The following is a 72,089-nucleotide window of genomic DNA, read 5'->3' on the forward strand; positions in this document are numbered from 1 at the left end:
AATTTTGGAATCAGATGGTCCTAGGCTTGCAAAATAGCTCTTTTTCACAGCTTTAGCTTCCTCCTTTGTAAAATGGGGAAAAAAAATAGTTTCTTTTTTTGCAAAGTTGTTGTGAGAATTAAATAACCTCATGAGGGACATTGTATGGAGCTTGGCACATTCTAGGCCCTCTTTTTATATTGAACTAAAATGATCTTCTCTGAATCAATTCCCATGAATTGATTCTAGTTCTATTCTGCAGAACATTGATTCTTTAACCTTTTTCATGTAATGGTGCTCCAGTTTGTCTAGATCCTTCAAGAAGAGAAAATGCATATCAACATCTTTGTATCTAGTTGCTGTTAGGCTTAAAATGATGTCATTGTTCAATTATTGCTTTTATTATACAGTAAAAACACATTTAGAAGAGAATCAAGATAAATATTAAAAGTTAATCTAGTTACTGAACACGTTTCTTAAATATTTAAGAAAAATAAGATCAACACACATTTGACCGTGGCAGCTTTTCTAAAGGCAAAAGATCTAATTTGGTGATTAACTAACCACACTGAGCACTCATTAGGTGTCAGGGATGTACCAGTTCTTCTATTGTATTTGGGTGTTTTTAATTATGAATAACCAAATACAAAAATCAAAGTAGTTTAAACAATGAGGAGCATTTATTACCATTCTTAAAAATAAATTCCCAAGGTGGGCAATTGCAGGGATGGCTCAATGGCTTTACAATGTGAAAGACCCAGCCACTTGCTATCAGTTCTTTTCTCTACATTACCTTGGTTCTTTGCAAGATAACTTTGAAATTCCAGGCTTACATACAGAAGTAACAACACATGGCTGAGGAAGGCATTTTCTCTCCTGTGATTCTTCTTATCAGGGAAGAAAACCCCTCTATCCCCTCAAGGTTTCTCAAGTCCCTTTATCCAGAATTGGGCTACCTCTCTATGTCCACAGGCAGTGCTTCTCAATTTTTTCACACCATGACACAAATAGAAAGGTAAAGTTTTTGTGACACAGAGGGGTACCTGGGTAATGTTGCTTGTGGCCAGTCATACCATCCCAGGGCTTCAGCAGCTCAGCCTCACTTGAATGTCCCAAGGGCTTAAGGGATCAATACCTTATCACATCTATGACCCATCTGAGACATACCAGGGTATGCTGGCACATAGATTGGTATGCTCTGCTCTAAGCTACAAAGGAGGGTGAGAGAGCATGCATCCATATCCAGGCTGTAGTGTGAGAAGGATCTGCAAACGAGGAGGCTCTGCCAAGTAGTAGGAAGTGGTGGGGCAACCAACCGCGTCAGTCATCTTTCCAAGGGTGCCTCATCTATTCTAATTTTCACAACACAGTTTAGGAGGAAGTATTTCGTGGAGGATAAAACCAAGGCTAATAATTTAAATGACTTGCCTGAGGTCACAGAACCAGTGAGTGGTTCAATTGACACAGCAGATGTAGATCCAGGTGTGTGCTGGGAAATGTTTAACAACCACCTTCCAAATGTAGTTCCAACATGGCTATTGGTTAATATTTTCATTTAAGATAAAAATAAAACAACAAATATGTATGTTAGAACTTATTAGTCAATGATGTGAGTGATTTCATTGCTAAATTGAATGTTTTTGTGCTATTCACAATGTAACAGTTATAGACACAACATATCTTTAACATTTAATCTTCATAAAACATTTTCTCTGTCACTTAAGCCTAGACCAAGCTTGTCCAACTCTTGGACTGTAGGACTCATACAGTCCAGGATGGCTTTGAATGCAACCCAACACAAATCCGTAAACTTTCTTAAAACATTATGAGATTTTGTGTGTGCGAGTGATTTTGTTTTGTTTTGTTTTGTATCAGCTCACCAGGTATCGTTAGTGTTAGTGTATCCTATGTGTGGCCCAGGACTATTTTTCTTCTGCCAATGTGGCCAAGGGAAGCAAAAGTTGGACACCCCTGGTCTAGCCCACAACCAACAAAGTAATAAGTGAAGCCCTCATGTGTGGTGTCTGCTGATCAAGCTACCAAAGCAAACTCACTAAATGTAGTATTGGGAAGAGATGTACAATTACATATTATAGGGAATTTCCACCATGCAGACACAATGCATGTAAATTGCCTAAAGAACAAAGACAATAGTAAAATGTATTAACATAATTTGGAAGTGATGTTTTTATCACATACTACCTTTGTTTAAAATTTATTTCATTGGAAGTTTATATAATTTAATTTTTATTTCTACTTTTATTTTTATTTATTTATTTATTTTTGAGACGGGGTCTCACTCTGTCGCCCAGGCTGGAGTGTAATGGCACAATCTCAGCTCACTGCAACCTCTGCCTCCTGGGTTCAAGCAATTCTCCTGCCTCAGCCTACCAAGTAGCTGGGATTACAGGCTCCTGCCACCACACCTGGCTAATTTTTGTTTTTAGTAGAGATGGGGTTTCACCATGTTGGCCAGGCTGATCTCAAACTCCAGACCTCGGGTGATCTGCCCACCTCAGCCTCCCAAAATGCTGGGATTATAGGCAGGAGCCACTGCAGCCAGCCTATATCATTTAATTTTTAATAAAGAGTATTTAACAAACAGCAGGCAAAATTCCTGAAAATTTAATAATCTGCTGTCATGAGCCAGTACAGACCAGCTCTCCATACCACTGACCGGAACTAAGTTCAGCACTCTTTCCACTCCTGCTGCCTTTACTATCAGCATGTAAAAGTGATGATGCTCAGTATCATACAGGGGACAAACCTGGGTACCTGTCATGAATTTCTGTGACCCGTTTTCTCTTCTGTAAAGGAGGAGATTAAGAGTCCTTGCCTTGTCTACCTGCAAGGGTTTTTGAGAGGATTAAACTGGTTAGTCTGTATGATAGTGCTTTGTAAACTGCAGAGTCAGGTACAGATAAAAGGCTTTATTATGATGACCATTTCATCACTGTTTTCTTTTTTTTTTTTTAATTTATTTATTATTATTATACTTTAAGTTGTAGGGTACATGTGCATAACGTGCAGGTTTGTTACATATGTATACTTGTGCCATGTTGGTGTGCTGCACCCATCAACTCGTCATTTACATCAGGTATAACTCCCAATGCAATCCCTCACCCCTCCCCCCTCCCCACGATAGGCCCCGGTGTGTGATGTTCCCCTTCCTGAGTCCAGGTGATCTCATTGTTCAGTTCCCACCTATGAGTGAGAACATGCGGTGTTTTCATCACTGTTTTCAACCAGGCCACCATTGTTAAGGATGCAGTGTGTTGCTACTTTCAAAGGTATGATTTAGTTTGAGATCTTCTGTAATGCCCAGAATAGACAGAAAACACCCAGAATTGTTCTGAAGAAGCCCACTCAAATTTGTGCTAGCCTTTACTTAATACAAACAGCTACCTACATTGCGAGGAAAACTATTTATTTGAAGCTTATAATTCACTCTTTTCTAGCTGCTGCTGGATTGTCTGACGGGTCTTCCCTGGGGTTATGGAATGCTTCTCAATTTCAATAGTTGAATAAAGGTGCTTTTTTTTCTGTCACCCAGCCTGGGGTCCAGGGGCGTGATCTCAGCCCACTGCAACCTCCACCTCCCAAGTTCCAACGATTCTCCTGCCTGTGATTCTCCTGCCTCAGTCTCCCAAGTAGCTGGGATTACAGGTGTGCACCACCAGGCCTGGCTAATTTTGTACTTTCAGTAGAGACGGGGGTTCCCCATGTTGGCCAGGCTGGTCTTGAACTCCTGGCCTCAAGTGATCCACTTGCTTTGGCCTCCCAAAGTCCTGGGATTACAGCTGTGAGCCACTGCACCCAGACTATTTTTAATTTTTATTTTTTTTAAAAGTTGCTTTGCTTTTTGTACCAGATCAACTCACCAAGTTATTTGCTATGGATTATACCCCTCCATAAAATGTGGTTTCCTGATTATAAATTAAATATCCCTAATGTCCACATTGAAACACTCTCGAAACTTAAATGACTATAAACTATTTGCCTTGAGTTTGCTGAACTTGTCTTTGGGCTGTAGAAAACTCTTTTCTGCCAAGCTCTTTTCCACATCAGACCCTTTGCCCATGCTAACCCCTCTACCTGGAAAGTTCTCCCCTAATTAGGAAGCTGACTCCTTCTCATCCTTTAGATCAAATGCTGCCTTCTTAGAGAGGTTTGCACTGAATAGCTGTCTCAAGTCATCTCCCCGATCTGTTTCCTTATTTATTTTCTTCACAGCGTGGATCACAGTATGTAATTTCCTGTCTATCTGTTGACTTATTTGTCTATGCCTCTTATTATTATGTTGGCTCTTTGTGGGTAGGTCTTGCCCATTGATGTCATTATCTACCTCCAGTGTCCCACATAGTGCTTGGTGCACAATAGCTGTCTGATGAACAGATGAACTTATCTGACAAGATCCATGCTAGTACTGTAAGGCTGTGGCCATATACGGCTATCTTGAAGTAAAAGCCTACCCTAAAGACTATCCAAGGCTTGGCCTGTGGTGTTCACAGTTGCCCAGGTTTCTCTCAGGCCCCAGGATGAGCCACAGTGGTAGCCTAAGACTGGTGGCTGCTCCCCTCTGCCCCGCCCTAATGGGGCTGCCCCAGTGATGTCACACAGGACAGGATTCTCTAATCCTTTTCATTCTGTAACAGTCCTCTACGCAGCTAAGTTTCTCATAACACATTATGATGTAGGGGAGGGAGGAAGGAGGCCTGATGTAGGGGGTACACCCTCTCCCTGAATGAAATTCATTTGGGGCACTGTCTGCTCGCATGTTCTGCTCTGGGACAAAATGGGTGGCAGAAGCTACAATTTGTACTAAGCTAATGAAAAGAGAGAAGACAAGAATGGGGAAGAGAAGGGCGAAGAAGGCAAAAAGAGAAGAGAAGAAAAAGAGAAGAGAGAGAAGGAGAAACGAGAAAAGAAGAAACCAAATGAAGAGGATGTGTGAGAGAAAAAAATACGAAACAGGTAGTGAGGGAGGAAGGAATTGTTGAACCTATGTTCTGGTTGGCTTTCTAACTCTCAAGTAGTGACTGGCTTCAGTGTAAAAGGATGGTGAGGGGTATTCTCAAATACTAGCTTCCTGAGGGAGTCACTCAATTACTGACATATATTTTGAGAGGTCCAGGTAAGTCTGCCTCAAGGGTGACTCTCCTGGAGAGTAATTTGGGAACAGGAATGTAAATCTTTTTTTTTTTAAGTCACAATTATGGAGGAAAGGGAAAGAAAGTATTGCTGACCAGATTGAACTTTAGACTCCACACTACAACCCCTGTCCTCACCCCAAGCCTTCCAATTACTAGGCTATCAACACACGCTAAATTCAGGACTTTAAAGCCAGTCTTGTAGATAATATTTTTCTTTGTTAATTGAAATATAAACAGATTTCCAAAGCAGAGCAAGATAATTTTATAATATACCTATAAAAATTACTAAAATGTTATCATCGTGGCAATATATTCCCACTAAAATCTTACTATGAACTTCCCAAATATGTGTAGGAGGCCTGGCAAAGTCTTACAGTTCAGAAGATAACTTTCAATCCTGTTTTTTCAATGTTCTTTTTCCCTTCTATTAGTCCCCCCACCTTAGCAGAAGGTTTAATAAAAGGGGATATGATGATATTAAACATAGGTAATCAGACAATATTCATATCTTTGTTTTGAATTTTAAAATGTTAATCTTATTACCCATGAGCTTCCCAGTTCATACCAAAATGTCCCAGCAAGCTGTATTCAGAAATAAAAAGTAGTAGGAAGGTGCCGCTTCATCGGCAGACTGTACACTGTGTAGACTCCTTGCAAACCTCTTTCCGTTCATATTTTCTATTTCTCTCCCTCTTCTGCTACAATTGACCCAGATTCTCCAAGTGCAGAACAGAGAGAAGAAAGGTGTGGAAGCCTAAAGGAAGGAAGCAGAAAGATAGGCAGGCTTTTCAAGTTTTCTACTGTCCACTATTCTCACTAGTGACCCAACTTCTGCTTACGAATAAGAAAATTTGTCTTTTAAGAGCGCTCCAAATGGTTGCCACATGAGCTTTTCTAGTTCAGAATGTTAATGAGTCCACCAGCACGCTACTCATGCTGTTACTTGTCTGGACTACTAAGGATTCCAAAAAGGTAGCGTTTCAAAGATCTTTGATCTAATTTCTTTTTTTGGGGGGGTGGGGAGGTATGTGGAGAATTAGGAAATGTATCCTCAGATGATACTGAGACCAAATGCATAGTGAATTTTATTTTTATTTTGTATATCTGGAAATGATCCATGTTCATCTTCTAAGAAATTCTAACCCCAAAGATATTAAGTAATTTTTGCGTTCCTTGACGATTTGGTTTGCCAGTGACTGGCGATTATACATTTGATCCTGTTGTTAGGTTCTAGGTCTACAAGTAAAGGAAACAGAACCTTCCCCAAAGTCATGTTGAGAAAATTGGAGATGGCTTTTTACAACTTTAAAAGCAGTTAAATGCTTGCTGAATGCCAGAAAGAATGAATAGTTTGCTTTTGATCTAAGAGTTGGGGCAACAAAATGGTTTAGGAGATAGAAAGTAGTAAGGTGCAAATTGCTGTAGTAAGCTCCTCAAGTAAAACAGAGAGGCCTTCAACATAAATTTACCTTTTTTACTGGCCAGAACTCAATTTGGCCAGTAGAAGAACCTGCCTTCTACAGTGAAGTCTTTGTTTTGTGTGTGCATCAGAACATCTTTTAAAAATTCGGACTTTTCTTATAACTTCTTCTCCTGTGAATGTGTAGGTCAAATTTGTGAACCGGTTAAGCCGCTGACAAGAGAGGGAAGGGCACCCCAGCCAATGGGAACTCATGCTGGTGATGTACTGCTCCTAGGCTGCGATTCATTGGCTGCCTAGGGTTTGTCATTCTATACCCGGCGTCTGCAAGCAGCGTGGGTCGGGTTTTCTAGCTAGCTGAACTGGATTTTGGCAGCCGGCACGTGCAGTTTCTATTAACTTTAGCTCATCTCTACCTCTTAACAGAAGCAGCTGTTATGTTTCTGATTATTCTCCTGATTTTGAAAAATCCTATTTCCTTCACCTACCTCATTGGAGGTCATTGGAGGTCCCCTGGGACAGAATCACGTGATTATCTAACATGTGCAAATAAATACAATGTGGAATCCCCTGAGCTACAGAGGGAAAACCTGCCAGAAAGAGCATGTGCCCCGTGCGTGAATCAGCTGCACTCGCACGTGGGTGGGCGGTGGTAGTGTGCGTGTCTCTGCCCTTCGGGACGCGAGGTGTGTGGCCGTGGCACCTGCTTGGGCTTCATGGGGTCACTGGGAGAGGAAGGCTCTGGAGGCGTGGGACTCTGGGGTAGGGGGGTCTGGCAGCTGCCTGGGATCCATCATGGGTTCGAAGGGCAGCGGCCAGACCGCGACGGCGCCCAAGAAGGGTGGACAGCTCCGGGTCTGTGATCGGGGCTGCGTGTACACCATCTTCGCAGGGAGTGGGGTTTGTATCTGCAGGCTGGTAGAAAGCCAGGGCTCGGGGCGCGGACGCCGTAGGGGTAGCTTCCAAGTCCCTACTTGGCCAAGGGCCGGGCATGGAGGGGCTGTCCATCTACTGGGCACCGAATAGTCGCACATTCTGTCCAGTCCCTGACGCCAGAACGTGAAGGCCCGAGTCCTCGCTGCTATCCGGACCCCGCTCCCTTCGGCTTCAGCCTGGTGCTCCAGGCCGCAAGGCGACGGCGGCGGCAGCAGCGGAGAAAGAGGCTGGGTAGGGCAGTGACGTCATCTGTGGCGGCCCCTCCCCCGCCCGCCAGCCTTCGCCGCAGTTCCTGCCCAACGACATCCGGGTCTCTGTAGCTGCTCGCCGCGCCGCAGCTGTAGCGGCGGTGGAGCCAGCGGGGCGGGGCGAGCGGAGGGTGGGGGAGGGGCGACGCGGTCGTGAGCGCGCCTGCGCGGGGCCGCGCTAGAGGCGGCGGCGGCGGCGGCGGCGGCGCTAGGGACGGGAGCGCGCGCGGGAGCTAGAGAGCAGTGGTCTCGGCGCCGGTCCGGCCCGCAGCTTCGGGTCCTCAGGCGGCTGCTGCTCCGGAACGGGTGGTTGGGGAGGGGGGGTGGGGGGACGCTAGACAGGTGAGGCGCGAAAGCGATGAATCCTCGGCTCTTCCTCCTCCTCCTCCGGGACCCGCTCTCTGCCTCCCTCTCCAACGCCCGGATGATCTGAGCCGCGAGGGCGCCGAGAGCCGGGGGCCCGGACGCAACCCGGCTCCTCCCCTCCTCCGCCCCCTCCCCGGCCTGACCTGGCCCGCCGCTGCCGCGGTGACCCCCTCCCCGGCTGCCGCCGCCGCCGCCGCGGTGACCCCCTCCCCGGCTGCCGCCGCCGCCGCCTCGGCCGACCAGGGACCTGCCCGCCTGCGGCTGCTCCGGGTAAGTGCGGCGCTTGGGCCGACGGCGGGCGGGCGGGCGGTGCGGGCCTGCGCGGCGGCGGCGGCGGGCAGGCCTGGGGCCTGTAAACAAGCCGGGCGTCTGCCCGGGCGCTCCCGGGAGGAGACGCGACAACTCCACCCCCTGGCCGGCCTCCTCCCCCGAGCCGGGCGGCGGGCGGCGAGGGGTTAACGCTCGGCGAGGGCGGTGGCGGTGAGGCGGGGGCGGGGTGTTTGTGGCGGCGGCGCGGGGAGGGGGCGCGACCCCCTGGCCGTCCGCGGCCGGGAGGGGTGTTTGTGGCGGCGAAGCGGGCGAGGGCCGCGGGCCAGCCTGGCCGGAGAGCGGCCTGCGGAACTTTTCCCGAGCGGGGAGGGGGCGTCCTCCCGCCCCTACCCTCCCGGGCGCGCCGCCCCTGCTGTCCTGGGCTTTGGCCCCTGGGAGGGAGGCGGGGAGATTTCTTTTGAATCGGGCTTAGCCTCGAAAAACCTAATTCTGTAGAAATTGCTTAAGGGTTTACAGGGGGCAGGGCTGAGAAGCTCCTTCAGAACTCAAGTCAGTGAGTGATGCCTCCAGTTCATTCATTATTAAGGCATCGAAAACATCCATTGAAGTAAATTCCGATTTCTCATCCTTTTAACTACGTAAATTGGTTAAAACTTCTTGATGTTAGAGCTTGGTTGAGGTATGGTTCTGTTCTGCTTGTAGATTTTAATTAAACTTGGATCCTTTTCTTGAAAGACAGCTGGCTGTGGAGAGCCTTCTACCAACTGCAGTTTTAGATACGTTTTGAAAATTTCATCACCTGAGGTATTTTTCTTCTCTCTCCTCAAACACCACATGGTACTTATAAATCCACAAAGGTCATGCTTCAGTTGTCCAAGCCATGGGGTCTGTGTGCTACCCCCGCCTCACCCCGAGTTTCCTGCTAATTGGAATAATGAGCTGAATGTGTTTCAAGAAGTGGTTGGAAAAGTGTGAGAGAGAGGTGTCATTTTCTCAAAGGAAATGATTTTGACATTATTGAGATAAATTAGAAATTTTTAAACATTGTTGTGTAAAACAGTCTTTTCAAACTTGCACGTTGAGGTTTTAAACACAACCACTTTACTGAGTGTGTTTCGCTCCGAAAAGTGGAGGGATTTGTTGAAACACCACTCTGCTGAGACTTAGGGTTCCAGAGCACTCAGGAATTTAGCAGAGTTTGGTCCCCAACTCTCTTTGAAATACTTCACTTTTATACTTTTATCTTGCTACATATTGGGCCTTTTCCAAAGATTGTTTTTCTGTAACTCCTTATTTTACAAATGAGAAAATTGAAAATAAGGAGATTTTCTGTTCTTAGATGTTACTTTTATTGACTTAATGCTTTCTTTACCAATAAATAATTTGAAGCACAAAGTAACATTTCCAAGTGTTACAGTTTTGTTCTTGTTATGTGTAACTTACATGTATCTGATTAAACTTTCAGTCATTTAAGGATGATTACTTTTAACCTGGAAGTTTACAGCAGTACCACATTATTGAAACTATAATGAACTTCCTGCACCACATGGCAGTTGCTTAAGACATTTTAATTTGATATCATAAAACATTTTTAGATCAGTGAAGTAATTACATTATGGGAAAGGTATATTAAGACTGATAATGTTTGAAGTTAACTACCTCCATTATATTTGAGAAATAATAGTCATCAAATTCCTTTTTGTTTGTATCTTTTTATGTATTTTGTATACATATTGTATATTTTTACATGATGGACTGAGGTATATGACCGGTTGAAGGGAACAGTGCAGTAGGAGACAAGGATTGTTTAGTCATGGCTATGCTCCAAAATATCTGTGTCCATGGACAAGTCCTTTAACCTTTTGAGTTTCAGCTTCCAAATCAGTAAAGCCAGTTGGGCAGATTAGATTATCATATGTACTGTCCAGTTATTACATTTTTAAATTTTCTTATCAATATTGTGTGACTAGTCACCATACCTTTGCCAAATAAATACCTGTTATGTGTGAGGCACTTAGATGTTTCGGTGTTCTAAGGCTGGATTTCTTTCTCGGTTCTGTTTTATTTAACAAATTCTAAGTTGGTGATGGTTCTTTAGAAAAGCTATTCTTGTAAGCTATTCTTGATTTTTCTTTTGGGATTGGGATGTATAGAGAAACTCTTGAGAGGGAGAAGGATGGAGATTTCATGGGAGACAGAGGGTGGTTGAGACTACAGGTTTGAACAAGCACAGGACCCTTGGTAGTCTGATGTGAAGGATATTATAAAAATACATTATGAAGGTTTTTTCTGTCACTTCAAGCTGGGTCTTGTTAAACCTTTGAAAATTCTGTAATACCTCATTTGTTTTTGAAAGAAATCTATGGCAACATCATTTTGTCATGTGGTAAATATTGCTAAGCAGTTACTAAATACCTATAGTCTTTGAGTTTGTTCAGATTATACCTAGGCCATTTGTTTACTCTAATAGCTAGTAGAATGTACAGCTGATTTTGCTTTAACTGTGTGTGTGCTTATTTGTAATTTTTAATCAAAGAGTGGCATATATCCACAACGAACTTGTTACCTCTGAAATGCCCGTGAGAACTGGATTAATTTTTTAAGATGTAAATCTATGGTCATGTAGAAATAATGTAGCAAGGTGATATTTTGATGATCCCCTCAAATGATTATCTAACTCTTGCCTGGGCACCTGACTCTGAGTCAGTATACTCTTGAATACTTTCCATCCTTAATCAAATCAGGAGAAAGAGACGGCCATGTAAGAAAATTGACCCTGGCAGGGTTTTGTAAGAGTTAAGCAAGAAGATAAAACAAGGCATGGCCCTGTGAAATATATAAACCTTGGAGAAGGGGAGAAGGTATGGTGAGGCAACTGGGTAAAAGTTGTGTCGTCTTCTATGTTGGGTAGTAATTTTATGTCACAGTGTGTCCTGTCTTCCATCTCAAATAAATTTTAAAATTAAGTTGTGTTTATTATTTTGCTATTAGCCAAGATACATAAATTAACTGACCTGGGATTATTAGCCATTCATATATGAAATAAACTTGGGTTAACCTATATCAAAATCAAAAGATTATATTCTTTACTCTTCACTCTTTCTAATGTCTTATGTTCTCCATATTACATAACAATTTTATACTTCATTCTGAGTCTCCAGAATATATTCTTTGATGATTTTGACCTTTGAATGTCCTAGCTATCCATGTACTACCTAGATAATCTCATAACCTGGCTTTTCTTTTGCTGTGGCAGGTCAGAGCTACAGAAAGTAAACAATTGAGAAAGGCAAGTTTCTATATACCTTTATCTGAAATGTAATAGACTTTATAATTTTTGTAAGAAACTGAGGAAAGGTACAGGCTTTTAATGTGTATCAATAAACTAGACTCTGATACTGTTTTTATAATATTAGAGATGTTTTAAGCTTTCCTTGAGTAAATATGTGATAAAGGAGGGATCTTTGGTTTTTATAATTCTTAATATGTCCGTATTTAAGATCTGGATTAAACACGATTAGTTTTTGTGGCTGATAAGATTTAGAATTAAAATCTTTTGAGACTAAACTACTTTTAGATACAGAAGAAAGTAATGAAAGCCATACTTTCTTGGTCATTTATTTGTGTTAGGCTTTAATTTTTTTTCCATAACCCTCTAAAATATATGATGTTATCTTCATTTTATAAATAAGGAAATACAGGGTCAGAGAACCTAAATAACATGCCAGGATCAGATCTGGGTAGATATAAAAGTATTTTTCAAGATATTACTGAGTGGATTTTTCACAATTAGATGAACCTCCTTGTTACCAGGAACCAAAATTTCAAAAGCTAAACATTAACACGATTCATAGATTCCTAGAGTTAAGCAAGTCCATGTAAGTTTATGTAAAGTCTTCCAGTGCAAGACTTTAATGTTTTCTTCTAAAACATTCAGAAAAGATTTAAGAAATTAAGTTCATTTTCTCATTCCCAAAGTTTTTCAGAAGTTAACGAAGCTAAACATTTTATGTCTTCAACTACCATTGTTTAGATTAAGGAATGGAATCCATGTTAATTCTCCAGTGGTTGATATCCTTAATGAAGGATCTAGGGAAATGTTTCTGAACAGATGTAATCAGTAGAGCCACATTGAAGGGCCCCATGGTGGACATGGTGATAAAACTAACCTTTGAAAGTTAGGACAGAGTTTGAGTCCCTGTTCTCCTACTTCCTAGCCAGGTGTTCCTGGGTAAGCTACTTGATTTCTTTAAACCTGTTTTTGTTTGTTTGTTTGTTTTTTATGTCAAATGGAAATACTTTTGTTGTAAGGTTATCTTGAAGATTTAAAAAATAATTATATAAATCACTTGAGATATTTTCTACCATGAAGAAAGTGCCAAATAAATGGTAGCTGTTATTATTTATTGAGTATATGAAATCTTGAGATACTTAGGAGTATAGAGACTTGCTTAGTATGAGAGGGTTGTCTTTCAGTATAGCTTTTGCAGTGAGCCTGGAAGCCAAACTAGAGATTGAGTAGAAAATTTAGAAGACATTGTAAACTCTAGGAATTTAGAGCACTTGCATTTGAATAGACTAAAAGTTAAGAGGTAATAGAAGAAAGAGAAAGTTGAGTATGAGTAGCTTTATTTGGCTCTGCAAAGCTGGCAAGACATCAAGGGTTTGGAGTTAATGATTAGGTGGGAATAGATGGTTAAATTGCGGATAAAGAGTAACAGTAATAAAGCAAAGGTGAATGTTCAGGCTAGAATGATCAGTAAGGAAGGACAAGGGTTGGTATCTTGAAGGGGAGTTACAGTTTATGGTGAGAAATGAGCAGGAAGATATCATTGCTACAGGAAAGGATGCAAGAGAGTAAGGAAACTAAATCATTCTGATTAACTCAGTTATTACCATTTTTTAAAAATGGAGTCTTTATAAAAGGCATTAAGGCTTTATATGTGAGTCCTAGGTTAAGTTTGAAAAATTTTCTTGGAATAATGCAGGTCTTACTACTGCAGACCCAAACCAAGATATTAGCATTCCAACTGGTCTCTTTCCTGCTACCATCTTGTGCTGCATCTCCTCCCCCATTCTATTAACCATCAACATTCTTTCTAAAATATGGTTTTTCATTATATTGTTTCTCTCAGTATACTTCAGTGACCCCCTTTTACCTCTGGAATAAAGTTCAGAATTTTTGGTTTGGCTTTTGACACTTTCCATGATTGGACCTCAAGACTAATCTGTTTTAACCAAACTAATACACTTGCTATCTCTGGAACACACTCTTTTCTCTCCATGGATCTTTGTTCTTGCTAATGTGCAGTCTGGAATTCTTTTCTTTCTTTCTCCAGCTTTGGTTTTCTCTTTAAGCAAAGCTCATTTCTAATATTTCTTCTTCCACAAAGTCGTCTCTGACCCCCAGAGTGTTTAATCTCTCCCTTCTCTGTACTTAAAGCAATGTCTGTGTATTATTTCTGTCATATGTTTTAACTTTAGGTATTTTGTGTTTAAATTATAACTGCATTTAGTTAATTCTAAAGGGAAAAATAAATTTTTACTTTACCCAAAGGCTAGCGGCTATCACAGTGCTTTATGGATAGTAGACATTCAGATATTTGGTAAATATTAAGCAAAATCTACCTGGAGTGGAAGTGATTGTTGTAGGAGGAGGTAGTAGGAGTAGTTACAAGCTTTATTGTAGCAGACGTTTCTGACTCGCTTCCTGTGTGTTATTTTTTCCGAACCTGGATATTTAAGTGTGAAGATAATACAAATCTGAAGTGTGGCAGTGTTCTTATATTGATGTAGAAGACTAGGGTGACTGATTCTGGACCTGCAGGCATCATTTTAACTTCCTCCATTTTGGCTTTGAGGATTAACAGGACATTTATAATCACATATCTCTTTTCAGAGTATTTTATATTTGCAAATATTATCGTGAACTTTGTGTCCTTTTAACCAGAGAGGAATTTTGGAATCACAGGAATTAGATGATGTGTGAAAGAGAGATAACTATCAGCTGACCTAATATGAATCCAACAAGTATCTAATAATATGCATACTCTGTGTTCAAATAAACCTCTAAACTAGACTTTCAAGCTTATCAAAATGCTAGTATTTTCAGTGTTTGGAAAATACAAGCCGGGTGTGGTGGCTCACGCCTGTAATCCCAGCACTTTGCGAGGCCAAGGCAGGTGAATCACAAGGTCAGGAAATCGAGACCATCCTGGCATGGTGGCGTGGGCATGGTGGCCATGCGCCTGTAGTCCTAGCTACCCAGGAGGCTGAGGCAGGGGAATTGCTTGAACCCGGAAGGCACAGGTTGCAGTGAGCCGAGATCGCATCACTGCATTCTAGCCTGGCAACAGAGCAAGACACCATCTCAAAAAAAGAAAAAAAAAAAAAAAAAGAAAATACATAGTAAAATTTATTGGCTTTTTAAATGGATAATTTCATATAATCAGTCAGTGCCTGCTTAGATCCATTTGTTGGAGAACAATGCTAATGAGACCTCTTGATTCTTTGTGTGTCTCTTATGTTTTCCTAACCTTGACATTAGCAACTAACAATGATAACTATCATTATTGAGCACTTATGTGCCAGGGACTATTATAATAAATTTTCAATTATTATCTCATTAAATCTTCACAGCAGCCCTATGAGCTAGATGCTGTTACTACCTATGTCTTAGCAGATGAGGAAATTGAAACAGAGCAGTTATTTGCCAAGAGTTTCAGAGCTAGTAACAGAAGCCTTAATACATGTCCTTGGACTTTTCAAAAGTAATCGGTTGATCCATGCAGTTTCATTGCTACTGCTGAAAGTAAGTCTCTTGGCCATTGGGATGGGTCAGAAAATCTTTGTACATGAAGGATATGACTATTGTTCCATTGTACCCAGAGAGTGAATCTTGTGATTGAGTTGGGATTTGAGGTGGCAATGTACACTAAGTTTGAAAAGTATGTTATCATATGTTAGCTCCCTTTAAAAATTTTCCCCAAGAAGAGCTATTACATTTTTTAATATTAAAAAAGTATATGATATGGCCGTAATACAATTAGTTCTACAAGCCATACACACTTTTTTCTTACGACTTAAAATTTATTCATGTTTACTACTTTGCAACCCACTGATATAAATTATTTCACTGATCCTTTATTCAAATGAAATAGTGAGTCTAAGAAGATAGTCTTAAACACAAGCTACCTAAGTTTACAATAGAGATTATACTATAAATGGAAACTTCAGTGTTTATTGAAAATAAATTCCTTAAAAACAGGTCTTGTTTCATTCATTTTAAAGAGATAATCAATATATGACTGTTAAATTTTTGTAGTCTCCCTGTTCATTTTCTGATGAACACATGACAGAAAATTGAATGTGAGCTGGAAATATAACAGACTATGAGAAAGCATGGGTCATGTATAATTCACTTTAAATTTAGGCTGGTGTTTTGTATTCATCTATGATATGACCACCTCAGGCAGGGATGTAAGTAAACATTCTTTTTTTAATTATACTTTAGGTGGCTTAATTATTTTAAAGAATATGTTATTTAATAATTGTATATTGTACCGTTTCAAAGAATAAGAATATAATTCATTGCCAACTTTGAATGTCTTGGATTCTTAGTACTACCTTTTTCTTTAGCGTGACTGGTAGGATCACATCAAATTTGGTACTGTGTGTATAAAGATGAAGTGTGCTTACCTTTATTACCAAAATTCAGAAATGAAAATGTGAATGATAAAAGATAAGGTATGGTTATATATTTTTTTGTTTTTGTTTTCCAAACAGAATCTCGTAACTTACCAGGCTTTAGAAAAACATCTTTGCAGTATACCATCATGCCTCAGAATGTTAAGTAGATAGTAAATAAAATTTTCATTTTTTGTAAAGCAGTAGGGTATTATCCTTTCTGAGAGCCTGTACGGCCCTTTTGGATGCCAAAGGGCCAATCTTAGAAGTGGCAGCTTTTGTTTTGTGGTCAACCCACAGCTTACCCTGTTAGTCTGTATCTGCCATCTTCATTTTCTCTTTCTGCATAAATGCTGCTTGATACAGTAAGCAGGTGTTTCAGCTAGTCAGCCCTCTAGTGTGATCTTTTTTGGTTTGCTACAGTCAGTAAAATAAGTAGCTCTGTAAGTGTAAATAGTATTACTTGTTTTATGTGGTAAAACTCCAAGATTAAGTTAGAGATATTTTTGGCTAGAATACATTGAAAATGGATTTCCCAGCTCCCAGAAATTTGTTTGTGTCTGAATTACTTTATACTTGGCTTCTTGCATAGAGAAAAGTTTAGAAAACATCCATCCATGAATGTTGAATGAATGAGCAGATGAATAAATAAATAGCTCAGGGAAAGAAAATATGTCATAACTACGTTTTTTCTCTTTTGTTCCCTTCGTTATGTGGCATTTTTCAATAATGGGAGTGTGTCTCTAATGATGTCGATAAACTTTTTAAAGTCATTGATGAACAGTAGTGTGAAAATCAAGTTTTGATTAAGCCGTAGATTTCTTTTAGGGTCCAATATTTTCTTTTTAGAAATCCATTATGATATTTTTGTAGGGATAAAAGACAACCATGTATTCTATAGATGGAAAATGGTAGGATACAGTTTGTTAGGCCAGCTTCTCTGAAAATACCTTTTCCTACATAGATGATAATCAGTGTTGACAAGGGAGAAGCCAGGGTATAATGGCTGTTATTCATTTGTCTCATGTATTCGTCAAGTGTCATGTGCTAAATATGAACAAAAAAGACATGATCTCTTTCTTCCTCCTGGATCTTAAAATCTAAAGTGAGAGATAATTCACCAGGTAAGTGCTGTGATAAGGGAAATAGAGAATTCTTTGAGCTTATGACTAAGGATAGATCTGTTTCCTGAGACATGAAACTAAGAAGTGGCGAGAGTTGAGAAGTTCATTTTGGGCCATGTGATTTGGGGTGTGGCTATTCAAGTATAGGAGGTAGGTGGTTACACATTTTTTAAGCTATTAAATAGACTTTCATTTGAAAAGGTTTTTTTCTCTCTCACTTTCCTCAGCATCTATCTTCCTACACAAAAAACATCTCATGTCACAATTAATGAACGCAGTGAGTGACTCTATTTTGAAAAATGTTAGATTATATCAACAGAAGTCTGTTAGAGGCAAATGCTTTTGGTCATTTTTTTCAGCAGGGACATTTCATATATGTAAAATATTTAGAATCCCCATGTATTTGTATATAAATGAATGTTTTACCATCTTAAATGTTTAATAAGTTATATTTTTCCTTTCTTTCAACTTAAGTATATAAGGTTACCAGCAAACATTTGTAAATGCTCTATGTGAGGGGTTTTGTTTATTAGTTTTAAGCGAGAGAAAAAAGGTTAGATTGGGTCAGGAAGTCAGTTATTGTTTTCTCCGTTAGTCTGAGTCCAAATCCTCAACTATGCAGGGATTTAAAAGTAGCAAACTAGGAATTGAATCCTCTTCAGTTTTGGATAACTTGAATAAGACAAGTTATCCAAAACTAGTAAGACAGGTTATCCGTAACTAGTAAGACAAGTTGTTCAAAACTGATAAATCTGAATTAGTTAACAGATGAGGCAAATTGAGATTGTAAATGCTAAAGCATTCTTAAAAACTTTAAAAACTAAATAGTTCTATGCCGTGTAAGTCTTTTTAGTATTTTGCTTGTACTATAATTGTAGTGAAAATAGGTCAGTATCTAATTTTTATAGTCACTAGAGCCCTCCAACTAAATTTAGCTTAGATATTTTTCTAGCAACTATATACTTACAAAGTTTACTTTTAAAAACTTGTGTAATACATGCCTTTATAGAAATTTAAGAAGACTGTTTACGGATTATGTACTTCAGATCACAGCACAACTAGAAGATGTTGATACATTAAATAAAAAATCAGGAAACCTATGAAGAACATCAGAAGTGACAAGGTGTGTTCACTTGCACTTTGTGAGATTGAAACTGCTGCCAGTATCTGTGCAGAGTATGGTTTGAGTACTTTTATATTTTAACTGATTTAGCAAAGACTAATTATTTTTTGAATAATTTTGGGGTTAAAAAAATTGGTCTTTAGCATAGAAGAGCTTTACCCAGTTTACTTTAGTTGGTTCAGTTGGTTGATTTTGGTTTGCTTTTTGAAATTTTGTATTGTCTTAATTTGGGGCACATTGAACTCAGTTACAGTTCATTTGCATTAGAATTCATTTGGGTGAAGTTTATTGTTGAAGGAGGGTAAGTAAATATTTAACCGAAAAAGTGAAGTAAATATTCAAGGCTATAAGGTGAAATATTTGTCGGCTGAGAAATTTTCAGATAACTTTTTTAACCTTTGAAAAAAAATTTACTACAGCATGAGTATTTTTTATGCTGCTATATATAATCCATAGTTACGTTTTTTAACCTTTTTATGTAAAATATTGATTAAAAAACCATACAATCATAGTAATTTTTTAAAATTGCTTTATAATTCACATAGCATAACATTCATCCATTTAAAGTTTACAGTTCAGTAGTCTTTAGTATATTCAGACTTATGCAACCATTAACACAATTTAATTTTAGAACGTTTTCATCACCTCCAAAAGATACCCTGTACTCATTAGCAGTCACCCCCCATTCACCAGTCTCTCAGCCCTTATCAACCATTAATCTACTTTCTGTCTATAGATTTGTCTAGTTTAGATATTTTATATAAATGGAATACAGGTAACTTTATTAGTGATTTTTCATTTACATGTGTATTGTATGCCTCATGAGATAGCTATGATTAAGTTAGCTTTCTTTTACAACTTAAATAACAATTCTTGTCTGACTGGGAAAAAGTACTAAGTAATTGAGAGACTGCATCCCAATTTAAACCAAGAACCAGACTCCTTACTAGTATAACTCAAAAGAATGTGTACCATTAGCCCTTACTCCTAGTGGTATGTTTCACTGTGAATTGTTCAGCAGCCTCTCAGCTTCCCGTAAATACCAGTTAAGTCTTAAACTCAGACTTGCATGAGTTTACTGAGATATGTTTACCTTTGCATCTGGCTTGCCTAGAGTCTACCTTCTTAATCCCCTACTAAGTCCAAGAATGAGGAAGAATTAAAAGCAAGAAAGGAGATATAGAAGAAGAGATTGCTCAGGCTGAGGAGGGGCAAAGTGATAAGAGCAGGATTAGAAAGGGACATTAAAAATTCAAGGATACTGAGTTTGTGGGCATCAGAATAAAACTTGGAGGCTGTTTTAAGAGAGAATAAAACCTAGAGGGAAGGAATAAAAGACAAAGATGTTGTAAAACATAGGTAAAATATTTAAAACTTTTAGTACTGAATTTTGAATTTTAGGCATATGTCAGTGAAGCGCAAAGGATAGCCTCGTTTTCTGATGAGCTTTAATACCCTTAAGATACTTTCTTTCTGGAACAGTGTGTAGGAATTTTGAAGCTGAACGATAATCATGTGTTCTCTTTGGTTTGTTCTAACATCTTCAGATTGGAACCAGTACAGAGTAGGAAACCCATATCACCTTGGGATTATTTTTCAGATAAATCTTCCAGAGGATTAAATGGCACTATCCCCCTCGGCTCCAAGTAGGAGGGGAAGAATCCTATTTTAGGTGCTGTCAGATTCAGTGGGCTGCGTCGTTCACTTTTTAGCCAGAAAATGGAGCTCAATGAGAAATCGCAGCTTCCAAAGAAAATCATACCTTGATTTTATAGGTCAAAGGCTTTCTGATTAGATCAGGATTGTTACTGAGATTTTAGGGGCATTCAGTTAAAGTGCCCCAAGAAGAGTGATAAATCACATATAGGTGTAAAGTCAGTAAAGTCCTTTAATAAGCAGACTGGAAATTTAGGGGGAGGGGAATACACATTGTTAGACTGTTGGTACCTCTATTTGACTGCTAGGATGATGATATATTTTAAATTCTATATTCAGTTTCTTATCAGAAATACTGCCTACAATATCTTATACTTAATTTTTTAAGGAACAGGTGATAAAGATAGGTTATAGTTTCTTCAGAGTAATTGATATTCATTATTTAATAGATAAAATGTGTTATCTGAATGTTTATAGTAGCGGAAACCAAGTTTACAAAATGTGTATATATAATTTGTTTTCGTTTCTTATAAAAGATTTCCTCTATGTAAATCTTCCTGTTTTATAGATGATCTGTATTATAGGAGAAACAAGAGTATTTGTTGATTTAACTGGCTAATCTACAGGACTGAGTATTATTAGAGGAGTATTTAAACATAGAAGTCTGTGAAAATATTTTTAGTGCTGAGGGAAATTGTAGGGACTTTCTAGAACCGCAAACTAATAGAAAACTTTTGGCCAGGCATGGTGGCTCAAGCCTGTAATCCTAGCATTTTGGGAAGCCGAGGCGGGAGGATTGCTCAAGCCCAGGAGTTTGAGACCAGCCAGGGCAACATAGTGATACCTTGTCTCTACAAAAAAATATTTTAAAATTAGCTGGACGTAGTGGCACACCTATACTCCCAGCTACTTGGGAGGCTAAAGTGAGAGCCCAGGAGCTCCAGGCTATAATTTTGAGTTGTGATCGTGCCACTGCACTATAACCTGGGTGACAGAGCAACACTGTGCCTCAAACAAACAAAACAAAACCCTTCTACCTTTAAAGATGTGAGGATGTAAAGATTGCTGTGATTTAAATATAAATCATAAATATATAAAATATGAGATAACAGAAGAGTATTTGTTAAACAAAAGTTAGCTCTGCTACTTAGGCACTATCATTTTGCTGATGTTTTCTGATTCTCGTAGTGCAATAAATGTTAAACTTTACTACTACCTTAGCCATGTTGCAGGGAATTGACATGAATAGAGAGATAAGTTAATAGTTCCTGGGTTTTGGCTGGGTGTGGTGACTCATGCCTGTAATCCCAGGGAGGCTTAGGTCGGCAGATCAGGAGTTCAAGACCAGCCTGGCCAACATGGCGAAACCCGATCTCTAATAAAAATCTTAAAAATTAGCCGAATGTGGTGGTGCACACCTGTAGTCCCGGCTACTCAGGAGGCCGAGGCAGGAGAATTGCTTGAACCTGGGAGGTGGAGGTTGCAGTAAGCCAAGATGGTGCCATTCCACCCCAGCCTAGGTGACAGAGGGAGACTCCATCTCAGAAAAAAAAAAAAAGTTCCTGGGCTTCAAGGGCACCCTAATGTGCAGGTCTTAAATTCTTAGAGCCTACTTTTATGGACCATTTATGTTACTGTTGTTGGAGAATTTGATTTTCTTTTTTGTCTTCCCCTTTCCCTTGGCCTTTGTAGGTTTTTTGAAGTGAACATACTTTTATGTATTTACTTTTTTATTGAGCACTTCCCAAATGGCAACTTTATTATTTTATTTCTTCAACTCAGTTGCCTAGTTTACTTCATTTGTATCTAATCTATGTAACTCACCCTTTTGAGTTTTTAATATCAACATTTTAAAATTTATTTTTTTAGATTCAGAGGTGTGCATATGCTTGTTACATGGATATTGCATGTATAATGGTGGAGGTTGGGCTTCTAGTGTACCCATCACCCAGATAGTGAAGGTTGTACCCAATAGGTACTTTTTCAACACTCACCCTCTCCCAGCCAATTGTTTTTATTTCTGAAAGTAATATTTCTTTCTCGGTCTGCATGATAATTTTTTTATAGTTTCTTATTTTTCATTAGTTTTCAAAAAATAACCTTGTCGGGCATTTTGTCCATAGATATAATATCTTAAATATTTGCTAATTCCAATATCAGAAGTCCTTAGGAAGTTGTACTTATGGTAGTTTGTTTCTGTATTTGATGTTTTTTTTTTTATGAGCTAACATTTGATTAAACTGAACATTTCTCCATCCTCTGTATAATTGCTTACAATTTAATTTCCACTTCTTTTTTTAGCATAAAATAGTTTCATTTTCCTTTTTATACTCAATAAATTGTTTAATTAGCCAGTATTTTTACCAGTTTCTGTACTTACTGTTCCTTGCATCTTCTCTGAGTCCACTTTTCTTCTTGCTGAAGTACATCCTTTAGTAATCCTTTTAGTAAGGTTGGCTTGTAAATGTCCTTAGTTTTTGTGTGAAAGTATGTTTTATGCATTACTTTGTTTTTCAGCTGGATAGAGAATTCTTGGTTGATAGGGTTCCTCCCATCAGCACCCTCAGTATGTTATTTCATTGTCTTGTGAAACTTGGCAAACTTGAATCTCTGTGCCTAATTGTTATGCTTCTGTATGTAATATTTTTTTTTTCTGGCAGTTTTTTAAAAGATTGCATTTCTTTATTTCACCACTACTTACTGTGTGACCTTGGGCAAGTTCAAAATGGAGATAAAATTGTATCTGTGTCATAGGGTTGTAATGAGGATTAAGTTTTAAAGCACTTAGAACAGAGCCTTGCATATTGTAAGTGTGACATGTTAATGTTTGTTTTGCCATACTTGGTATTCTAAACACATTTCTAAATTATGCTTAACTATGTTGTTTTATCTATAGCTCCTCTTTGAAATACATTGTTGATGGGAAGACTCATACCTTTCTTTGTTTCTAGAAAATTCCTTAGCCTTCATATCTTTGAATATTTGTTTTCCAATATTCCTTCTTAGTCTCTGTATTATGTTCTAGGTGGATCTTCAGTATCATTTTCTAATTTACTAATTCACACTTTGACTTTGTCCAGCTAGAGTTTATGTGGCTTCAGTTTTTATTTCTCAGTGAATTTTAAAAAAATATTCAGGCTGTCTCTCTAGCAGCCACCTATTCTGGTTTGATTTCTGCCTGTTTTTAATTTTTCTCCCCTTAGTGGCTATTATGGCTTCCTTTTAACATTTGAAATTATTTTCAGATTGTCATTTTTTCTTCTAGAATGAATTACAGTTGTTGATTTTATTGGCTGTTCATCTTAGTTTAGTTTTCTTCGTGTGTTCTGAGTTTGCTTTTGCAGTCTCCTGTTGACTGGAAAGTTCTTTGTTTTGTTTTCTTTTTCACTCTTCTTATCCAGTGGTTTTACATGCACCTACATCTCCATCTAAAACCACATCTTTATGTTGGAGGTTTGATTCCCTTGATTCTTGGTAACATCAGGATGAGGCTTCTCTTTCCAAGAATAAAACACAAACTAAGATCTATATTTCTTCTCACTGGACACATAGTTTCATCTAAACCATAGCCCCATGCAGTAGTAGCTTTTTCTGGCTCCTTTCATAGGTTGGAAGAGCCTCTCCACCTTAGGTATTGGTTTCAAGCAGTGAGCCTGAGGTTCTATCCCAGCCGTGCATGGGTACCTTTTTAGTGCCTGTTACCATCCCTACAGGATGTAGACTTTTGGCCATCTCTGTTGCTTGAGCCCAGAAGGCTCACAGTTGTAGCTTAACAAACTGCTTTGTATTTAAAGAGTTCAGTGGCTTGGTCTTTTTTAGTATTTTTTTGTATAGTTAATACATATTTAACATATATTAAAGTGTTTGGAACAGAAGTACATTTCAAAAGTGAATATACAGATCCATTTGGTTGGAAGTTAGTTGTCTTAGTCCATTTTTGTGTTGCTATCACAGAAGATCACAGACTGGGTAATTTATTAATAATAGAAGTTTATAAACTTCTATTATTAGCTCTCGGTTCTGGAGGCTGGTGTAAGTCTAAGATTGAGGGGCTGCATCTGGTGAGGGCCTTCTTGCTCTATCATCCTGTGGTGGAATGCAAGAGAGCACAAGAGCAAACAAGGGCAAGATGGGGCCAGACTTCATTTTACCAGGAACTCACTCCTAAGATAAGGGCATTTGAGGGCAGAGCCTTCATCACCCAGTTACTTTTTATGGACTCACTGGTTATTACTGTCACAATGGCAATTCAATTTCAACATGAGTTTTGGAGGTGACATTCAAATCTTAGCAGAAGTCAGCATTTAAAATCAGTGTATATCCTACATACCCTTTAGAAAGATACTAGTTTACTCTCCTACTTATGAGAGGTATTTTTTTTTATTCCTTTGACAATATTGGGTGTTACAATTTTTTAATCTTTGATAAGGTAATGTGTAAAAAATTTGTGTTTAGTAGCTAGCATGATTGATCATTGCTCCATATATTTATTAGCCATTTATATTCTTTTGTTTATTTAATTGCCTGTTCACATTCATTGCCCATTTCTTTTCCTTTAAAGTGTTCATTTTTATTGTCTTCTAAAATAGCTGTTTGTATATTGTAGTAATATTAACTTTTATGTATATATTGCGGATACTTAAAAGACGTTTGCTTTTCAGGTTAATGAGCTTTATTTTATAGTGTAGAAGTTTTTTTCTCTGGAGTCATTTTTCCTTATTCCTTTGAAGTCAGTCTTGTCATCCTTAGAAAGTCCTTTCCTACTGTAAGATTACAGAAATATTTGCCTACATCTACTGGTATCATTTTATTATTAATACTTCACACTTCAAGCTTTTAATCTCTTGGTATTTATTTTAAGGTGTGATGTTGTAGGGATTCAGCTACCCACCACTGGAGGGCAGAAGCGGAAAAGATCAGCTTTCAGACACCCATTATTGAATCTCTGTTCCCAGAGAGCTCTTTCTGGATTCTCAGTTCTGTTTCACTCATCAGTTTATTCCTGCATTAGTATTGCCTCTTAAATACTGTAATTTTGAAATTACAGTTTAAGTATCAGGTATTGCAGATGCTCATGATTTTAGGATTGTTTTGGCTATTCACATTTATTCATATGTATTTTGAAATTATTTAATCAAGGTCTGGGAACAAAAAGGTCCAGTTGTGATTATATTGAATTTATAGATTAATAAAGGGAGGATAACCATCTTCACAATTTTGAATCTTCCTATCCAAGAAAAAAAAGTGTGTTTTATTCTAAGCCCTCTTAAAAAGGTTCTATTTCTTGTTATTTATTTAAATATACTTTTATTTGTTTTCTCTTAACTTTTTAAGTGATTACTGTTAATCATTTTCATATATAATTTTCTATAGTCAGATAATCTTATTGAGTATTTTTTCCCTATCATTTCAGGTTTTGAGTTTGCCATCATGTAGTCATTAACTGCAAATAATAATTTGATCTTATAATTTTATGCCTCTTTTTGTTAGCCTTGGCTTATCTCAATAACCATTATTTCTAGACATTGCTAAGTTACAGGGATAAGAGTTGGTTTCCTTGTTCTTTTTTCTTTCCTGGGAATTGTTCTAGTACTGAGGTTTTTCCTCTTTGGCTTGAAGTAAGTATTAAGGAATACATTTTATCAAATCTCTTTTAGAATATGATGAGATGATCATATGAATTATTTTAAACTTTTACAAAGATGACTTATATTAGTCAGCTGCCTAATGTTGGCTCATTGTTATGTTCCTAAAATGAACCCTATTTGGTGATTTGTAATATATATTTTACTTGTGTTTTTGCGTCTGTATTAATGAGTATGTTTGGACTGTGGTTTTTTTTTTTAGTGCTGTCATTGTCAAATTTTATAGAAGGATTATGATAGGTTTGTAAAAAGAATTGGAATTTTTTTCCTGTAATCTCTAGATAATTTAATTTGAGAGTTACATGCTTCCTTAAGGCTTGAAAGGTCCTGTTTTGAAATAATCTTGCCTGATGCACTTTTATTTTTAATAGCTTATTTTGAGAACAATCCAAATTTAAAATTTGCAAAAATAATATAATGAACTTCCATATTTATTTAAATGGCCAGTTATTAACATTTTTCCACATTTGTTTTACTAACTTTTTCCCCTGTGTATGTGCATATATGTATTCATATTCTCTTGGCATGCACACACACAGTTTGTTATTTTTTAGTTTTGCTGAACCATTTAAGACTCAGTACAGACATCATGAACCTTTACTCTTAAATATTTAAATGTGTGCCCCCTAAGAACAAGAACTATAACTTTCTCTTACATAACCGTAGTTCAGTTATCAAATTTAGGAAATTTAACATTCATACAATGCTATTATCTAATATACGACCCATAGTCAGATTTTATCAGTTGTCCCAGTAATGTGCTTTATAGCAATCTTCCCCACCGCACTCCTTCACCCTCTGCCTTCATCCAAGCTGGTCCATAATCACATATTACAGTTTGTTTTGATCTCCTTGGTCTCTATTAACCTGGACTGGTTCTTTAGTCTTTCTGCATTTTGTTTTTCAGGAACTCTGGAGTTTTTTGAGGAATAGTTCTTTAATAACTTTCTCATATTGTTCCAAGTTTCTGGTCTTCACTCTAGCACTAATTGAAAACAAAAAATTATTTTCCAAGAACTGTTACTTTCCTCCATATTTTCGAATTTATCAACAGAGAATTGTACAGAGTGATTTATTTTACAACAATAAAATTCTGTTTGTGAGGTGAGTATAGCCTGTTTGGCTTCTAATTTTAAATAATTTTTTTAGTTAGACTATTTAGTTGCTTACCTATTTTATTTTTTTCACATATAACATGTTCTGTAATTTTACATAATCCTTCAGCTTTTATTTTATTTTGTATGTGTATGTGGTTCATTTTTCTTTTTAGGTTGAATATTTTGTATACTGATATTCTTTAGTATACTGATTTTTTTAAACTAAGTGTGAATTTTTTTTCCTATTTTTCAGCACACTTGCTGGCTTTAATGTGAGTTTTCTTAATAAGGTTTGGTCACATCTCAGAATTTGATAGGGGATTTTTCTCATTATTGTTTCTAAATATTCTATAATTGTAGAAATATATAAACTCAATGCAAACTGGAGAAATGTATAAACTCAATGCAAAGCTTACTTTTAAAGCAGTTTCCAGATGTTTGAGGTTTTCTTCTTTCTGTACACATTATCAATATCTACTGTTAATGTATTAAGTCAGATGTGTCATTTCATTTTCATTTTCTTTTTTTTTTTTTTGGTTTGTGGGGTAGGATGGGGGAGTGTGTTAGAAATCTGTAAGCTTTTCTTTCCAACATATAATCCAATGTTTGATTTTTCAATTAATGTTTTAAGTGTGTTTGAACAGAATATATAGTCTTGAAATTTTGGACCACATCTTTTACCAATTTAAAACATGGCTCTTATTCTGTTTATTGCTTTATTCCTTGTGATTTACTTCGTCTGAAATTGAAATTGCAATTCTTAGTATCTTTTTTGCCTAGTGTATTTTGACCACAGCAAAGTAGTTTTATACTGACATCTTTATTTTTTAGTTTCTTGGTTTTGATTAGTCTCTTGATTGCATGAGTCTATCTTTAAATAGTTTTTCTTTTTTTTCAGATATGAAATTTGGATAACATTACTTTAGGGCTGGCATATTTGATAATGTCTTCCTATGGCCTTTACATATAAATGACAACCTTGCTAGTCATAGTATTCTTGGAATAAAACCTCTTTATCCTCAACGTTTATAGGCATTACTTCGTTGCCTATCATCTGATGTTGCAAAGAAGTCTGGGGCCAGCCTGATTTCTTTTTTTTCTTTTTTTTTTCTTTTTTTTGGCATGTTTATTTTATTTTTTTAATTTGAGATGGAGTCTTGCTCTGTCAGCCAGACTGGAGTGCAATGGTGTGACTAGGCTCACTGCAACCTCCACCTCCTGGGTTCAAGCGATTCTCCTACCTCTACCTCCCGAGTAGCTGGGATTACAGGCATTCATTATCACGCCCGGCTAATTTTTATATTTTTAGTAGAGATGGGGTTTTGTCACGTTGGCCAGGCTGATCTCGAACTCCTGACCTCAGGTGACCCCCTGCCTCGGCCTCCCAAAGTGCTGGGATTACAGACGTGAGCCATTGTGCCCAGCCGATGGCATGTTTATTTTGTCTGAATTGTATTCTTAAAATTCATAATCTTCAGATTATGCTTTGGTATTGGTCAGTTTCTACTAAATGTATCTAGTATTCGATAAATGCCATTCAATCAACAAGTTCAGTCCTTAGTTTATGATTTATTTCTTCTCTTTGAAATTTAATTTTTCCTCCATTATTTGGTTTTCTTATTTACAGTGTGCTAATTAAGCTGTTGGATCTGCATTGTGTGTATCTTTTCTCCAGTCTACTTGCTTTTGTTTCTTTATGCTTACTTGCATACTGGATGGTTTTTGTCCTGTTCATTTTTGCCCCTTGCAGATTGTTTGCTCTAGAGTCTTCATTCCTCATTACTTTTCATGACATTTAAAATATTGCAATGATATTTTTTCTCTCAAATATCTTTTTTTAAGCCTCTGTTGATACTTTTTATATTCTAGATTCTTTTTATTCCTATTTCACAAATTAGGTTTTTAAAAATTTTCTTATATGTAAGTTGTCACCTAGTTTTCTAAGGCAAATCTTCTAGACTGTGACATCATGTTCTTGAGTACTTTTTTATTTCAGAATTTTTGTGTGAGTTCCATAAATTTTGTTTCTGTTTTTTTACTTAAAGGGTGGCAGTTTCCTCTGTTGTTTGCCCAAAAATAGTGTAACTAGATACTCCTTGCCTTTCTGTCAGTATACTTGGATACCATTACCTCTTTCCTCCTTGGAATTTAACAGGCTGAATTATATTAAATTATTTTAGTTATCATATTTCAGTATTTTTTAGAGAAATTATAGGGATTTGGTTCTATTAACCTGTTACAGGTAAGAAACTTTTGTCTCTCTTGATTTTTCTCGTGATGCTTGTTGAAATTACTGCACATTTTCATCTTTACAAGTTTGGCGGGTTTTCTTTCTCAACAGAGGAACTTGACTGTTGGGCATTGTGCTAATTTCCATGGCTGCTATAACAAATTATCACCAACTGGGTGGCTTAAAACAATACAGATTTATTCTCTTACAGTTCTGGAGGCCACAAGTTCAAAATCATTTTCACGGGGCCAAAATCAAGGTGTCACCAAGAATGTGCTCACTCTTGAGGCTTTAAGGAGGAATCTGTTTCTTGCTTTTTTTCACTTTCCAGTGGCTGTCAGCCTCATCACTTGCTTGGTAGCCACATCCCTCCAATCTTTAAGACCAGCGTCTTCAAATCTCTGTCTGCTCTGTCTTCACATCACCTTCTCTGTGTGTTTCAGATCTTCCCCTGACACTCTCTTCTAAGGACATGTGAGTTCATTTAGAGGTCTCTGGATAATCCAGGATTCTCTCTCCATCTCAAGATTCTTAATCACATCTGCAAAGACCTTTTTTTCCAAATAAGGTAACATTTATAGGATTAGGACTGGTATCTTTGGGAGTCATTATTCAGCCTACTAGGTATCATTTTGTTTTGCTACTTTAGAGTGAGGCAGACATATTAGTCAAAAATTGGATTAGAGTAAAGCCTCATAGATTCTGCTGTTTGTTAGAATCACAGATATTGTCCTCTTTACCGAATGATGCAAACTCTGATGCCATGGTGGAAAAGTACATGAATTGAATTGGATGTGGTCAATAAAGATTGCTAGGGACTCTGGAGAATGCATGTTGTTCTGGGGAGAGGAAATATGTGAAGGTCAAATTCAGGTTATCAGCTTGTAGTCCTAGTTTGTAGCTGCTTTTTTCTTTGCATTTCTTACAAGCTGGTCTTGCTGTAGTGAAATAATTTTGTGTGTCTCTTATAATCTTGATATTGAGAATAAGAGTTTTTTTAATGGGAATTCCATCCACATGATTTTAAAGTATTACTTTACTAATGATGTTTACTTAGGTGTCCCCAGAACTTTAGTCTTCTCATTTAACGTTTTATACATTTCTCAGAACAAGGTAATTGACAGATAATCAAGGTTGCTTATTTATTGATGAGGAAAGTTAAACATTAAGCCAGAGGACTTGTCCAGCATCACATATTGGATAGACCTATAACTTTTAACTTTAATCTTGTGATGACAGGTATTTCCATTTTTTTTATGTTTCATATGTGTTTTGATGTTGATGTGTCACGTGACATGAAGTGTCTCCCAATTATTGGATAATTGGGCAAGTCTAAGTTCTTTTTACTTTATGTTCATGATTTTGTTTTTCTAGATGTGTTATTTTTATGAATTCAAGTTTCTTCTTTTTTATCATGTTATTAGAGTTAAACTAATGAAAAGTCATATAGAGATGAAATTGGTTTTGAAATATAATGAGTAGATATTTGCTTGGCTGGAATTTTTTCTCACAGATTTTTTATAAAGATGTTATGAGTGTATACTTTATATCCAGGAATGTGTGTACACTAGTGGGAGTGTTGGGGGGATGAGGGTGGAAGACATTTTAAGACATACAGGAGGCTGGCGGTGGTAGCTCATGCCTGTAATTTCAGCACTTTGAGAGGCCAAGGCAAGGGGATCACTTGAGGTCAGGAGTTTGAGACCAACGTGGCCAACATGATGAAACCCTATCTCTACTAAAAATACAAAAAATTAACTGGGCGTGATGGCGCATGCCTGTAATCCCAGGTACTTGGGAGGCTGAGGCACAGAATCACTTGAATCCAGGAGCCAAGATCGTGCCGCAACACCCCAGCCTGGGCGACAGAGTGAGACTCTGTCTCAAAAACAAAAACAAAAAAAGACACAGAGGACACAAAGTATACATTCATACGCTCTTTATATCCATACCCATTATCAGTTTGGTGATATGTTATTCTAGTTTCATGAACCTTTACTCTTAGAACTTGGTTTATTCTCTAATACCTTTTGGATTCAGTTTTGCTGTTAAGATGGCTAATACCAATTTGATATTCTTTCCTTTTATGATTGCTCATGTTTTTGTCTAGAACCTTGCATTATAGTATTTTTCTTTTCCTTGCATTTGTATAGTTGTGAGCAACTAGGAGTGGGTTTTGAACAGTTAATTCAGTGAGCTTGTTAATTTTGAAAAGGCTTCAACTGAGGAACACTTTCTTTCATTTCTTTGATGATAGCTTCTCTGTTTCTCCTTCAGAAAGTCTTGTTTTTTATATGCATATTTACTTTTTGGGTGCATTCTCCTTGTTACTGAATTTTTATTTGCATCTGATTTTTCTTTGAGTTTATTCAGCAAATATTTATTAATAATCTACTATATACTTTGTGCTAGGGGAGTTGACCTAGGGAACTCAAAGGAAGCTCCTTTGAAGAACTGATGCTTGAGTTGAGATCTCAAGAATGAGTAGGAATTAAACTAAGACATGAGAGAATAGCTGTTAAGGTAGGGAAAGTAGCATTTGTTTATATATTTGGAGGAAGGAGGTATGATAAGTACGAGGTACTGTAAGAAAGCCCTTGTGGTTGGAGTAGAGAATGTAGTGGGAAGGGACAGTATGAAGTGAGATGAGGCTGGAGAAGGTAGGTAGGGACTTGACTATCCAGGGCCTTCATGTGAGCCATATTAAGCAGTTCTTTATCCACCTCCTACCCCCAGCAGTGGAAAGCGTTGGAGAAACTTTTAGTACAGAAGTGATATGGTGAAATTTGCATTTTGAAAGATTTCCTTAGGCTGCAGTTTGGAGAATGAATTAGAGGGATGCCAGGATCCATGTGAAGAGACTAAAGCAGCTAGTATTCTGCAGTGAGAATGATGGTAGCTTGAGACCAGGGCATTGGTAGAAAAAAAGTAGACAGATTTGAGAATGTTTAGGAAGCATATAACCCATGGGATTTGATGATGGACAGATGGGAGATGAGGTAGAGAGAGGTATCAAATATATCCTTAGTTTCTATTTCTTTTTCTGAGTTGGGGTCTTGCTGTATTGCGTAGGCTGGTCTTGAACTCCTGGATTCAATCTTCCCGCCCCAGCCTCCAAGTAGTTGGGACTACAAGTATGCAACACCACACCCAGTGAATGTTCTTGGTTTGTATTCACCTTGGTGGATGACGGTGCCATTCACTTGTAAAAGCTGCAGATATGTGAGAGTGCTCAGGGAGGCAGCACAGAATGGGAAAACGGTCTACATGTAAGCCTTGAGGAATGCCAATGTTTAATGGCTTGGGAGATGACAATGAGCCTGCATAGGAGACTACGAAAAAGCTTAGGGGTAGGAAGAAAGCTGGGAGTGTGTGTAGCATCTTGAAAGGCCAATGGGAAGAGTGTTTCTGGAGGGAGTGTTAAAGTTGAATGCTTCTGTGAGCAACCAGTTAGAGGAGGGCTAAAAGTGTCCCATAGATTAAGTGACTTGGAGGAACTTGATTTGGTAGAATGGCCAGACAGCCTTTTGGAGCATCAACATTTTTTTTAAGAAGTTTAACTGTAAAGAGAAGAGAGGCAGGTGGGTAGCTCGAGGGGAATAAGTCACATGAAAACTTATTTTAAATGGGTAACATAGGTGACACTTGTGGCTTTAAAAGTCATACTCCAACTGAGAAAGGTTGATACAAAGGAGAAAAAGGAAAATAGTGTAAGATCCCTGAAAAAACTGTAAGTCATTTAAGACTCCTTTGAAACATGGGCACCAAAGCTAGTCTAGTAGAGGATTTATCATCATTGAGAGGACAGTCCTATTACAGCAGAAAAGTAGGAGGAGAGGGTTCTGAAAGAATTCATTGAAATGATTCACTCATTTATTGATCCTTTTTTTTCCTGTAGCATCCAATCTGCCATTCATTGTCTCTATTGCAATTTTCAATTCAGTAAATTGCTTTTCATTTCCATGAAACTATTTTCAGAGTGCCTCTTTTTTAATTGACAGTCAGTCTGCAATTGTTTTATTCATTCAATGTCATCTCGTATCTTGGTGGGTAGTTTCTAATTTTGCGCTAATGAATACTGAGTCTCCCTCTTTTTAACTGCTGCATTAAGAAAAAGTCATCTTATTTTTCTCTGTTCATTTTTACACTTTATTTAGCCTAAGTATCTGAAATTGGCTTTGCTAGAAATTGTAATTAGTTCACTGTTGTTATCTTTCAGTCCCAGACAGAAAATTTTAGATTTCTTTCTTTTCTCTTCTTCCTTTTTTTTTTTTTTTTTAAAGGTCATTTATCTTTGGCAGTTTTAGAGATTTAGAAAATACATAGACTTGTAGGCAGAAGAAGATACGGCGCTGAGGGAAGTTTTAGTTTTGTTCTGTGACAGTCTTCCTTATCTTGTACGTTGTCTTTAAAAAGCCTACACATTTAGATTTTCATTATCTCATTTGCAAGTATACAGGATAGCACATGTAGGAGAATTGGAGTGTAAGTCTAGAAACCTAAGTCTTATTCTTAACCTTACTGCTGAACCAGCTTTGTAACCTTGGGCAAATTATTCTGTTTCTCTGCACCTTCTCATTTGTAAAATAGGTTTAGACAAGTCATTTCTGCATTTTGGCTCTGATTAATTACACACATTATCAAAATCAAATTTGTAACTATAAATATGAGTAATTTTTTATTATTTTTATTTTTTAGAGACAGTGTCTTACTCTGTTGCCTAGGCTGGAGTGTAGTGGCACCATTATAGGTCACTGTAGCCTCAAATTCGTGGGCCCAGGCAGTCCTCCTTCCTTAGCCTCCTGAGTAGCTAGGACTACAGGCATTCACCACTATGCCCTGCTTATCTTTTTTAAAATTATTTTTTTCAGAGACAGGGTCACGCTGTGTTGCCCAGGCTGGTCTTGAACTGCCCTCAAGTGGTCCTCCCACCTCAGTCTCCCAAAGCACTGGAACTGCAGGCATGTGCCACCATGGTTCTAATCATTTTTAAAGCAACAATCAGTGGGAAATTTCAGCTCCAAATGGGAGAAAAATTTCCAAAGATTAGCCTTTTTTTTTTTTCCAGATTTGCTACAGTTTTGTTAATGTGCTTATTTCTCATTACCATGGATAACTTTGAGATGGCTGCCTTGGATTACAAACTAGAATTTATTACTATTTCACATAGCTTGGGAAATTAAGTGTAGTTTATGTAGCGTAAATTATCCTTTATAGAGATGTAGCTGCAAGGGTTATGCATTTCTTCTTTGAACCCCAGGTATGCAGTATATTGCTTAATACTCTATTGTTCAATAAATGTGCGTTCCAGAAGTCAGCTGACCATTTGTCCTTATCTTTGAGGACAAAGTCCATACATATGTAAGCATTAGTGAGCAATGTAGAATATAAAGATTTGGTAGCAGTAGAGAGTTTATGCTCTACATCTCCTGCAGATAATTTGAATATTGCCGTATTATACACTGTGGCCTGTGCTGTTTGTTAATGTTCCTTTTCCCCACCTTCCCCAGGGAGCTTGTAGTCTCTTACTATATATTTTTTTCTCTTTGGATTTCCCTTCAGCCTTTAGATTTCTTATCTCTAATGCAAGTCTACTCTAAATTTTTCTCCCAAATGTTTAAAACCAAACCTGTTATCTCAGTGGTCATCTAAGGTCCTCTAGTTACCAGCATCCACCCTTCTTGGAATGCCTGTTTAGCAGTGTTCTTTTGTTATATTAGTAAGAATCACTCCGGTATTATTTGCTAAGAGAATATAATTTTCTCCACATTGTATGTATCTATGTCCTTTGTTTATAGAGCCTGGAGGGGTTCTCTATTAGGCTCTGTGTCCCTAGGTAAATAGAAAAATATAATGTAGGGTTTTATTACTCAACTTTTTAAGGATTCTGCCCAAATTGTCGTTGAATAACTCTTGTTACTTTGGGGTAACATGTTGCTTAGGGATTTTAACAACAAAATATATAGAGCATTTAAAAAATTATTATTCACTATAATCCTGAGTGGATTAAACCAAATGACCAGGTTCAAGACTCTACTATGAGTTCAGCTTTGCTTAGTAAAAGGCAGCGGCTGAACATTAATTAATGACTTCTTGGCCCAGCCTTAGAATTTTTCAATTTAGAGATTAGTTTGGTTTTAAAAGGTACAGAATATTCACAAAATTTTCTGATTATGTCAAATATTAATTCAGTCTTATTTTTTGTCGTAGTACTTTGTTTTGAAAAGTTTAGATCAACCGATAATAGTAGTGCTGTGATGAGACTCAGCTTGTAGTCAAGAATAGATTTATGACTAGGTGAGAACTAAAATTTCTCTCAGAAACTAAAAACTTTCATGGACAAATTGAATCCCCTTGGGATTTACTGTTTATGGATATATGCCAATTTAATTATTGGACTAAATAAAATACTCTTTAGTAGTCCACTTATGAAGATGACTGTGTAAACATAGCATTTGCAAGTAAGTACTTTTTGGTATTATATTTATATAATCAGCTCTTGTATCCATGTAGCTTATAGTTGGCTGCTTCACCAGGACTCTACAAATTATTCAGAACCCAAGGAGGTAAGATTTTTATATTGCCTATTTTCAGTATGTAAAAGTCCAACCACAGAACTATTAATTTACCCTTGACTATGTATTTACAGTTGCTATGGAACTAAACGTAAAATTTTATCAGATGGTTACTTGGTTTGTTACATTTTTATATTCTAATATACTGTATATATTTTTTAAAGTCTGGGGTTTGCTTTTAGAAAGTATATTCTATCTTTAAAGAATTAATCATTTGGTAGTTTCGTGTGTGTATCTGGAAAATAACTACTGTACTTCTTTATAAAAGTGAGAGTAAGTTCCCTGCTAGTTGAGGTTGGAATCTAGATGTGGCTGTGTATGTAGGAATTAGTAATTAAACAGTGTCTGCTTGCTGAGTGCCTCATTTTTGCCAGGCTCCGTATGGGTGCCTTGCAAGGCATTGCCTCATTTAAACCTTGCAGCAGCATTCAGAGGAAAGTATTAATATGCCCACTGTACAGATGAGGAAGTTGAGGAATGCTTTACTAGTAGATGTCAAGTGTCTTAAGCATAGTACCTCCCTCCTCAGCCTCCCTCCCTCATCCTAGTTAAGGGAATTGAGACACAGAGATAAGGCAATTTGCTGTTGACCTTCAACAGATGACTTAACCTCACTGTGGCTCAGTTTCTTCATGAGTAAAACAGGGTACCTATCTTTTAGGATTGGTGTGAAGATTAAAGAAGCTAATAGATACACAAAACTTTAGAACAGTGCTTGACTAGTAGTAATCTCTCCATCAATGTTAGATGTTGTTATTAAGCCTGTGACCACCGGTTATCTCATGAATTGTTCAGAGATAAAAATGTAGGCTATAGAAAAGAATAAGGAGGAAAGCCAGGCTCCTAATCTAATATAGAAGTGAATCTTAGTTAAGACAATCCTATGTGCTTTTAAAAGATTTCATGGTCTGCTTTTCTTTGGCTCTCAGTTTCTTTTTTTCTTTTTTTTTTTTTTTTTTTTTTGACTTCTTAGTACAGGTAACTTTTGAAGGAATTCAGCTTACCTTAGATGAACCAAAGAAAAGCTAAAAGCAGAGATAATTTAGAAAAACTAAAGCAGATACTGTGTTCCTAAATTCCCTGTTACCGCTTCAAAGTCCGGGAAACACCAGTTGCAGATACAGCTGTATCCCATTGTGTTAGACCCTTTCCTGAAGCCATTCTCTTTTCTTTGTCTTCCCAGAGAGAAACTAGTCATTCAACAAAGATTGAACTTCTTCTGTGTGTTAGGCTGTGCTCCAAGTGCTAGGAAGACACCAGTGAATAAAACAAAAAGTCCCTGCTCTCATGGAGCTTACAGCCACTATTCTGAAGTTTGTCTGTATTCATCCTATCCTTGTTTTTATACTTTCACCAAATATGTGTATAGAATTGTTTTGCTGTCTTGTTCAGCATATTGTCTTCTTTGGTTTTTTAGGAATAGCTGTGTTTATGTAATTAGATCTGTTTTTGATAAATTGTATTCTGTTATTTATTCATTCTACCTTCTAATGAGCAGTTAGGTTATTTCCAACACTGACTATTATGATTCTCCAAAAAGATCATTGAACAGGTCACCTTGGATGGATGGGTGGGAGAGTTTCTTCAAGACAGCATGTTTCATACTTTTTATTGTGACCACAGTAAGAATTATATACACCTCAGTTTAGTAAATACAAATATACACTTGGAAAAAGACTTCAAGAAACAGTATTTACTTACTTTTATCACCTGGGATGCACTCTATTTTGTTTTGTTCTGTTTTCTTGAGACATTGTTTCACTCTTGCTGCTCAGGCTGGAGTGCAATGGCATGATCTTGGCTCACTGCAACCTCCACCTGCCAGATTCAAACAGTTCTCCTGCCTCAGCCTCCTGAGTAATTGGGATTACAGGCGCCTGCCACCACACCCAGCTCATTTTTTGTATTAGTAGAGACAGGGTTTCACCGTGTTGGCCAGGCTGGTCTCGAACTCCTGACCTCAATTAATCCACCCACCTCAGCCTCCCAAAGTGCTGAGATTACAGGCGTGAGCCACAGTGCCTGGCCTATTTTATCTTTTTAAAATGCAGTTTACACACAACCCAGCTGATTGAGTTGTGTGTAACCCATACTGATTAAACTGATTTTATCACCCATGTTCATTATTTTTAAAACATTGTTTTGAGATCTACAATTAGAAGTGGAATTGCTGAGTATTTGCTTAAGTGTATCTTCAGCTTCTTCAGCTAGCTGTTGCCAGTTGCATTTCAGTGGTTGAACCAATTTAAACTCCTGTCAGCACTCTAGGGGAGTTCCTGTTTCTCCACATTCTGATCAACTCTTGATTTTGCCAGATGGATGAGAAATGGCATTTGTTTTAAATGTGCCTTCCCCTATTTACTAATGAAGTGTTTAAAGTGTCTTTTAAAGTATATCATGTAGAAGTTTAATGTAATGGTAATCAGAGCTGGCAGCAAGGAGGAAGTATTGTGATTGACTGCCTCCTCTGGCAGAAAAAATGGTGTAATAATCGCATAATGTCTATATTACTTATAATGTGCTAGACACTATACTTTGTGCACTGTATACATTATTTCATTTAATCCTCATAAGAATCTTGTAAGGTTAGTGCCTTCTTATATACTTTTTTTTCTTTTTGGAGATGGACTCTCGCTCTGTCGCCCAGGCTGTAGTGCAGTGATGCGATTTCAGCTTGGCTCACTGCAACTTCTGCCTCACAGGTTCAAGCCATTCTTCTGCCTCAGCCTCCCAAGTAGCTGGTATTACGGGCATGTGCCACCATGCCTGGCTAATTTTTATTTTTAGTAGAGACGGGGCTTCACCATATTGGCCAGGCTGGCCTAGAATTCCTGACTTCGTGATCTGCTCACCTCGGCCTCCCAAAGTGGTGGGATTACAGGCGTAAGCCACCACACCCAGCCACCTTCTTATATACATTTTATAGAGGAACAGATGGAGAAAGAGATTCATAAAGGTTCAGTAGTCACACTATTACTAAGTAGTAGAGCCAGAATTTAAACTCACGTTGGTCTGATTTTGTAACTTATTTTCTTTAGTACTTCATGCTATTGGTGAATTCTTAGAGGAAGAAAGTTTGTCATTACTATTCTCTTCTGTTGGTTTGTCTCTTAAATGTGTTTAAGTTTTTGGGTTTCACTCACATCTCTTTTTTTCTTACCTTTTCTCAAGATAGTGGGGTCTTTCCTCTGTAAAGCTTCACCTTGTTTCTAGTCTAGGATAGTGGTTTTGTAACCTAGGATAGTGGTCTTGATTACTGCAATTTTGGTTGATTATTTCTTGTTGGCCCTTAACGTGCCCGCATCTTCTGCCTTAGGCATTGCATCTAATCTTTTCCAGCAGTTTGCAGTCTTACTGTGTCTCAGAATCACATATGAAAATTTAAAAATCATAGATACCTAGGTTCCAACCCTGGCAATTCTGATTTGGAAATACTTATTTTTCTGTTGCACAGCCATGGTAGAGACCCATTTTCTTAGGGGTTAACAATGCTTTAGAGTCACACAGACTTAAAGCAGAGCCCTGATGCCGTTAAACTTATTAGTTGAGTGATCTTGGCCAAGTTATTTAATCTTGGCTAAGGTTCTTCATCTATAATTTGGAGATAATATTATTACCTGCCTTAGAGAGTTGTTGAAGAAATTAAATGAAGTAATGCTTGTAAAACACTTACCAGAGGGACTTAGACTACTTCTTAAACATTGCCTGCTAATAAGGTGTCATTATTACGTTATTTTTATCCAATCAAAATACTCACCTTTGCAATGTGTATCAACTTGATGTCAGAAAAATAATCTGATAAATATCACCGTAAAGGATGAATGATAGCTAGTTTTCATTACTTACGTTCCATTAGTTGAACTGTACTAGGAGGCAGAGGCAGATGGTTTTATTATGCCAATCAACCAGTCTTTTCTGCTTATGTATCAGTTTGGACCAACATGGAAAATGAAGGGGAAAACAAATGTTTTTCTTTCCTTCCTAGGAGGATTTTCTTCTTGCCCTTTTTCTCAAAGTTCCCTCTCTGAGCTGAGTATCATTAGCATCATCAATACCCTAGGCTCAAAGCTGCATAGTGATTTACCTAGATACTTTTCTCCGCCATTATTCCCTACTACCTAACTCCTCTTCACCTCCATTAAATTTCTGTTCGTCATGCTATCCTTCTTTCGGATTGCCTTTAGTTCAGTTGTGACTTACTTGATTATTTGAACCCAGGTCTCTACATTTCTAAGCTATTGTTCAGGTAAGGGCCAAGGTAAATTCTGACCAGCTGTCTTTTTGCCTTGTGTGGGCCCATTCTAGACCAGGGAGTGTTAAATTTTGAGTATTGGGAAAGGATTCGATTAGCTGAGCCTTCAGGCTTGTCAGCAGGGCTGTCACTAGACCCTTTGATTTTCTTTATATACCTAATGGTCATAGAGTATAATAATAATGGTACATGTTATTACTATTTGATTAATAGATTACTAGTAGTAATTGTGTTATATATGTATATAGTATACTTTGTTATCTGTATATATAATTGCTTGCAACTTGAAATTTGAGGCTAGAGCTTTTATAGTAATTTAATAACTTACTTTATCAAAGACTGAAAAACCTCATGGAAAAGGTAGAATGTAAGCTAGACTTAAAAGCATAGGTGCACTTTTTTCTATAAATAGAAAGGATGAGGCAAGAGTTTCCAGTTAAGGAAACTGACATGAGCAAAGGCTTGAAGGAGCATGCAAATTTGGAGCATTGTGAGTAGATTATTTTTTAGGTTTTCAGAGTTCATGCAGTGACGATAAAACTAGGGAGTTTGGAATCAAGCTTGAAAATCCTTGAATGTTCAACCAAGATATTTGAATTAGTAGGTTTTTTGGGTATGTCATGAATTCGCTTGGCTTTTCTTGATTGATACATGTACAACTTAATCCTGAGCTTACACATGTTCATTGTATCTTTTTTTTTTTTTTTTTTTTTTTTTTTTTTTGAGACGGAGTCTCACGCTGTTGCCCAGGCTGGAGTGCAGTGGCGCGATCTTGGCTCACTGCAAGCTCCGCCTCCTGGGTTCACGCCATTCTCCTGCCTCAGCCTCCTGAGTAGCTAGGACTACAGGCGCCCGCCACCGCGCCCGGCTAATTTTTTGTATTTTTAGTAGAGACGGGGTTTCACTGTGGTCTCGATCTCCTGACCTTGTGATCCGCCCGCCTCGGCCTCCCAAAGTGCTGGGATTACAGGCTTGAGCCACCGCGCCCGGCATGTTCATTGTATCTTTAAACACTTGGCCTGGTTCGTTTAAGTTGATGGCCACTGCCAGGTCTCCTTTCTGCCTTCTCCCCTTTATCCCAGTGCTTTAGTTTTTTTCTGCCTTTTTGTCTGTTGTGCGCTGTGCTTCGTCAGGCTTTCCCCCAGTTCCTCCTTGTTAATCTCCAGATTCAAAGTTGGCAACACAATGAATGTCTGCTTAATACAAGAGTTTTGAATTCCTGCATATCTCTTTCACTTACTAAAAAGATTGTTTGGTACATATTTTGTTGATAAGACAGTTATTGACTTTTCTGTTTCTCTTCCTTTGCAGACCTAGAGGATCAAGACATAATGGGAGCATTTTTAGACAAGCCAAAGATGGAAAAGCATAATGCCCAGGGGCAGGGTAATGGGTTGCGATATGGGCTAAGCAGCATGCAAGGTTGGCGTGTTGAAATGGAGGATGCGCATACGGCTGTGATCGGTTTGCCAAGTGGACTTGAATCGTGGTCATTCTTTGCTGTGTATGATGGGCATGCTGGTTCTCAGGTTGCCAAATACTGCTGTGAGCATTTGTTAGATCACATCACCAATAACCAGGATTTTAAAGGGTCTGCAGGAGCACCTTCTGTGGAAAATGTAAAGAATGGAATCAGAACAGGTTTTCTGGAGATTGATGAACACATGAGAGTTATGTCAGAGAAGAAACATGGTGCAGATAGAAGTGGGTCAACAGCTGTAGGTGTCTTAATTTCTCCCCAACATACTTATTTCATTAACTGTGGAGACTCAAGAGGTTTACTTTGTAGGAACAGGAAAGTTCATTTCTTCACACAAGATCACAAACCAAGTAATCCGCTGGAAAAAGAACGAATTCAGAATGCAGGTGGCTCTGTAATGATTCAGCGTGTGAATGGCTCTCTGGCTGTATCAAGGGCCCTTGGGGATTTTGATTACAAATGTGTCCATGGAAAAGGTCCTACTGAGCAGCTTGTCTCACCAGAGCCTGAAGTCCATGATATTGAAAGATCTGAAGAAGATGATCAGTTCATTATCCTTGCATGTGATGGTATCTGGGATGTTATGGGAAATGAAGAGCTCTGTGATTTTGTAAGATCCAGACTTGAAGTCACTGATGACCTTGAGAAAGTTTGCAATGAAGTAGTCGACACCTGTTTGTATAAGGTAGCTAGACTTTTTTAAAAAACATAAAGTGATTTTATGTCGTATTAATCACTACCCTAGTATTTAATCATCTTAGAATCTGTAATTCTGAAAACTAAGTTTTTGGCACAATTGTAGGATACTGTAGGATACTGTTCACCAGTTATGAAAATATATCATAGGAACACTATGCAGAAATAAATTACCCAGTTACCATATCTGCAAGAGTTATAAGCTGAATGTTTAGTCTTACTACTTGAGCTTTGTAATAATGTGGAAGATTATCAAAGGTAAAAAGATTTTATCAGAATGCATGTTTTGAAAGAAAGAGGGTGGGGAGGGTTAGGCCTTAGTGTCTATAAATGAAAAGCATTTTAGAGTTTTAATATTTTGACCATGTGATATCTCAGTACATTTATGATATCCTAATACTTTGAAACTAAGGTTTAATGGGTCTGTAGCACTTAAAAGAGGAATGTAGTGATCATTAGATGTGATGTAATAGAAATAGCCTTGTACATGGAGTCAGAAGGATTTAATATGAGACTGTATGGTTTTAGGTAAGCTATTTAAACTCTGAATAATCAGTTTTTTTCATCATAAAAAGGGTAAGACATTATTATGTTGTCTGATGGGGTTGTCAGGAGGATCAAATAGGATAATATACATAGGTGAGCTAGCTCAGCCTCTTTATTTTACAAATGAGGAAGCTGAAGCCAGAGAAGGTTCTACAAACTTTAACGAGTCAGACAGACTTGAGACCAAAGCCTACCTCTATTACTTTTGTACTCCACATTCCTGGACAAATTGTTCAATCTCGCTCAGCTTTAAAATGGAGATAATAGCATCTTATAGGACTGTTGAGGAATTAATAAGCATATGTGTGTGTGTGTGTGTATACATATATATATAATGCCTAGTTTAGCATATAATACATGCTACACCCTTTCCTAGAGATATTATAAATGACTTGTACAAGGTTTTATACATTGGTAGCAGCATTAAGACTAGAAAATCAAGCCCTTGACTTGGGTTCAGTGTTTTTTCTGCCACACTCTGTTCTGTTTTGTCAATAATGCTTATTAACTTATTCTTTGATTTTTTTTAAAACAAATGTTGACTTTTAAAAATTCTTAGATATATTTGATACTCAAATATTTTAATTACAGCATTTGAATACTTAGATGTCTTTAAAAATGAATGTAGTTCCTAAAAATTGTCAGTTTTTAAAATTATACAAGTTAAAAGCTAGTTTATAAACCTTATGTGTAGTTTTACCTCTTATTTCATATTTCTACTTATGAAGCAAATGTATTAGCCCCACAATTTATAATTTATTTTAAATGTAATTTTATCAGGTACGTGTAACTGCAGGTCAAATCCTATTGTAAACAATGCCGCTAAAATTTTTTGTCATGTTGTATGGAATGAATGTGTGTGTACATGTATATTTGTGTTAGGTATCACTTCAAATTAAGTCACCAGTAAATGTTTACAAATAGTATTGTTTTATAGAATTATAAAAAATTATTATTACAGTGCGATTAACCTGTAATGTTTCTCTCCTGTCTTTTGGAGTATTGGTTATACTGTATTCTCTCTATACTGTTTGGGGGAGTGGGAGTCATTGCACACACACACACGCGTGCGCGTGCACGCGCATATATATAATTTTTCCTCCCTAAAAGTAACATTTTCACTAGAACAAGTGTAGCTAATTGGCACAGCTGTAAAGGTTCTCAAGGCTTTGAAGAGCAAAAAGAAAACTCAGATTTCTCAAATTTTTTTCTTCCCAGGGAAGTCGAGACAACATGAGTGTGATTTTGATCTGTTTTCCAAATGCACCCAAAGTATCGCCAGAAGCAGTGAAGAAGGAGGCAGAGTTGGACAAGTACCTGGAATGCAGAGTAGAAGGTGGATCATTTAACAAAAAATAAGTAGCTTTATTAAAGAAAAATCTTCAACACAGTCAAACTTTAACATTTTAGCTTTTAGATTTTTATGTGTCTTTGACATCTAGTGTCTAGTGTACGAAAGTGGAAAAGGACATTTCTGTAGTAACTGTTAAGATGTATGCAGTTGTCCTATCACAGTTATATTAGTAATAACAACTAGCGTGGAAAGTAACTTACATTCTGTTCAGGATACTTTTGTTTTAAAAGGCTAAAATGTTTGTGCGCTCTAAAATTCTTAATTCACTGGCATGAGTAATTTTATGCCGGGAAAATCTGATTTGTGGTTTATTTAATTACAAAGAGATTGTGATGGTGATAATTTGAATACCATCTTTCTATGAAAAGCTGTGTATATTAATTTTTAATCTCCAGGGCCTTTTTTCTATAACTTGAAAATCACAGACTCATCATTAGCAACTTTATATACACAACTTTAAAAAATTTGCTTTAAACTGTTTCAGAGCTTCTTACCTAAGCCATAAACTGTCTCACCTAAACAAGATAGACCTCAATAAAAGACATAATATTTCTCCACCTGGCAGAAAAGTAACTGCCAAGTAAGATTAAGAAATAAGTTGGGCATTTCTGAAGTATATTTCTCATAATTCTGCAGAGACTTCCAGTTTATTGCATATATGCAGTAAGTGTATATATTATGCAGTTTCTCTAAGCAGAAAAACTTGACTTTGATAGTGTTAAAACATGAAAATGCTGGTGAGCTGGGGTAGAAAAAAAGTAAGAAAAAAATTAAATTAAAAAAATAGCGTTAAAATGCATTTTAGGTTCCTAATGTCGTTAATTTGCACATTAAAGACCTCTAATTGCATGCAAACATTGACCTGCCACACCTACATCCCACTGTGCCTGCATTATTAAAATTACTATTCACTTTAATTTTGTTTTTTCCCTTTTTACTGTTTGATACCAATCATAATCAGTCTGATACTAGAATCATGATTGGTTTTGTTCTTTAGTACTGTCTAGAGGTTACTATTTTGTTTTTATTGCCGTCCGCCACTTGAGAGTCATACATCTAGTATGTGTTTGTACTATTTAGTATTGCATTCATTGGACGTACTGTTCAACGAATTTGTCTCCTTACTGTTACCAAGGGTCTTGGAATTTTTATATTTTAAATTAATCATTCAGTATAAATTATAGGTATTATAGTAACATTTTAAAATATTTAGAATGCTACAATCATTGGTTCAAACTGTTGATTAGTGGAAAAGTATAAATTCGTAAGAATAATATGTATAGGGATAAGTTGATATTTAATGTATTGGCACTTTAACTTGGGCACACATGTTTTCTTATTGGTTGAAAGAAATAATAAGTATTTTAATATTTTTACTATGAAATGGGATCCAATTTTAGAAATGAATTGCTGCTTTTTTCTTTAGTGTGTACTCTTTAAGTTTTAGATGGAATTATGAAATATTCACTTCACGTAATTTTGTTACAATAATAAGTTTTATATTTCTTATCAAGCAAGAGTTGCCACCTGGACAGAATTTACATTGATACTCAATATTTTTGATATGTTAAAATGTTATTATACTTGTACCATTCAATTGGAGATTGTCATAAATTAAATATGGTATTTTTTACTCAGATTTGATGAGACTGCAACTAGAAATTAAATACTACATTAAAATTGCTGCTATTTTAAAACATAGAATGTAACTGTTTGTATTGTAAAAGTTGTTGTATGTCCTCAGTGAAAAATACTGCCTTCAGCTTCCAAAGCAGGCACCCGAATGCCTTTTTCTTTTCTCTCTCTCTTTCTTTAAATACATGCCTTCACTAGATTGCTGTGACCTACTAAACCTCATTTTATTTGCTTGGAACATTTTTGGCTTCTCTGTCCACAACATAGAAAAGGAAAGGCCTTCCAGCTCTCCTTTTCTGTTATTTGTTCCCTTCTAAATACTTGACTCTCTGGGGGTGTGAAAAGATTCAGCTCATAATTTATACTACTATTAATTTTGTGGTCCTTCTAAACCAATTTAAAATTATACTTTTATGTATATATTTTCAAAATCTTTGCTACTGACTACCTTAGCTTTAAAGTTGCTAATTTGGAGATAACTGATAGAATCCCTGAAACTTGGTGGAGGGGAGTGGAAAGGAGCAGAATGTGTTTGTGTATATGTATGTGAAACATGGATCTTCTATACATAAATATTCTTTAGAAGAAGCGTTCAGTCTTTACAATTCTAAGTAAAACGTATAGATAACAGAAATTAAAGGAATATTTCTTAAAAATTCATTTCTTTTTTTTGAAAGCAGACAGAAGCAAGGCTAGTATAGTATGAATGGTCAGGTAGTTTAAATGTGTTTTCCCACGTGGAATAGGAGATATTAACTGTTTTTAAAGCTTTACATTATTTTTTCACGAGAATTTGTTTTCCTGTAATTTTCTTCACAGTTAAAATATCCTAATTTATATTTTAACAAAAGAGATGTAAGATACATCAAGTATAGATGATTCAAGGTAATGTTTTTTAGACCTGAAACCATTATTGATTCAACTTATCATCAGTGTTTATTTCTATTGTATCTAGTTATCTATCCAAATAATTGTATTGGCTTAGTGGAGACTGTATGTTAAGTGTATTAGTTTTAGATTGTGAAATTGTGCAGTTTAGGTAAACATCAAATCCCTTTATTTTTGTACAGCAGATTTCCAGCATTAGAACCATGTAGAACAAATATACTAGATGTTAAAGATTACACAATAAAGGAACTTGGCAAACCAAATCTGAGATCCTTGCTTTTTGTTCAGATTTAAGACTGTTTTTTTTTTTTTTTAAGGCAAAAAAGTAATAGATGGTAAAAATTTGGCCTTTATTCTAAAAGGACAGTTTGAACCATTTAAAGAAATATTATGGGTAGCCATGTCTTCTTTAAAAATTTTGAGGCCTGATTGAAGGATGAATCTTTGTATGCATTGTTATTTTCAAAGGTATTTACAAATTGAGAAGCAGAATGATGATTTCTTGCCCCACTAATGACGAAGAAAATACCATTTCTTACTGTAAACATTGAAAAACAAAAACTCAACAAAACTTGAACATATAACTTACAAGTAGTTTTGACTGGAATTTGCATGTGGAGTATGTGTGCTAAAACTGCAAGTGAAGACTTTTTATACTTAGAGGAATAGTTTTAGAGTTCTTTGTAAGGTTCTTTGTTCATAATTTTTTATATTCTGTGATGTGAATAACAGTATGCATCTGCACAACAGCACTACAGATCATATTGCTGTGCCCTTTTAATAACTGGATATTTTAAAATTCTTTTAAATGCAGTTGTATGGTTTATCACATGGTTCTCTTTTTAAGCATTGTGTAAGGAAATTTAGGCCTTTTCTATTCAAGGCTTTGTTCAAGTAATCAATGAAGGAAATGGTATTATATATCTATACAGTATATTGTTTAAAGATACTTTAGAGAAGAATTAAACTGAGACAGTGATGTTCAAGTACATAATCTGTGCATGCTATTTAAGTATCATTTTACAAATATAAATATATACATAAAGTAATTGAGTTAGTATATAATCTATAAATTCCCCTGTAATTAAGGGTTATTATTTTCAAATCTTGAAATTGTTTGTTTTTTAAAATTCCACGCAGTGTATTATATAGGGCAAAGTTCAGGAAACATGTTTCCAGTCTAAAGAGAGAAGTGATGTAAGAAGTAACTAGTTGACATCTTAAGAAAGGATATTCTCACTTGTGCACACATATCCTTGATTATATAATATGCTGATATAACATGAAATATTTTTTCATATTTTAGTTTTGAATTGAAGTTAATCTTGTGTGTCATTTTTTGCATTTTTTGTCATAAATCTTCAAAGGTCAACCTTTTTTTTTTTTTTTTTTAAATGATACTAGATTAGAAATATCTCAGATGTGGTAAATGCCATCTTTAAAAAGCTAGGTTATCTTTGTTTCGGTTTTCTTTTTAATTAAATTTGGATAACACTTACAAAAAAAGTACTTCTGATTCCCAGAAATCATAAAGAAGCAGGGGGAAGGCGTCCCCGACTTAGTCCATGTGATGCGCACATTAGCGAGTGAGAACATCCCCAGCCTCCCACCAGGGGGTGAATTGGCAAGCAAGTAAGTTACATTCTGTACACTCTTACGCTTTATGTCAGTGTATGAAAATGTTAGGTATTCATTGATAAAATGTGTGTTTACCTAATTTCTGAACTGATGCATTTATCTGTGTTTTAACCTGTGATTTCAATTTTTTTTTAGTGTTAGACTATCTAGAGCTTGTTTAGACTTAGATATCAGTATCATTGTAACTAATTGCAGTGAGGGTTGTCTTTATTGGAAGTTTGGTTGGCATTGATTTCCTCATAGAGCATAAACGAGGTAATACACTGAAAGAATTTTGAAACTAAATTACATAGCACTACATTAAAAATTTAACAAAATTCTAAGTGTCATCATTAGTAGTAGTATAATTTGATTTGGTCAATCCCTGAGTAATTTAACACCCGAAAATTCCCTTTCCTCTTATGGACGATGTTTCTATGTCTGATTTTCCCAGTGTTTTTGGTTGTTGATTGCTGGTTAGTTGGTTTTAGGTGTCAGGGAAGAAGAATATATTTCTTGTCTTTTCCCTTTCCACTTCAGTTCATAGAATTGGACTACTGTGTGTTAAATATTAAGGTTACATCTTTACATAATAAAGTGGAAGATTCAAGCAGTTCCAAGGCTTAAAACATTTTTACCTCAAATATCCATATAATTGACTTACAAACATAAAACTTGCAAATACCTTTGTCTTGAATTTGGATATAGAGTAAATGTGCTAAAACTACAAGTGAAGACTTCTTGTACTTATAGTGAAGATACATTATTGACTAATTTTCTCGATTCTCTACCGTGTTTTGCAAGTGTGACCATGTTCTTTGTAATCACTAAATAGTGATTGTAGAACTTCCTGTTTGAAGCTTTTATTTCTTGGAAACTTTTTTCCCATACGGCTTTCTATGAAACGATCTATAAAATTGCATCAAATCAACTTTAGAAGTAGGGAGACTATAACTTGTAAATACACTACAGATTTTTAATAAAGTGTTACTCAAAACTAATTCCTAGACTTGTCATGGAAATGTCTTATTTCACATTTCAGTTTTAATAGAACTATTAAAAAGGGCATTAAGAAAAGTAGAAGCTTTATAAAGTATACTCTGATTCTTCAAAACTACAATGCAACTCTTACCTAGCTTATGTTAGTATTGTATCTTAAGAATGGCATTGCCATTGATGACTCATAACCATTTAAACCAGTTCAAATGGAGATAGACTATATGGACTTTTTTTTTTTTTTAATCTGTAATTTTTAGCCTTCTATTAACTGGGTTGGTAGAGTGTTATAAGACGTTTTAGAGTGAACTCACCTCTACTTAACATAGGGGCCCAAATATCTTAAAGTGAGGCTCACTGTTGACAGCAAGAAATAGAACTAAAATAATTTCTGAGTATAAGATTATCTTAGAAATTTTAATAAACACCTGGCTATGAGTTATTAAGCAGTGTTTTGCTTTCTGAAGAATTAATTTTCTGCATTTTTTTACACTTAGGAGGAATGTTATTGAAGCCGTTTACAATAGACTGAATCCTTACAAAAATGATGACACTGTAAGTAGCATTTTAGCTCCCTCTGCTTTCCTTTCCCCTCCACTCTAAATGCATATCCTTCCTACCTGTTTTTGCAGAGCTGTTCACTGTACCCATTCTCTTACACACACCCCTGATTGATTGCTTTGAACTCTGCTTGCTCTGATCTCTCCTGTACCACAGTTCTAGTGATTGAGGACATAATCATGGTGAGTGGCCACCTCTCTCAAAAAAAGAAGAAAGTCCTTTTGAATTATTCTGGATTTTTTAAGTCTTTACAAGCAGTCAACTTCAGAAGGTTTGCCTCCACTAAATGGTTTTTTTTTTTTTCGAAGTTGGGACTATCTCTACTCAGAATCTTGTCTTATTCTGAGTTTTGTAAGCAGCTGCAGCAGAACTTCAGAATGTTTGTCTCCACTAAATAGTTTATATGGTTGGAATTACCTTTGTCAGGAATCCCGAAGTATACACTTCACTTAAATGTTACAGAATTGTTTGCATAAATAGATATTAGAATGCCATACTCTCCAGTTAAGTGTTCTATTGCAATTCTGTTGTATGATGTTTATAGAAAAGTGATAACTTAAAAATCATGTGGGCACAGCTCTGAAATATTTTATGTATTGCATTATGAAGCTTCTTCACATCTCATCTTACTTGAGTTCTTAATCTTTTCTGATGCAATAAAGGTTTGTAAAAGTGGTATTCTAAAACTGTATTGGATTTCATTAAAGAAGAAATTCTTTTTAATATATTTATTGATTTAGTAATAATAAATTTGGTCAGCCTCACCATAAAACCATATTTCAAATATTTTCCAAAAACAAAACAAAGGATTAACAATTATTTGAACAGATTAAACATTGATATTTCATATATACACATATATACTTATATACTTTAAAAAACATTTATTTTCTAAAAGTCATCTTTACAGAACATTATCTTTCTCCATTATCTAGAAAGTATGGTGTATTTTGGCACTGCTAAATTTTAACATTGTTCTTGTTTTGCTTCCTTTTATAAAGGACTCTACATCAACAGATGATATGTGGTAAAACTGCTCATCTAGTCATGGAGTTTACCTTCACCTCCAAAGGAGAGTACAGCTCAACTTTGTTGAACCTTTTAACATCCATCCTCAACTTTAAGGAAGGGGATATGACATGGGTGAGAATGATTACATCAGAGAACTTCAGCAGTACAACAGCTAGCCCAGAACTGATTTTTTTTTTTTGTAAATTTGAGACTTATGTAAACGTGATTTCAAACCATAATTCATGTTGTAAATCAGACTCCAGCAATTTTTGTTGTATGATTTTGTTTTTTTGTAAAGTGTAATTGTCCTTGTACAAAATGCTCATATTTAATTATGAACTGCTTTAAATCACTATCAAAGTTACAAGAAATGTTTGGCTTATTGTGTGATGCAACAGATATATAGCCGTTTCAAGTCATGTTGTGTTTGGACTTGGGGTTGGAACAGGGAGAGCAGCAGCCATGTCAGCTAGACGTTCAAATGTGCAGATGATTATGGAAAATAATCTCAAAATCTTACAAAGCTGAACATCCAAGGAGTTATTGAAAACTATCTTAAATGTTCTTGGTAGGGGAGTTGGCATTGTTGATAAAGCCAGTCCCTTCATTTAACTGTCTTTCAGGATGTTCCTTCGTTGTTTCCATGAGTATTGCAGGTAATAATACAGTGTATTCATAAGAATCTCAATCTTGGGGCTAAATGCCTTGTTTCTTTGCACCTCTTTTACAAGTCCTTACATTTAATTACTAATTGATAAGCAGCAGCTTCCTACATATAGTAGGAAACTGCCACATTTTTACTATCATGATTGGCTGGGCCTGCTGCTGTTCCTAGTAAGATATTCTGAATTCCATTTTATCAATAAAGCTTGATTTAACAAACAAGAAATTTAATCATGTATGTGTAATTCCTCTTTTACCCCGGCCTTTTAAAACACTGTGCCATTGTAATGAGACGTTTCTCATAGGGAAAGATGTTAGTCTCTTTTAATTGGACAACACTGTTACTCAAGGCATAGATGAAAGTGTTTCCTTCCATTAGAAAGACTAAAAGATTTAATTATTGGTTGTACCTTAATCTATTTTTTATATAGTTTCTTTCAGGCTGCTTATTTTTCATTAAGATGTGTATCAGCTTGGATTTGCCTCAGTTTAATTAAAATAATTGTCCAAGTTTGACAATCTGACACTCTATGGTAGGGGTGTGTGTGTGTGTTTGTGTGTGTTTGCCCGTGATTTTTAATTGGCCCATGTCTTTAGAATCCAAGTGGTTAAGATGTATTTGTGATTTGAAATATAGCATGTTGATAATATTTAGCCGTTGGCCTTTACAAATAACTTTCAAAGCTTAAGGAATTGTAGATGTAAAAATAACCTAATTTAATTTAGGCTTAAATTCCTCTGATTAAGCATGTGAAAGTAAGTTTTAAAATCTGTCACATTGAAAAGATTACTGTTCCGTGCCCTTCTGTATTTTTGTCTCTTTAGGTTGAATATTGTATTTATCACCATGTAATCATTCAGTAGGCAGATTCCCACTAGAAAACTATTAAAATGTAAGACTAAAATACAACATTGAATACAAAATCAAAACTTTGTGTATAAAAACCAGTATAGTCCATTTTGTTATATTTGTTTTTTCCCTAACTTGGAAATATACATATTTGTATATATAGCCTTAAAATTAATGTAAAGTTAGGGGAGTAGTGGGGAAAGTAATGTGAAATGTCTCAGATTTAAGTAGTTAAATACCAGCAAAATTTTTTCATTATCCCTCTTATTTTGTGAGGTGATTAAATGTAACTTAATTGTATTTAATTTATATCTTATTCCAGCATGAATGAAGAAAAACGGAAGTACTATTTATATTTAGGAATTCGTATCAGTTGAAATTACAGAACCAATTCCATACTTACAATAAATACTTAATGTCTAAATCTGTGGTAGAGTGCGAAGTATGATAATGTTCTAAGTTATGGCTTTGCAAGTATCTAAATGTGCATTTAATGAATACCAGTGCTTGTATTATAGACTTAATTACCAGACATACTGGTACTGAAAGCTAAATCCCTATTATAACAAGCCAGTTCCTTAATATTTTAAGTAGACAGTTTTAGTTCCAGAAATTGCAAAACTTTGAACTGGACTGTATAATCTTTTGAGATGCACAACTTAAATCACAAGTAAGAGTATGTGATGGAAAGCTATATTTCAAACCATAACAGCATATTTACGGCCTTTTTTTTTTTTGAATCTTTAAACAAGAGAAAATTAAAATATTCCTGTCAAAATTACTAGTATTGAAATTAGGCTTGGAAACAAGAGAGAACTGTATTTGAGTGATCTCAGAAGACTAAATCTTTTCCACATGAATCAGCACTGCCATACTAATAATTTTTTTACTATAAAAATACAGGAAGGAAGTATACATTATAACAGCAGACTGTTCCTGATTCCTGGAGGTAATAGTGGGGGAAACCAACAGTACGTTTTAAAGGCACTTTTGCACCTCTACTGTGCACTTCATTCTTGTACCACTTAAATTCTTCACCCTCATCCCCTTTTTTTGTGCTAATTAGCATCTCAGGGCAATGCCTCAAAAATGTTTGATGTGTTCTGTTCTTTGGAGGGAAAAAGTTCTTGTGTGATGATAATATAGTACTCAAAATATACTTTTATCACTTAAATGTCTTATTTGCTGCTATGAATAGGAAATAACATTTTGTATAGCAGGCTTTGTTTTACCCTAATATTAAAAAATTTCACTGACCTTTCTTTCATTGTTTTAACAGGGTAGAATCTCCTAATTTCCACTTTCTTGGGAATATACTTTTATAGACAATAGAAGCAGTTATCAATATGAGCGCTTACTTTAAAAAATCAAAGTGATACTTAATTCAGCTTTGGAAGTATCTCAAACACTTACTTTATAGTGCATTAACTTGCTTCTAGAGTACTTAATGCAACTGCTCTAGCCACTTAGTTTTTTATACTAATCTCAACATTAAGAAATTTGGATTAAGTAATAAATTAGTTATGTAATTCAAGTAATCTGAATTACAGCAGTACTTTTAGTGATCATTCATATGACCATATATTAACCCAGCTAATAACTCAGTTTTTTTTACAAAATGTTTCGAGTATTATCGGTAAAACACTGTTCTAGGCTAAGCACCTTGGGACTGTAAAGAAATGAGTAGATCCTTGGCTTCAAGTTTACATTTGGACAATTTATAATCTAGTGTATGTTAGTATTATAACTGGATCACTCATCAAAAAAAAAAAAGCTATTGCCCACCCGTTATCGACCAGGTACTTAGCTAATCAAGGCAGGCCTCTGCCCTAAAGAGCTTGTTTATAAACTTCCTTTACTCACCTGAAAACTCTTCTCCAGTTTATTTTCTTCTCTCCAAAGTTAAAAATCATTCAGAAGAAAATTTTGCTTAGCATAAGAATAAAATTGGATTGAAGAGGCTTAAGCCCATTCAGTATGCTTGATTGCATTTATCAAATGGCCTTTATTCTTCCTGCTGACAGCAGTAACTCAGAGGAATAGGTAATAGATTTCTGAAAATTCTCCAGCCATGGAAATGTAGGTGGGGTTTGAGTTTAAGGCATTTAAAAATGTAAATATCTCTAGCTAAATTTAGGTAGAACTCTGTGTTTTTGTAACACACTGCCAGTGTTAATGTCAAATTTTAGCCAAATTATTACTATGTTTTAATATTTTAAAATAATTTCACTGCCCATCTTTACTGGACAAACTCATTTGGAGTTCAACTTGTGATTTCTGAAAGAACTGATGAAATTGGGTACTGCTTTTTTTCTCCATTTTTTGTTTTATTTTAATTTTGAATTTCATGGTATATACTTTTAGTTCAAACTTGGCTGTTTGTACAGTATTAGGATTTCGTATTAGAAAATATGTGTAAATATCTTAGTATATAATTGTTTCTCATTTGAGGTTTTTCTTCTAAGGGACCTTAAAGAGTTTTATATACTTTTGCTCACAGATACTGCTAGTGAGATTACAATTTTTTCAGTATCTAGTCTTCTAGTTTTTCTTTTAGGCATTAGGAAGCCTTCTTAAGAGTTCAAAATTTTAGAAGCCTAATTTGGTGTTACTTCCTTCAATTATGTGCCATGTGTTTTGGTTTATATATGTTTTAAATTGTATATTACCTTGGAATATGCTTGAAATATTTAAGAATACATTTTCAAAATGTATAATACTGTATTGTTTTGTTGATCAAAATAATAAGTCTCAGTTAAATGTTAGTTATTACTGATAGTCAAAACGCTCAATAGAAATGATGAGAGGCATTGGTTCCAGTTCATTGTCAAATGAACATTTTGTAATTTTGTTCACAGGTTCTTTCCCTTTCAGTTGTTCTGTATATTAAGATAGTGGCTTCTGCTCTCACTGTTTTCCTATTTATATTACTAGCAGATAGGAGTGCTAATTAGAAAAACTTATAATGGTATTGAAATTGCAGTTGACAACTTATATTTTTATGAGATGGAGAAAAAGGATTGTTTAAGTTGATAATGTTGACTTTTTTTCTTCCTTATCCTGCACGAAATATTGCCCTCGTTTCCTCTACTTTCCTCTTGGTGTTTTCTCTTTTTTTCAAACAGAAACAGGACAATTCCATTTTCTTGAGCAAGAAAGCTTAGTGTGTTACTTCATCAAGGCCAGCTAATACTGTGTTAAACTGGGCTGAAAATGAGAAAACTTGGGAGATGGAGGAATGGGGAAATGGCAGTGGGATAGCTAGGGAAGGATTACTCTTAATTGTTTTAAAAGCCATAGGAAAGTCTTCCTTGTACCTGGCTGTAAATTTATAAGAACGATTGTGTCACATAAACCAACAAGAATCAACCTTTGCTGCTTCAGAAAATTTGATTTTTCCAGCAAGGAAATTAATAAGAGTTACTGATTCTTCGTCATAGAAACAACTGAGAAGAATTAATACAATATTTCTTCACTAGAAAACCCAACCCTTCATTTCTTTTCATTGCTCCAAAACCCAGTTTTCAACTAATGGTTTTCTCATTAAACTAAATGTTTAGAAAAATTGTTTAGAGTTTTTCTTTTTCTTTTATATAGTCCTCCTGATCCAGTATAAGACTATTTAGTAACGTGCATTTGTATGGTATTATCTAAAGTAAGTTAAATTGATGTAAGAGATTGGGTAGCTGCGGAACAAAATTAGTTATATCCTAATTAGGTACAGTGAATGACACAAAATCATTTTAGCAATGCTTCTTTTGGGGTCACAGGCCTTGTGAGACTGATGAATCCTAGGGACTCCTTTACCCAGGAAAATGCATATATAACATACATATCTCACTAAAGTTTACAATATTGTAGTGGTTCATGGACCCCATGGTTAAGAGCCCATTCTGAAGTACAGTAGGGCATCATCCCTTTTCCTGCAAAGCCCAAAAATATATTTCAAGGGCATGAAAATAACTTGAGTGTATTTTAAGGAATTGTTTCACTCTAGAGGTAGATGGAGGGCCTGGCTAGAATCTGACATTAAAATACACTTTTTAAAAAATACTATATTTGGGGGGAGAGTGATTAAAAGGTGAAAAAAACATAGTATTCAGAAGTTTTGGAGATTAATGTCTTTCTCTAAGATTTGCCACTTTAGAAATTCAATAGGAAAGAGAGAAAACAGAAATTGAATGTATCTGGAACATTTTTGGCCTTCATAGTGCAGATATACTATGTTAACAAGTAATACATTTACCTGTCAGATCTCCAGGTTGTAAGGTTTTGAGCTTTCTAGTATTAGAATTCATTAAATGTTTAATTCATTTCATATTCTAAGGAATTAGGTTATTTACGTACTAATTCAGGATGTTAAAATAACATCCAACACAGACAACCACCACCAATGCACAGAGTTAATGAGATTCCTAAAATATAGTTAAGTACAATGTAACAAACAGAATTTTGCATTTGTTGCCAAAATCAGATGTTTAATTACAGCTTATTGGCATTTGTGGGACTTCTGGAACATACCATTGTCTTACCTGGTTATCCCTTGACTAAATAGCATATCTGCAGGAAAGTACCTTGTTTGTAGTGATATGCCCCAATACTGATTGATTTCACTCTTGAAATGAGTTATATCACTTAATTTGTATAAACGTTATGAGTGGAGAGACATGTACATGTTAAAAGCATGTTGCATTATATAGAGATTCATTTTTTAAACTCTATAAATGTTAAGACTAATATAATTGCAGAAATATTTTTCTTAACTACAGTGTGTAACAAAATTCTTCATAGCAACTCACCCACTTTGCAGTTTATGTGATCCACACTTTTAAAGAAATTCCATAAATGTATATTTTGTATTATGTATTATTTCCTGGTCCAAAGAAAATATGTGAATTCAGTTCTAACTTTAAGAATGTACTGTTTATTTTCAAGTTCATTGAAAAATTGCATTCAGCCTGCTAATGGTTGCAGATTGTATGTTAGATGAAAAGTAGAAATAATTTCTAGTTTGCAAAACTGGTGCCACTAAATAAACAGGCAATTGCATAATGTGTGTGTATTTATGGTTGTTTAATATTGCAAGCAGCATTTTTATTCTAAGAAACCTGGAAAATTTGAAATTAGCTATTGGAGGACCTTAAAAGATTTTTTTTCAACTGAGAGATAAATCTGATAGAATTTGAACTAGATTTGTTCCTTCCTGATTTTAGGAAGTTTACTGAAAGCCAGAAAGTTTCAGTTGATGGTTAGTTGTCATGAAACATTCTAGAAATAAAGAAGCCAGAGTAATTTATTTTTGGTAAGAACATTCCCATTTGTCTGTCTTCTAATAGATGATTACTCCCTTGAAGAGTTGAAATTGGGAATTGGGAGTGGTCTGGGAAAGGACTTCCTCACCTAGTATCTGTGGTATAGTGCCTGCTTCAAAATGGCACTTTAATGTGTGTGTTTTTAGGATGCAGAAAGGAGGTGTTTCTTTCCTCTGCCAATTCTGATCATTGGCTATATTATATCCTGTGTTCGTGTCTGAAAGTGACTTACCGGTTTAATTGATTATAGTCATGGCTTCTATAATTAGAGAATTTTTAGAGTTGAACTGTTAATTAAAGTGAAATTCTGTGAGCTACAAGAGCTCATTTTGTTTATTGTAAAATGTGTAATAGAACAGTAATGAAGCTTCATAACCAAAGGTAAAACGTCTTAGAACTGAGTAAGGTTAAGTAAGGCAAATAAGGTTTTATTTGATTTATATGTAAGTGGAACCTCTTCACTCGTCAAATTGTATCATTCAGTTTTGTTCATGGGTTTTTTTGGGTTTGGGTTCCCCCTTCACCCTGCTTTGGAGCTTTTCTTTTGAATGTCGAAGCTACTTTAAGTTGTTTTATTTCTTTTTTTCTTAATTTATTACTGAGAAACTTTTATTGGAGTGCCCTTCTCTTTTTCCTTTTTATCAATTAATAGTTCAAATTAAATTTCCCATCACTTAATAGCTCAGATTAAACTTCCCATCAAGTCCAATTTTATTATAGTTGAAAAGTACTATATTTTTTAATGAATTACGCTGGGAAATTGGTTTGCATGCCCTCTATAGAACTTTGCTTACTTGCCACAAAACCAACAACTTACCAGATGTTGGTAAAAGATTTTGCTCTTCTGGCTGCCTGTTGTTTACATGAGCATTGTATGTATTTCTTCTGATACCCTATCTAAGGTGATTCAGAGTGCCTGAATAGTGAATTAGCTAAACATTCAACATGTGTCTGTGATAGTTTAGATATTGGCTTGTGTCTTCCATACCAAAGCACTTCTCTATAGCTACACGAAAGTTTTTCCAGAAATCAATATGAACTAGCAGTATTTACAATATTTTGATTTTTGATCTACAAAAATGGCAATTTTATCTAATTTGTTTCTGAAATTGTTATTCTTGAATGATCAGATTGCAAGTCAGTATTTGGTACTTGTCTCATTATTTTAAGTCTTTTAAGAACTGGATGAGACATTTAAAGAAAAGCTGTGTATAATTGGACAAATTTCCAAATGTGAGGCTTGAAAATACACAAATCAAATGTGTACAGATGCTCTAGCATTAGGTCAACATCAGTATGAGAAATGTTATTCCAGCAGTGACTGGGAAAGGAAAGGTTGCTGAATTTAAGTGTTCAGGGAGGAATATAATAAAGACTAAAGATGGGGGAAATGATTTTAAGGATTTATTTTGAATTACGTAATTGAGGTGAGTAGAGAGTTCCTTCTAATATTTTATTGGGGTGTTGACTTGTGGATCCAATTTAGTCTGTGACTTGGAGAAATCAGTGAGTAACTCTCTGAAAATAATTGTTCTTTAAAGTGCAGTCTTTGTTAAAGGTGACTGAGGGCTCTAACTTTGTTCTCGGTGTCACCTCAAACTCTGACTTAGGCTATGGCCATGCTGCACCTTTTCTAAATATATTTTTTGTATTTTATTTTACTATTTGTGTTTGTCTTGGTAACAGCTAAAAATTATCTAGTATTAAAATCAAAGCATTTGCTAGAAGAGTGTAACTGTTCTGGGTCAAAGGGATTAGATGTGTACCTTACATTAGCATACTGAAACCATTCAGGGATTGTTCTTCTAATTCTATGTGACAGTCTTGAATGTATATTTGATTCTATTAATATTTAACGAAAATATTTTTGTGAAGATCCACTGTAAATCATAAGAGCAGAGCTATTCTCAATTATTTTAGCCATTGAACTTTTAACTGCCTACTACTAACAATGCTGAAAGGGTTTTTTAACTAAAAGTTTCCAGAACAGTCCTAACAAAAAAATTTTCTAGTAATTGGATACAGTGGAGGCACATAAGTGGCTTTTTAAACTTATTAGGCATAGCAAATAAGTCTTCATGCACTTGGTATAAGTTTGACTTTTATAACTGTTCACCTTTCCTGATGTATTTTAACAGACATATCCTGCTGCAATGATCCTAAATAAAATGAAAGCAGTCTTAGCATTTGGTAAGGCCAGTGAAACTGTTTTTGTTCCTAGATCACAGAAAAGAAACTCCCTGGGTATCCTTCCTTAGAATTTACTTTCACGTCTGAAATCAGGATGCTTGCTTTTTGTTGTTGCCTTCTTTCTTTTTGTTTTAAATGTATAGGTCCCCAGGCCACATTCTGTTTTAGGGCTTCTGTAAGTACTCTTAGGAAAGTAAGTCATGAAATTCTGCCTCCTCGAATTTCATAAAGGATTTGTTTGCCATGTGCTCTGTCCTGATTTTTGCAACATATCAAATAAGCCAGACTGTTGAATGACAGTCTGGTTTTAAGTGTATTACATATGCATGTATAAATATCCTTGTTCAAGGTCAACTCTACAGTGACTGTCAGTAGTGTTACTGGTTCAACTTGACCTTCAGAGGTTTCCCTGCTTCACGACCAGATGGATTTGGCATCTGACAGGACCGCAGTGTCAGTAAAAGCTTCATCCCAAGAGGAGCAGGGTTCCAAGAAGGAAACTCCTGGAGGACAAGTCTCCATAATTTGAGATAAGGAAGAATACAGTAGCAATTTTTGAAGATCATGTGGTCGGTTCTCTGAATCTCTTGGAACCATCTTTGATATTTTAGTTTCTTGGACTGAATGTCACTTTTGTTCAAAAATCCTTTGGGTATAAAAATTTGAATATGTGAAAATGTACTTTTTAATCTTAGAATATGTGATTTTCTTCGACTTTAACTCAAAGTCATTTAATGAAGTTGGCATTTTTCTGCTTGGCAAGGGAGGAAGAGGAAAAGGGAAGGTGGAAGAGGGGAAGAAAAGGAGATAAATACTAAGGGCAAGAAAGAAGTGTTGTTAAAAGTGAAAAAGAAGGTATGTTTTCTAAAAGTTAGGAAAATCATATTTTTATGAAATTAGCCACCTTATAAATCATCCTTATGTTTTATAGCAGTCTCTAATGCTTGGAAAATTAGTCATGTCTCTTCCCCACCCCCCATTCCCCCATTATGTTTTTAACTCTCCCCTCCAGAGGGGGTGAGTTAGGGGGAGGAGGAAATAATGCAGCTTTGATTGTCAACTGTCATAGGTTTGATTAGCAAAGCGATTAAAACTAGGTTTAAAATAAAGGATTGCAGATTTCCCTTCTGTTATCGGTTCCCTGACTTCTCTGAAGTAGTGGTTCTCAACCTGCCAGCAAGGTAGAGTGACCTGGGAGGCTTTAAACATCCTTTGGCAGTGAAGGTTAAGTTGGAAGGTTCAGCTGAAAATTACCCCTCCCCTCATCCTCAGTGAATCCCTGCATCCTCCCTGTGCCTGCTCAGATCATGTCATTCCTCTGTTCAAATCCCTGCCACTCAGAGAAAGCCAGCGTCCTTATAGTGGCCTGCAAAGCCCCGTATCTTATCTGGTCCCTGTGACCTATTGAACTCACCTTCCTCAGTCTGCTTTTGATGTACTGGTCTTATGGCTGACCTCAGAACAGGCCTGTCCCACTCAAGCCCTAGGGTCTTACAGGCACTTGGCTCTAGCTGTTCCCCCTACCTGAATTGTTTCATTGGCCAAAGCAAGTCACATTGGCAGTTCAGGAGGGCCTGAAAGAACAAATCAAAATATTTGTGAACAAGCCTAGTCTCTACTGTGGTGTTCAATGTGTATTTGATGACTGAAGAAGATTGTGCATCTGCGTGTGTCTATAGAAGATGAGATTGGCATTCTATTTTTGCCAGGAGACATAGTCTTATTTGAACTGGGCTATTTGAGATGAGTGCTGGTAGCAGAGAGGCTGGGACCACATGAAATGGTCTCATTATAAGGACTCATAATTAGGAGGAGGTTCATGTTCCTGCATTTGTGGGGGAGTGGGAACACCCAGCTTTAAAGGTAAGGTTAAATTTGCATAGGCAGAGCTAAGTAGAAAGAATTTTCCAGCATAGGAAACAGGTATGCATTACGTAGAGAAGGCAGCAGAGGCCAGTGATGATAGTGTTCTTGCCAGGAACTTTCTGCACTTAGATTCCCTAAGGGGGTCAAGAGAGAGGTTTAGATAAAGTGTATCCCTAAGAAAAAGCCTGCTTTTTATGTCCTTTGCTTTTTGAAAAGAGCTGTCACTGTTTGTAGGCATCCCAGTTATGAAAAACGCTGCTTATCTCAAATCAGCTTTACTCTCCAGTGGCATTTTAATAATACATGGAGAAGTTGTTCTCTCACCCAGTACAGTGATGCCCCCAACCTAGCAGCCTTTAAATGATTTTGGCTGATTGTCCAGTCAGGAAAATTCACCTGAGTGGAGTGTTCTGGGCTGTAGAGAGACTTGGCAGTGGTCCTGACAGACCTGTAAGTCCACAGTAGGAAACATTCTTCATTACCATAGCTGAGTACCATGTAGCTGGCCTGGCTAGCATCTGGCCAGCATGTGCCAGAAGTGGTTTAATTTTAACGGTGCACTTTGAGAGCGTGCGTGGGAGCAGAGAGACTGGGGCCACATAAGGCTGTTTGAGGCTTCCTGTTTGCTCTTGCTTCAGTGCTGCTGCTGCACGCTACCACCATTCTCCCATCCTCCAAAACAACATTAATGTTCAGAAGGTGGAATTAGAGCAGAAAACATTCAAGAACTTGGTAGTTTGTCATATTCCCTGTTTTTCAAGTTTTTCACAGTGGACATTTTATGATTTTTAAAACATTGTAAAGCAATTCCTCTGATTTATCAGTAATTTATTTCTGATGAAACTATTGTAAGATGTTTGTGTGCCTATTTTTGAGCCACTTCTGAAGCTGTTACACAAAGTCCATTCATTCAGAATATGGTAATTTGGACAAAAACATTGCCAAACCCTTAGTTTTATCAGAAAGCTTCCCTCCACCCCATGTGCTCTCCTTTCTTCCATTCTAAAACAGTAACCTACACCAGTTGTGGCTAGGACGTGAGGTAAAACAGTGATGTCTTCTTGCTGACTGTAAGTCTGGAGTAGAAATTCTCTGAATATAAGCGGTAAGCACCAAAAACCAAACCCATTCCGGCGGGCTCTGCTCCCTACTAGATGCTTCATCTTGCTACCGCTCCAGCTCCGACCCAAAGCTGCTGGGGAGAATTATTAACCAATCTTAAATAAACCCCTGCTGTCACTAACCCTGAAACATGCTACAGCCTAAGCTGCTCCTGTCAAGGCCTCATTGCCACCCACACCTGCAGTTCGGAATTTCTGCCTTTAGACTTGGCAGGCAGTTCATCTGGGGAACTTGGCTGTATCTACTGCATTCTGCTGTGCATCAGCCGAGGCACAAGCCTTGGGTTCATCTCTAGATAATGACTCCTTATCTCTGAAGTGCTTCTGGTACCACCACAGTAGATTGTGGATTTTATGTTTGCCACAGAGCCTATATTTTAAGTTTGACTACCTTAAACTTCCAAATTTGGTGACAGTATTTCCAATCATTTTCTTGTGATGCATGGGAAAGACAAAAAGTAAGTGGGCCAGGCGTAGTGGCTCACGCCTCTAATCCCAGCACTTTGGGAGGCTGCCGCAGGCAGATGGCTTGAGCCCAGGCATTTGAGACCAGCCTGGGAAACATGGCAAAATTCTGTCTCTACAAAAAATACAAAAATGAGCCAGGCTGGTGGCACACACCTATAGTCCCAGTTACTTGGGAAGCTGAGGTGGGTAGATTACTTGCACCCAGGATGTTGAGGCTGCAGTGAACTATGTTCACGCCACTGCACTCCAGTTTGGGTGATAAAGTGAGCCTCTGTCTCAAAACAAAAAAATCAGTGATACGGATTATTGTATAAAATGAAGATTAATTTAAATTTGCTAGATTGATCTCCCATCATAATTGAAAATAACCTGTACAAAATGTTTATATATAAAAGCTGGCAGTAGGGGGACCTTTTTTCCAAACATCTTTGATCAGCATTAGCCACCCGAATTAGCTTCTCAAGGAAGATCGCATCAGCTTTATCTTTTTTTTACATAGTTTTTTATTGTAGTAAAGAATGCATAACAAAATTTACCATTTTAACCATGTTTAAATGTACAGTTAAGTGCCATTAAGTACATTCACAATGTGTGTAACCATCACCACTATCTATAAAGAGAGCTTTTTCATCCCAAACAGAAACTCTACCCGTGAAGCAACTCCATATTCTCCCCTACCCTCAGAACTTGGTAACCTCTATTCTACTTTCTGTCCCAAGGAATTTCCCTAGTCTACATATCCCCCGCAAATGGAATAATACAGCAAGTCTTCTTAACGTCATCGACGGGTTCTTGGAAACTGTGACTTTCAGCAAAACAACATATAAAGAAACCTGTTATACTATAGGCTAATTGATATAAATAACAGTTAAGATCCTATGGCATATTTCTGGTCACAAAAACATCATCAAACTTGTAAATAAAGGCCCCGAACAGTAATACTATTACAAATTGAAATAACTGTGAGCTATTGTATTAGTCTGTTCTCACGCTGCTCATAAAGATACCTGAGACTGGGTAATTTTTAAAGGAAATAGGTTTAATTGACTCGCAGTTCCACACGGCTGGGGAGGCCTCACAATCATGGCAGAAGGCAAATGAGTAGCAAAGTCATGTCCTCCATGGTGGCAGGCAAGAGAACATGTGCAGGGGAACTCCCCTTTATAAAACCATCAGCTCTCATGAGACTTATTCACTATCATGAGAACAACATGGAAAAGACCTGCCCCTGTGATTCAATTACTTCCCACCTGGTCCTTCCCATAACAAGTGAGAATTATGGAAGCTACAATTCAAGATGAGATTTGGGTGGGGACACAGCCAAACTATATCAGCTATACATACATTTAAGATTAATAAAAACAAGTAGGGTAATGATATCCTCAGTGACTCCAGTTCAGGGCTGTAGTGGCCACAGCCTCTCCCAGCAGCTCAGGGCTCAAAGTGGGAACTGACCCTGGACAGGATGCCATCCCATCTCAGGGCGCACACACACCTGCACTAACCCAGACTGAGACTATGTAGACACACCCATTCACCTAATGTGTGCTGCTTTGGGAGGTAGGAGTAAACTGGAGGGCCTGGAGACAATCCATGCAGGCAGTGGCACCAGCCAAGGAATCCATTTTTTTCTTACCAATGTTATAACAAAATGACATTGAAAAAGACAGTGTTATTTAAGGACCTGCTGTATACTATTTGGTCTTTTGTGTCTGGCTTATTTCACTTAGCATAACGTTTTCAAAGTTTATCCATGTAGCATGTATAAGAATTTCATTAATTTTTATGGCAGAATAATATTCCATCCTATGTGCATCTGTTCCATCCTTTGTACATCTGTTTATTTATACATTGATGAACTCTTGAGTTTCTTCTACCTTTTGACTATTGTGAATAATGGTGCCATGAACATTGGTGTATAAGTTTGAGCATGTTTTCAGTTTTTTGAGGTATCTATCTAGGAGTGGAATTGCCAAGTCATATGGTAATTCTACGTCCAACTTACTGAGAAACTGCCTAACTCTTTTCCACAGTGGCTGCACTGGTTTACATTTCCACCAGCAGTACATGAGGATTTCAGTTTCTCCACATTCTTGTCAACACTTATTTTTTGCTTGTTTAGTAATAGCCATTCTAATGGGTGTGCAGTGGTATTTCATTGTGGTTTTGATTTGCATTTCCCAGATGACTAATGATATCGACCATCTTTTCATTATTGGCCATTTGTATATCTTCTTTGGGGGAAATGTCTATTTAAGTTCTTTGCCCATTTTTGAATTGAATTGGGGTTTTGTTTGTGTATTGTTATGAGTTCTTCATATATATCCTGAATATTAATCCCTTATCAGTTACGTGATGTGCTAATATTTTCTTTCATTCTGTGGATTGCATTTGTACTCTTTTTTTTTTTCTTCAGACAAGGTCTTGCTCTGTTGTCCAAGCTGGAGTACACTGGTGTAATCACAGCTCACTGTAGCCTCGACCTCCCGGCCTCAAGCCATCCTTCTGCCTCAGCCTCTCAAAGAACAGGGACTACTGGCACATGCTACCGTGCCTGGCTAATTTTACTTTTTGTAGAGATGGGGTTTCACCATGTTGCCCAGGCTGGTCTCAAACTCCTGAGCTCAAGCGGTCTGCCTGCCTCAGCCTCCCAAAGTGCTAGGATTATAGGAATGAACCACCATGTCTGGCCTCCATTGTACTCTTGATAGTATCAGTTTATGCACAAAGTTTTTAATTTTGGTAAAGTCCAATTTATCTGTTTTTTTTCTTGCCTGTGCTTTTAGTGTCATAGTTAGGAAATCATTGCCTAATCCAAGGCCATGAAGATTTTCACCTATACTTTATTCTAAGAGTGATACAATTTTAGCTCTTAAATTTAGGGCTTTGATCCTTATTTTCGGATTCATTTGTTAGTTGTTTTTTGTATGTGGTGAAATGTAAGGTATCAACTTTAGACTTCCACATGTGGATGCTCAGTTTTCCCAGAACCATTTGTCGAAAAGATCACCAGCTTTACTTATGATGATAGATTGAGTTGTTGGTTTTCTCTTTCTGCCTCAAAACACTGGGCAAAGGTTGGAGACAGCTTACCAACTGCTTCTTTCCCCTCCCTGTTACCTGGCTGGTGAGGATCAACCCTGATTCCTACAGTAATAATGGTTCTTGCACTCCCCATTTAAAATAACTAGCCAAGAGGAAGAAGTTCTGTGGTTCTTGTTTACTAGCAATTGGCCTCTTGCATGCCTGTCTTTCCCATAAGGCTGGTAGATAGTGAGAAATGTTGAGACAAAGTATACAAGACACCTAGCACAGTGCCTACCACACAGTGGATGGATCAGTAAGGGCACTGTTTTCAGGAATAGATATAGACTCTTAACTACCTTAAGCAAAAAGTGAAATTTATAGCAAGTCCATTAGGAGCTCACAGATGTATAAAAAGTCTTGAAAACCAGGTTGAAAATGGGAAGGAGCCAAGGTAATTAGAGGAAGAAGCTATCTTCTTAGCTTCTGTGGTGTGGCAGACACCAAAATTTAGTGAAGCACCAAACACCAAGACAATGCTTAATGCTGTATAAGAGACTTCCCAAAGAAAATAGAGTGCAATTAGGAAGAGGGGATGAATGCTGGGTAATGATTGCTGGCAAGTTGTCTGCTGTAATTCAACTCGTTGGTTTCCCAGTATCCATATCCACATCCTTTTCACTCATGAACTTTCCCAAATGCCCCTGCCTCACATAACATAGTTTTCAAAAATGCATTAGCCCATCCCCAGGGGAAGACAACACAAAATGTTGTCAGTTACTGTTCCCAGTCCATTATATCTCTGTGATGTCTACTCTATTCCTGTCACAGTCCCATCTTGTCATTCAGCAACTTACATACTAAATGGTGAATTTAATCGACAACCTGCTGTAGCTTGTGGACAAGTGGGGGTTGGGGAGGGGGATAAGATAAATTATCTGAAAATTTAGATGTGTGCACCCCCCTATTTGTAGCAGCAATATGATTTCCCCTTAATGGTCTAGGTCAATCATCCTAGCTGTGGTATTTTGTTCAAAATAGTCCTTGGCTGTCCCCAAAGGACACTTCTATGGGACAGTTCCTTGGGAAGATTATATATCTCCATCCCACTGCTATCAGGCTGGCCATGTGGTTTGCTCTAGCCAGTTGAATGTGAGTGACTTTTATGAGGAAACTTTAATCATATGGTTCTGCCATGAGCTTGGTACTGCTCCATACAGGGTCTATATTCCATTGTCCTGGGTCCCACAATGAAGAGTACATGGGCAGAGCTGCAGCTGTTGATTCATGATTGACAAATAGTGTGAATGAAAAATAAACCTTTGTTAACCACTGAAAGCTGGGAGGCACTTGTCAAAGCACAAGTAAGTCTTTACTGACTAATACATCAGCCAAGAATCACACATACCCCCACCCCAGCCTTCTATTTTGCACACTGGAAGAAGATGCTCCAAACAGGTGGCAGTGTCAACTTCCAGCCTAGTGGGACTATGATATGTTTACCTTGGTGTAAGCATTCCTCCTTTGATTACTAAAGCTTCTAAACCAGCAGTCATGAGAATGGAAAGCAAAATTTTTGCAAGTGACCTACCACTTTGATTCTAGACCAATACTGTCCAATAGAAATTTCTGTAATACTATCCAATATGGTAACCATTAGCCACATGTGGCTACTGAGCACTGAAAAGTGTGGCTAATGTGAGGAGCTGAATTTTTAACTTTATTTTAGTTTTCAAATAGGTAGATGTGGCTAGTGGCTACCATATTGGACAGCACAGTTCTAGACTCTCATATCCTGCTTTGGAAAAAAGAGCAGCATGTTCAGTCACTGGTTCAGAACAAAAATAGAATCCTGTAAGATAGTATCCTATATTCTTAAGGTACTCCTGATGCAGGGCAGGTAAACCATAAAACTGGGGCTTCACCAAGGAGATAATTCAAGGGCGAGCTGGTGTTAGATAGCAATGCAGTGTACAGCAGCAGAGGCACTGGTCCTTATGGAACAGGGCTATCCCATAGGCAGTGTGCCCAGAGTAGCAGTTCAAAGGCAGTTCTATCTATACCCACTTTTAATTATATGCAAATTAAGGGGCGGTTATGCAGACATTTCTAGAAAAAGTGTGGTAACTTCTGGGTCATCAGGTTGTTGCCATGAAAAGGGGCGGTAATGTTGATGTTGCCATGGCAGTGGTAACTGATATGACATGCTGGTGGGTGTGTCTTATGGGAAGCTGCTTTTGCCCTGTCCCTGTTTTAGCTTGTTCTCAATTTGGCCTTGTGTCCAAGTCCCACCTCCTGAGTCAATTACTACCTCCTACCTCACTACCTCACAGCTGCTCCTGGGACTGGTCTTCAATAAGCCAATCAATTTTTCTGTAAGGCTAGATGCTTCTGGGTGATGGATGTGTGATAAAGCCAGTGAATCCAAGAGCATTAGCTCATCTTTATGCTGTAACACGAGAGCAGATGCTTGTCAAAGAGGGCTTGGTTTTGCTGCAAAACCCTGACCATCTCAGACACTCCAAATCCATTAGTTCTGCCGAGTTTTGAGACCAGGTAGCAAAGTTAGCTTTCTCTTAACCTAGGCCCCACTCAGAGCTAGGTGTTTTGGGGAGGGGGTTCTTGGTAAATGACTTGTATAAAAGTCAGGTAGATAAGGCTATGTCTCTGATCTTAATTCTTCAGCTCTATTGAATCTTGGGGCCCTGCAAGGCCTTCTGTTGTTGCTCTACCAAACTTCATTCACCCCCTCTTGCCTCTGTTTCTAAGCGTCACTGGCATTAACAGAACACACAAATCATTAACTCAGTATAGCGCATGTAGTTTTCCTCAAGGAAACTGAAAACAGCTTGGTCAAGAGATAGGGCTCTGGAGATTCCTAAAGGGCACATGAGCTTTAGTGTTGCCATCTTAACACCAAACTCTCTTATTTTTACAATTTAAAAAAATTCAACTTTTTACTTGGGTAATGTTTTCCTATACCTCCCTCCAAAAAAGGTGAAAGAATAGTACAGTGAATTTCTAATACCATTTACCTAAATTTACCAATTGTTTTTATTTTGCCTCATTTTAAAAATTTTTCTCCCATACTCTCTCTCTCTCTCACACACACACACACGTACAATTTTCTGAACCGCTGGAGAAGTTGGAAACATTATGCTTCTTTATCCCAAAATACTTCATTTATATTTCCTGAGAACAAGGGTGTTTTCTTACATAAAAATCAAAGTATAATTATCACAATCAGTAAATATTACATTGATAAAATACTGTTACCTTATCCATAATCCATTCAAATTTTATTGGTTACCTCAAAATGTTTATTTTAGCTATTTTTTTCCACTCCACGGTTCAAACTGGGATTATGCAAATGTATTCTGTTGTAATATCTCTATAGTTTCTTTACTCTGGAACAGTTCCTCAGCCTGCCTTTGTCTTTATTAAATTTAACATTTTTGAGGTATAGAAGCCAGTTAGTCTGAGCATATCCCACAGTTGGGGTTTGTCTAGTGCTTTCTCTGATTAGTTTCAGATTATTCAGCGTTGTTAGGAACCCAGTGGAACTGACGTCACATCCTTAATACATTACATCGGGAGGCACATGTTATCTATTTGTCCCATTACTGGTGATGTTATCTTTGCTCCCTCAGTTAAGGTGATGCCTACCGGTTCTCTCCACTGTGAAGTCAATGTTTTTCTCTTTACAATTAATATGTAATTAATGGGGAGATTATTCAAGACTGTGTAAATAGCCTTCTTCATTAAACTCTCACCCACCAGTTTTTAGCATCAGTTTATTTTCTGACTCCATTCTTTCCATATTCTACCATAAAGAAAGGCTTTCCCTTTTCTCTCCAAAGTTTAGATTTTGGGGTTTTTTGTTTTGTTTTGTTTTTTGAGACAAGGTCGTGCTGTGTCAACCAGGCTGGAGTGCAGTGGCGTGGTCTCAGCCCACTGCAGCCTCGACCTCCTGGGCTCAAATGATCCTCCCACCTCAGTCTCCCAAGTAGCTAGCACTACAGGCATGTGCCACCACCGCTGGCTAATTTTTGTTATTTTTTGTAGAGATGGGTCTATGTTGCCCAGTCTGATGTCGAACTCCTGAGCCCAAGTGATCCCCCTGCCTCAGCCTCAGCCTCAGCCTCCCAAAGTGCTGGAATTACAGGTGTGAACCACCACGCCCTGCCCACTTTTAGCTTTTTGAAAATTAACATATGTGCCTAACATATTTTCACTCATCCCAGGCTTCCTCTATCCTGAGCCTCAACCTGATGTTGGTCCCCATTCCAGATAATTTTGTTTATTACTAATAATGTTTATCACTGCCTTCCCATTCTGACTCCTACTCCATCTCTGAGCTTCACCCATCCGAATTTCCTGTCTCTGTCTACCCCACTCTGTCTTTGGCTTTGAGTCTGGACAATGAGCCCCAGAGAATAGCGTGGATGTTGGTAATGTACTACTGAAAGCATTTTATCTCTGAGAGAACATTACATTAATCTTCCTCTCCTGGTAGGTATTTTATCCTCTCTTTTACATCTTGTAGATTTTTACTATTTCTCATCAATTCTGAGAGGTTTAGACAAATTTCCATTCCTAATCTTCATCTCATTGGCTTTTCCAAAGATCAAAACTGGGATTTTTCTTCCTAAAACATGACTCCTGATTTTACTCTTTGTTTACACCTTATTCTAAAAGTACTTTTCAAATATATACAATCTAGTAATTTTGTTAAGAAACAGGACAAGAATTATGGGAAACAAGGATAGCAAAAGTAAGATTAAGCCTGAAATAAGGGTGGGATAGAAAATGCATGTCACGTGAGCTTCGTTTGGCTTCAGTCTTTCTAGCAGCCAGTGCAAAAGAGAGTTTTATCATTACCTGGTCTTCTTTATTCATCAAGTAGAGAGTGATACTGTTTAAATTCCCCTGTTAAACCGAAGTCACTTGCAGCATGTTTCCATCAGCACCCGGTGTTGGGTGGTCCTATCCCAGGTTTAAGTAGTTTCCTCTGATACTGATTGGAACTCAGCTGAGGACTTGCAGGAACCTCTGCAGATTTCCACAGCTCTTTCCCTCTTCAGCTTTCTCAAGGACTCTGTTTTGAGAACTTGAGTGGCCCTGCCTTCCCTGGACCCACAAGTCTCTCTCTTCAACAAACCACTAGGCTTTATCTGTTTCCCTCCCGCTGTGCCGTGGTGGCCTGGAACGTCTCCTGGCAGGAAAGCAAAGCACTCATCAGGCTTACACTTCCTTTCTCAAAGGCATCCCTGTGCCTCGCTGCCTGATTGTGCAATGTCTTGAAAACCTGTGTTTCATAGATTTTGTGTGTTTCCTTAGTTGCTTCATGTGGAAGTGTTAATCTGGTCCCTGACACTCCATCCTGAGTGGCATCAGAAGTCCCTTGTTTCTGGACAACACCACACCTTTGAGTCCTAGCCCACCTGGAACCACCAGGGATTTCTGAAGGCTGCCCTCCAGAAGGCACCAATCTGTGATCAGAAACTTTTAGGAACCATTGTGTCTTCCAGGCAACATTTATATAAACATGTAATTTTAGAAGCTCAATGACATTTTATTTCTTCTAACTGCACCCAGGATGGATGTCCTCAAATCTGCAATGATTTGGAAAAGGAAAATTTTGTACAGGCTAGTCATGTTATAAGCTGAACCCAAGACTTATTTTTTAGAATATAGTCATTATTGTTCATTGTCATGTCACATTTGTTGACAATGCCTATCAGGTAAACACATTTCCATCTGGTATAGCTATATATGAATATATGTGGATTCACTGAGTGTACTCAACCTCCCATTAACTGGGGATAAGTGAAAATAGAAAAAGATAATGTATTTTGGAAAAAAAATTAGTAGGAGTAAAAAAAAAAAATACCTACATATTGGAATGTATCTATTTTTTGGCACTGCATAGTAGTAGACAGACCACATGCTCCTCCCTGAGCAACTAGAGATACAACTTCTCCAAAAAGACCTTGATTTCTCAACCAGCAGCCCATCTGGAAAACAAAACAGGGGCTTATAGTCTAGACA

At 37.0% G+C, this 72,089-nt stretch overlaps 1 protein-coding gene across 18 annotated transcripts; it reads left to right on the forward strand.

Moving 5' to 3' along the window:
• The first annotated feature begins 7,971 nt into the window (after positions 1-7,971).
• Positions 7,972-51,433, forward strand: PPM1A (protein phosphatase, Mg2+/Mn2+ dependent 1A). 18 transcript variants are annotated; one of them, XM_077941080.1, is made up of 9 exons: positions 7,972-8,372; positions 18,192-18,305; positions 26,514-26,710; positions 29,377-29,501; positions 41,072-41,925; positions 43,701-43,818; positions 47,883-47,991; positions 49,470-49,527; positions 50,535-51,433. In XM_077941080.1, exons 5-9 carry the CDS (start codon positions 41,092-41,094, stop codon positions 50,562-50,564), a joined length of 1,149 nt encoding a protein of 382 aa, XP_077797206.1. In that variant the 5' UTR covers positions 7,972-8,372; positions 18,192-18,305; positions 26,514-26,710; positions 29,377-29,501; positions 41,072-41,091; the 3' UTR covers positions 50,565-51,433. The 18 variants fall into 18 exon arrangements, with proteins under 18 accessions (XP_077797206.1, XP_077797212.1, XP_077797213.1 ...); XM_077941086.1 differs by lacking the exons at positions 18,192-18,305; positions 29,377-29,501 and adding an exon at positions 9,075-9,176; XM_077941087.1 differs by lacking the exon at positions 18,192-18,305.
• Positions 51,434-72,089: the final 20,656 nt, after the last annotated feature.

Source organism: Macaca mulatta, chromosome 7, assembly GCF_049350105.2.
Source record: "Macaca mulatta isolate MMU2019108-1 chromosome 7, T2T-MMU8v2.0, whole genome shotgun sequence".
NCBI classification, from domain to species: Eukaryota; Metazoa; Chordata; class Mammalia; order Primates; family Cercopithecidae; genus Macaca; species Macaca mulatta.

Excerpts from the sequence above, each read along its gene's own strand:
- PPM1A (XM_077941086.1), top strand. The coding sequence starts at position 41,092 with ATGGGAGCATTTTTAGACAAGCCAAAGATGGAAAAGCATAATGCCCAG. Across the intron at positions 47,992-49,469 it reads GGGGGTGAATTGGCAAGCAA|GAGGAATGTTATTGAAGCCG; the intron begins GTAAGTTACATT and ends TTTTACACTTAG. Across the intron at positions 49,528-50,534 it reads CTTACAAAAATGATGACACT|GACTCTACATCAACAGATGA; the intron begins GTAAGTAGCATT and ends CCTTTTATAAAG.